Raw genomic sequence first — 72,089 nt, 5'->3', positions numbered from 1 at the left:
ACCCTGAAACATCTCTAGGGATAAAGCTTTGGTTTTTTTTCGAAGAAACTTTTCCCTCTAAAAAATATGTCCAATACCACTAACTGGTCATCCTGGGCTTGCCCTTGGATGTCTTTCTAAGTCATGCAGATAAGGTTATTTCAAACTCCTTAATAAATTAATCCTTTCCAAACCAACGTAATCTATTCAGCTATTTTCCTTCAGAGTTTATAAATTCCTTCACAAAGAAAGTGTCACTAAAAATAAGCAATGTCTATGTGTGTTCCTTGCATCACGCAATACCAGAAATTTTTTATTGATTAGGTCATTCTGTCACACATCCGTTACAATAACAATCCAAACTTGCACTAGTCTGGGAGGACTATAAATAGCTTGACAACACTGTAATTTATAGATTAGCGAATGTTCCCTTTTATTTGAAAAGAGTTCAGACATTTCAAAAGCCCGTAAGCCTCTAATACTGTGTACAAATTGTGCACCTGGATTGCTTCTGTGTAGTAAACATGCATCATTTGTGGCTCCGCAACAGGCCTGAACACCCTCCTTATATTTTGGTCGTTTTCAACTTTAACGAATCTTGCCATTCCAAGGAGGAGCCAGAGGACTTGCATAACTGGACACCCCTGCTACTAGGGTGCAGATATGTGACATGGTTCTGCCACTCACATGTACCTTAGCACACTTGGGTTCTGAAGGAAGTGACAGACATACACTTTGACATACACATACTCTCATAATTAATATGACAATTAATATTCTGGCAATTGTGGTGAGAGAGGCACCTGGTTCCTTGTGGATAGCCGTGGCGGAGCTTCCGGCATCCAGACCTAAGGATTACAGACTATCATAGGCCAAGCAGTGATGGAGCAGCATTTTCCCTGCAAAAAGTCCTTTAGTGGAACTAAGAATTGTCCCTGCACTTGTGGCTCAAGAATCTAGTTCTCATGCCCTCCTAGAGAGTCATAAGTTAAAAGTAACCTTTCATAAGTCCCTTTTCTGGTTAAACTGGCTGTTGTTTACAGTGCAAAACACTTTTATAGTTACTGAACAAATAAATAATCAATCAGACAGTATTACAGTTATATGTTAAAAAAACTAATTCCATTCATGTTGATATGTTAACATTGTTACTGAGATTCTTAGGCGAAAAAAATCCCAAACATTTAAACACCAGCCATTTGTTGTATTGTCCAGGGGACATGGTAAGCCAATCTTAGTATACTAATAGATTTTCCACTTCTTTTCTTTCTAATATTTTTGAGTTGTTCACAGGAGGGAGTGCTTACAGGTATAGTTGTTATTATGGTGATTCGTTTTAATACAGTTCTATGAAAGATGAAACTAAGCTGCCTAATACAATTACTCTATAAACACCAAGGCATTCATTCTGTGAGCAATTACAGTGGGAAGCAAAGATGGAATGCACAAAATTAATAATAGGAGATAGTCCCAGTTATCAAGTAGCTCTATCATAGTTCCCTTGGGAAAAGAATGATATCCAAACTAGAAAAGTTCTCATTATACTTCCATAATTTCTATTTATTCCTCAAATCAATTGTTCTTTCCTTGGAAATTATTTATTACTAAGACTACCCAAGGAAAATGACCTATCCTGTCCCTATAGACCTCACTGGCAGTATTGAGAACAGTTGTGTTACATTTAAAAACAATATTATTATTCTGCTCTCATGGACCATATTAACATAACAATCGTCCTTTGGGAAAACAACCAGATGAATTGGGTATGTATCTCCAACAATGACCATGTGCCTTGTGAGAATCCTAGAGCCACCCATCCACCCTACTCTCATTCTAGCTAAGCCCTGCTTTGTGGTATCAATAACTAATTACATTACAGTTCTGCCTCAAGAACATAGATTGATGACTTCATTATACCATTTAATTAGAACTGTTTTTAATTTATCAGGAAGAAATGGTATAATTGGTGACAGAACAGCTGTTGCAGGTCACATGGAAAGAATATGATTGAGTAACAGAAAATGGCAAACTTTGCCGAGAACTCCAAGCTGCATTTAAGTCTTTAGGAAGGCATTATGTAGAGGGAAAGGAGGTCTGCCATCTGTCATATTTCATCTAATCAACACCTCTGAGCTTTATCACTGATGTTACCAGTACAGGGTGCATGGGCAACTGCAGGAAGTACTTGCAGAACCAGGGTCCACTCTGGCTCAGTAAATCCTATTTCCCCATAACATGGTATCACTGTAGCTTCAAGGCATACAAAGGAGAACTTTAGTCCCTGGATGTAGCTGCTTCTTGGATAGTAAACGCTAACCTTCTTGTGTTGTCCAAAATAGTGGCAGGTATAACTATTTCTTTATTAAAGGGATAACTGGAATTAGACTTGCCATACTCTAGCCTGTTTTCCTCGTGGTATCAATCAGGGAGCCTGGCAGGCTGGAAATTCAGGAAGGATTTCTATGTTAAATTTTGACACAAAATTTCTTTTCTGAGAAACCCCAGTTTCTGCTCTTAAGGCCTTCAACTGATTGGATGAGACCTACCCACATTATTGAGAGTAATCTCTTTTAATTAAAGTCAACTGATTGTAGATGTTAATGACATCTACAAAATACCTTCACAGCAATATCCAGACAAAGTTTTGACCAAACAGTTGGATACCGTAGCCTAGCCAAGAGAACATAAAATTTAACCATCATACCTATTTGCAAAAGGACCTCCCTGGGTTGTTTTCATATTTTACCCTTAGCTCTTTTTTTTTTTTTTTTTTTAAAGAATTTCACTTTTATTTATTTATTTATTTATTTATTTTGGCTGTGTTGGGTCTTCGTTTCTGTGCGAGGGCTTTCTCTAGTTGCGGCAAGTGGGGGCCACTCTTCATCGAGGTGCGCGGGCCTCTTACTGTTGTGGCCTCTCTTGTTGTGGAGCACAGGCTCCAGACGCGCAGGCTCAGTAGTTGTGGCTCACGGGCCCAGTTGCTCCGCGGCATGTGGGATCTTCCCAGACCAGGGCTCGAACCCGTGTCCCCTGCATTGGCAGGCAGATTCTCAACCACTGCGCCACCAGGGAAGCCCTACCCTTAGCTCTTTAGGATGAGAATGAGATGTTTCTGCATGAATATAATCTCTCTGTCTTCATGTATACAGGGACCCATTAATCAATTATGGTATTCTTTTCCACTGAGTACAGAAATACTTCTCAACCCAGTGCTCTAAAATGCCACTTCCGTTTTACTTGAGCTAGCATGCAAAGTAAAATGTATTGACTCTCTCGTCCTAAGCAATTGAGTCACCTTCTGCTTTTAGCTTTTGTTTGTATGCTGATTGTCACAATATAGTTGGGAGCTGGATATTGAATATATAAGAATCATTCATAAACAGGCTGTAGTCAGATGAGTGCAAGAAGAGAAATAATGGAACTGCAAAATCCCAACACCAGTACAGGAGGACTAGAGGACCTAAATGACGATGTACCACAAGGCAAGTAATGCATAGAGTAGTTAAAGTAAGTTTGAGCCAGTGTGAGAGACAGAAAGTTGCTCCAGTCAATGACAAGTGGGAAGAGCTGAAATTTCATGGATCAAAGGGGACGAGGCTGAGTCAAAGATTTCCACGGCAAACCCAAGGTGAGTGTTGGGATGGAGAAGATGTTCTGAGTATGTTAAGGATCCATCCTGGATTTAAAAATTGTGTTCTGCCTAGTTGAGGAGTCACGATAGTGGTTAGTAGAATGGCCACAATCACCGTTTCATAAATCTAGGTTACCTCAGTCTTTATGGCCTGGGAAGACACTGAGCCTGGTTTTTAGGCTTTCTGGTCAAGGTAAGTGAGCACTGTGACACAGTGCTATTCTTCTTCTGCCACCACAGAGTTCAATCAGGATCCATATGATTCCAAAACTGTGACTCTAATTGTCACCTCCAATCTATTGCACTGAATTTTTATTGGGCTTGATTGATCTTTTATCAATTGTGTATAAATCATAATCTTTATCCTCATTTTTATCTTTGCTTCCTTATTTCCCCTCATGATTTGAACAATCACAACAATCATTGTCTCATACAATCAAAATGCCTCAGTCATCTTTGCCTCATGCTCAAAGCCAAAGCACCAAGTCCTATGATTTCTCTCCATTCTTTCCTTTGTCCTTTGTCCTCTTTGTTCATTTATCCTCTGTTACCTAGACTTCTGTAAAGATCTCTTTAGAGACCTCCTTGCCTCCCGTGTCTGCCACACTGGTATGTATTTCCCCCTTTTAATAGATCAAAGGCCCTTAAAACATGATTCTGGTAATGTTACTCCTTTTATCAAAGGCTTTGATAAGTCCCATAATCCTATAAAGATCCAAATTCCTTAATTTAATACTCTGTGTCTTCTGTAACCTAGACCAGACCCATCTTTCCAGCGTTGTTCCCACCAGTATCCTACTCTGAACTTTATAATTCAAAAGGTTGTGCTAATTGCCATTTCCAGAAAATGACCTGCATTGTTCATTTGCAGGTCCTTCCACATGTGTACTGCCTATTAGTTGGTTTCTATCCCTCTGTTAGTCCATTCTTCAAACCCCAGCTATAAAAATAGCTCCTTTACAAACATCTTCCCTGACCTCTTATGACAAGGAATTCTCCTTCTTTTTAATGAATCACTACATCACTTTTTAATGAATCACTACAGCATTTTATATAGTTATCCAAGAACAGACTGTATTCCCCTTACCATATAAACTCCTTGACGATATGAATCAGTTTTCCACTCACTTTTCTTTTGCAAGTGGTGTCTTTCACCACTAAACTAACTTTCACTAAGAGGGTTGATTGTACACTGTATTTTTGGTAAGTGGAATAATACACTGAAGAGTGAATCAATCCTTGGAGAAAGCTCATTCCTCAGTCATCTCTCCTAATCCATGTGAATGAAAGATTTGGTTAGCAGAGATAATTGCAATCTCAGGAAAATCCCTCAATTTCGCAGTACGCACTTCTCTAGCAAATCTTTTTACTGAAGCAATTTACAAATAGCAAAAAAAAAAAAAAATCAATATGAGTTATCACCTTTATGCTCTATACTCAGCCTCATTTATTATATTCTGCCATTCAACAAATATTTGCTGTGTTTTTAATGTATTCCAGGCCCAATGCTAGATGCTAGAACTATGGAGAACATAGTTCCTGCCTTCAAGGCCTTTCTATTAGGGCTGATTTAAAAAAAAAAAAAAAAAGTCAACTTTCATGTAATCACAGTAAAGTAAGACAAGGGCTCTAGCAGAAATACAGATGGACTTGGAAGGCAAAGGAAGAGTATCAAGATTCAGTGGAGATTTTGCTGAGATAGTAATATCTCAGCTGATAATTTTAAGGAAAAATAGAAGCTATATAAATGAACACATTAGGAGGAGGGGAGGTAACCCTCCAGGAAGAGGGACTGCATATGTGAGAGCACAAAGGCCAAGCCTGCCCTTGTCTTCTATTAGGAAAAATTTCATCTGAGCTCACAAAGAGCAAGGTTAAATTATCAGTTCCTAGTGTCTTCTTTTACAGTTCACAATGTAGTAAGCAGTCCCAGAAAGTGTGCTAACCAGGGCTTTGTTCAAGTACTCTTATGACTGGAGTCCTGGAGGACAGAATGCATACCTTAGGGCCTTGAAGTCCATCTGAATTCTCATAGGGATCAGGTGGTCTTCAGCTGTCAAGGTCACTCAGAGAGTCACTTCATGTGTGAAAGAGTCAGCTTCTACCAGTCACATAGACTCTGGTCTAGGTTTCATGAGTATGAAATGAACAGCAGTGATGCGAACCACCCACCTTATCATTATAATTAAAAAATACAGTGACCATTTGCTTAGTAACTGATTTTTACAACGTGCTTTTGCAAACAATTGTGCTTTTTACAGCCCTTCAAGATAGAGAGGGTAAAAACTGTTCTTCCTTTATTAAAGTTAAATAAACTTGGGAAAGAGAATTCAAAGCTTTTACCTAAGATTGCACAGTCAATGAGCATCAGAGCAGACCCTGAATTCTCTCCACTCTACATCTGAATGGATATACCTCTCATTTCAAGAGTAGAAAAGAAATTCTCAGGTAACAACTACATTCAACTTCACAGTATTACCGTGAGTGAAAAGAGAGGGAACATACTTCTCTTCCACTATAAATAGAAAACTCCAGTTTACAGAGGTTAAGACCCCAAAGATGCCCAGCCAGTCAGATGCCAAAAAGTGAGACCCCAGAATCTCAGCATCTGAGCTCCTTCTTAGACCCTTATTCCTAACCACACCAAACAAAACAATAGCGAAGTGTGGAAAGCAACAAGACATTCTCTCCAAAGTAAGAAGCCCTTATACCCTGCGTCTGGTGAGTGATTCCATCATTTTAACTTTTAATTTGTAACTTAAAAAGCCTAGTCAGCCAAATGACACTGATTTTATTGCATATTCCAAGGTATCATAATAATAATTAATCTTCTAGAACAACAATATAGTCTTTGAATCTCCAGAAAAGCAAGGGGCTAAGTTTGTTCTTGGTGAATTATACTCAGAGAGTGCAACTAACTTCCAAATGTGCTACTGTATTATTTAACTTTTAGACATTTTAATACAGTTCCTGATTATTAACACAATTTTAGTATCTGATAGTGCAAAAGGGTAATAATGTTGTAGAGCTAAGACAGGAGGGAAAGAAAAAATTAGCATCACTATTGGTGACTCACTGCTGGTGGGTGATGCTAAAAATATGCTTTATTCTTGGTTCTAACTTAATAATTCGGAAGAGAAAAGAAGCCAATCAACCAGAGCCAGAAAAAGGGGGAGTGGCTAAATTCTCTCTGTTTTCCTCCTGCGTAATTCAATAAAAATGAGTTATGAAGGTGTTTCAATCATCCAGAGGAACACATGTTTGTTCATCAAACATTTGCTGAGCACCTACTATGTGCAGGGCCCTAGATTCGGCATCCAGGCTCCAAAACTCCCTTTTCTCAAGTGCTCAAGGTTATTCGGGGAGTCAGATGGGAAAAGAATAGATCACACTGTGTTACAGGCTACAGTAGAGATAGGTACCACGTACCCTAGCCTCGCACAGGAGGAAACTACTTTTTCTTCCTGGATAAGCCCAAAAAAGGTGAAATCTTGCAGAAATAATCTTACAGAAAAGGTGAAAGCAGATGAAGGATAACAGCTCCTTTACCTGAAGGAGAAAGGAAAGAGAAAGAGAAAGTTCCTGGGCCTGTGGTAGAAGATGCACATAAGTATGGATTTTGTCCATCTTGTTTGCTGTAATATCCACTGCCTGGCAGGCTGTTGCTGTCACTCAATAAATATTTATTGGACAGGTAGATGAACTCTGGTACAAGGATAACAGAATGTGAGACGTTTTGTCATCTTGACTCATATTTGACCATAATTTTCTATCTGTCCACCTTCTAATGCAGGTTCACACTCCACTAGTAGCAATACCAAAACACAAAAACTTCTGAAAGCCAGAAGTATTTTTCTGACTCATTTGGTGTCAAGATATAACCTGACTTGATCTCATCCAGTGGAAAAAACCTGGCTTGGACTGACATAAGGCTATTTTTAATCTTTGTTTAGTCTATTGTGAATATGTATCCACTCTGCTGAGAAAGTAATAGTGTGTTTGATAATGGGGTGCTGCCCCAGACCTTGCTGGGGGTGGTGTATAATATGCACTATATGGGCTGTAACACCTTTCTAAACCTGAAAAATTTTGAATTCCAAAACACATTTGCCCCCAAGAGTTTTAGATTAAAAATTGTAGACCTATAAAACATTACAATAAACCTGATGAAATTTAAAGATCCTATAAACGTTTGCTTCTTTATTTCCTTCTGGCTTATTTTTCGGGGTTTGTCTTATGCCAACCTCAGTACAGGTTTGTGTGTTGCTTTATTGTGGTCCTGAATTATTGTCACCCCATGTATGTGATCAACACCAGTCCAAACATCCCCCCTTGCGGCGGACCTATCCAGGGGCCCAATATTGGCTCCAAATGACCAAAGGTACTTCTCATACCTGAACCTGATATACTGTCACTGCTTTAGTGATCATAAACTGTATAATACCTCTTTCGTAGTAATGGAAGCAGGGTTCACCCTCTGCGTGCCAAATGGAAAGAGACAGCAAAGTAAGAAATTACCTTCACCTTAAAGTGAATGGACTATTGTAGGGTGCCTCAGAGACCAGATCATTCAATACATTGAAAGAGAAAAGTGCAGAGAAGCAAGGAAGTCCAGTCAAGGACAAACACTGTCTATTGAAAATCTTGCCAAAGACAAACCCTGAACAGGAAGATAAAGAAAATCTACTTGTACTGAGCAGCTAGTATTTATTAGATGCTGCAGCCAATGATTTGTTGTTACATTTAATCCTCACAATTACCCAGAGAGATCTATTTAGATACCTTTATCTTACAGAGAAGAAGGAAAGGTATATTAGGATTGAAAAACTTCCCCTAAAGATATAGAATTGGACAATGGAATATTACTCAGCCATAAAAAGAAACGAAATTGAGTTATTTGTAGTGAGGTGGATGGACGTAGAGACTGTCATACAGAGTGAAGTAAGTCAGAAAGAGAAAATCAAATACCATATGCTAACACATATATATGGAATCTAAAATAAATAAATAAATAAATGGTTCTAAAGGACCTAGGGGCAGGATAGGAATAAAGACGCAGATGTAGAGAATGGACTTGAGGACATGGGGAGGGGGAAGGGTAAGCTGGGACAAAGTGAGAGAGTGGCATGGACATATATACACTATCTAATGTAAAACAGATAGCTAGCGGGAAGCAGCCGCATAGCACAAGGAGACCAGCTCGGTGCTTTGTGACCACCTAGAGGGGTGGGATAGGGAGGGTGGGAGGGAGATGCAGAGGGAGGAGATATGGGGATATATGTATATGTGTAGCTGATTCACTTTGTTATACAGCAGAAACTAACACACCATTGTAAAAAAATTGTACTCCAATAAAGATGTAAAAAAAAAGAAAAGATATCGAATTGGGAAGATGCAAACCTGGAATTAGGTAGGACAGAGACAGGTTTCTCCCGCACACTATGCCGCACTGTGTCACACAGCCCTGTGCTTAAAGTCACATGCAAAAGGATGCTGGCCTGGAAAAAAAGAGCAGCCCTCATTTTGCACTCCTATAAATGTGCAAAACACCCATCTTGCTTATCACTATTAGCAGCATTCAATAATGAATAGTCCATAGGCCATGCTTTTGTGCATAGTGTCATCTGATTTATTTTTATTGTTATCAATTGCAGTGGAATGCTGAGCAGCTACTATAGCCTGGGCTTTGTGCTGGACACTTCACTTACAGTGAATTGTCTTCCCCTGTACCCTGCAATAAAAGCATTACCATCTCTAAGATTCAGAGATATTGAGTAAATTTCATAGGGTTCCTCTACTAGCAAGTGGTAGAGAAGGGATTTAAATATACAGTTATCTAACTCCAAAACGCATGTTCTTTCCATACATCATGCTGAAACTATCAAATACAGAGCTATTGCTGGCACTGAATCATAAGGGCCATCTATTATTCACAGCACTTACACTTGAGCCATTATTGAAGGAGAATAGAAGGCTCAGTGCATGACCACATTTGATCTCTCCCAACGAGTGAGAGACACGAAAGCACATATGGAATTTAGAATGCCCTAGCATAGCCACCTCTGACTCACCTGGCTCTGAGAATACAATCTCCTTTCAGAAATAGGAAATCAAAACATGTATTTCAATATCTTATAATCAGCTCACTCTTTATACACACTGAGAAGGCCATCCATTGATTCTGGCAGTTCTCCCACATGTACACCTCTGGGGCCACACTGGACTGAGTTATGGACAGGCCACCAGTGATGTGATTTTTCAAACCTTGATCACCTAGCATATGACAATATGGATGAGAGGATGCACAGATATAAGAAAATTGGCCCTACTCCTCTGAGGAGGGATTGCAGCAAGAATATTCTCTTCTGACTGTAACATAGAGTGGGATTGAAGAAGGGGGATATGTCCTTAGCACAGAGCTCTGCATCCACTACTTCCAAGTCTTCTCGCTGCAGCCATATTCCCAATGACCTATGAGATACCCCTTCACACCGCATCCCTGGCACCTAAGAACGAGATAATGCAGTGGTTCTCAACCATGGAAGATACGGCTCACCCCCTTCCCCGGGGTATTAGTATTGGTGACGGGATTTGAATATGTGTATGGAGTGTGAGAAGTGTTGCTCTTGTCACAGGGATTGGAGAGTTGGTCTGTCCTTTAATGGGAAGGGATGAGAAATCTAAAGGAGATATATGAGGCTATCCTGCAAAATACCAAGATATCAATTCTTTTTTTGGGAAATACTGTCATAGAACTGTTGTTTGGTCCCAAGCCTGTGGTTGAACTCTGATGCCAAAATACTTCCTTGTCCCTCTGTCCCTCAATTATACTGCTCTCACCCAAAAGGTGTTACTAAAACCAACACTGCCTCAGATATTGAAATTAATATTAGGTATGTTCTAAAAATTTAGCCATAAATGATAAACAATGGGGGGGAAAAGACTCAATGGGAGAAACAATACAAGAATTCTTAATACAAGTTGCAGATATCACGTTTCTTGATTTTAAGTATAACTTTTAAAAAAAAAGAAGGCTCAACCTAGAAAAGATCATCGTACAAAAAACAGTACTGTTCATCATTGTCCTAGAGCTATCTTTCTGGCATCCTCCCCTAATACTACATCTTACCTTCAATCCCAAATTTAATCCTTGATAGGTGTAGATGGATAGAATATCACTGTTCAATTACCTGGTTCTGCACCAATAGAGGTACTTTCTGGCCGAGTATTTGAGTATATAATGTATTACAGTGGTCAGCATGCCGTGGCCTGGAGGCCACATTCAGCCATGCCCTGTTGTTGTATGACCCAGGGGCTAGGAATGTTTTTTACATTTTTAAAGGGTTAAGAAGAACAAAGAGGAGGAGAAAGAGGGAATGGAGGAAAAGGAGGCTATGTGACAAAGGTCCTATGTGGCTTCACAAAGCCTAAAATATTTACTATCTGAGTCTTTAGAGAAAAAGTTTGCTGAGCTCTGTATTAATAATTTGTACTTCAAGCATTTTGAGAACAGGGATGGTGATGGCGAAAGATAACATTGATGAGCCACGGCACCATGCAAAAGGCCCCTAACACAGGATATGTTTTTAATTATGAAGATGAAGAATAGACAGCTCCTAACATGCCATGCCTGTCTGTGGATAGAAAGAAGGTAGCAAATATAAATCCCCATGCACCTTAGCAAAGGATCAAGTCCTGGGGCTTATTGGGAAGAATGACCTCATTTTTGTCTTAAGGTTATTACCAACAGCCCTCTTCTCCTCCAGGTCTTTATTTCTGTTAGTGATTCTAGGGCTCAAACAGTCATCCTGAGCTCTCTTTATCACTCCTACCTCAGTTTCCATTAATTCTTCTCTACTGAGTAGCAATCAATTAGGCAAGTATTGCCAAGAAGGGAATTATGAAGATCATAATTAACAAAGGAGACAGTTGGAGGATTTAGTGAAGGCTGATCCCAGTCTAGTTTCACTGGGAAACAGCACTGTCTGAATCTCATTTGCCAGTAATTAGCTCTGCCTTTATTGCTTTGTAAATACTGCTTTAATTACCATGCTCCTTAGTTCAGAAGATGGAACTCAGTATCCTTATTGGATTTCATGTTCTGGCAATCCCTCCTCATCACTCTCAGAGCCTTTGCTGTGCACAATAGATATATGCAAATGCAGCTGGCAATGGCAGTGTGAGAGGATTACAAGGGGTAGAGATGAGGATATGAGAGATGCACAGCTCTGGATAAGGAGCCGCTTGCCTCTCCCTAATTATCATCCTGATACCTCTCATCCTGGAGTCTCAGGAGGAGTTAGCAAATATGGATAAGGCAACCCTGCTGGGGTAGTCTCTGAAAGGCCTCAACTAAGCCAGTGGAGACAACCGTCTTCAGAACTTCCAGGTTACAAAGGGGAAGTAGTCATTAATTAGGCATTAATTAGCATCAGCTAGGAAGTGGGCCAAGAGGTACAGTGGCCAGAGTACAGGGGATGCGAATTTGAGGCTCAGTTTATCCACTACTTCACTGTCGGTCTTAAATAAATGATTTCTCTTTTGGACCTCAGCTTCTACCACTGAAAAATGGAGTTAGATTAAGTGGTTGCATATAACTCCAGATCAAAACTTGCATGGAGGGCTTCCCTGGTGGCGCAGTTGTTGAGAATCCGCCTGCCAATGCAGGGGACACGGGTTCGAGCCCTGGTCTGGGAAGATCCCACGTGCCACGGAGCAACTGGGCCCGTGAGCCACAACTACTGAGCCTGCGCGTCTGGAACCTGTGCTCCGCAACAGGAGAGGCCGCGATAGTGAGAGGCCCACGCACCGCGATGAAGAGTGGCCCCTGCTTGCCGCAACTAGAGAAATCCCTCGCACAGAAACGAAGACCCAACACAGCCAAAAATAAATAAATAAATAAATAAAAATTAAAATTAAAAAAAAAACCTTGCATGGATTTATAAATTCTCTGTTGAAAGATATTTTAAAGAGCATCTATTCTAATTCTGTGTCACAGATATCCCCTAAGCCCACCTCCGATTTCAGCTGCAAGTGTGGTGGACAGTTCTGGGAAAGCTTATGCTTCCTTTGCACTGCCAATTTCCCACCTCAAGCAGGTGTCCCTCCTTTCCACATTCTGCTCCACGGTCAGCTCACTAAGCATCATGCAAGTAGAGCCATTGGGTGCAACTCTCAACAAACAGGGGATAAGAGTGTGTGGGTGAGTGCTCCAGTCTCCCATCTTCCAGGTAGATGATTCTGGGCCACATCTGGTAGGCTGCTCAGGAGTCCCAGAAGAATTGAACCCTGTTGCCTACAGCAGTGACCTCAATAATGTTCCCTTATTTGGGCTTTTCTTCCTTCCTTAGTCCTTCATATCTGCTTCCTAAGTTCACCTCTTAAAAAACTCCTTCCACCCAAGTACTTGTCTCAGGTTCTCCTTTCAGGGAACACAAACTAAGACACCCTTTCAGTTTAAAAACAAAAAAAATTTTTAAATGGTGTAACTAGACCAAGGGCAATGTTATTCCCACTTCCCTGTGTACAGATGGACAGTCCAGTTGCAAAATATACCCAGAAGAGACCTACCATGATTCCTTCTTAGCATCTCATCCAAAAAGATATAACCCAGCAATAGAGAAATATTAATAAACCCCATTACATAAAGGAAAAGAAATATCATAGGTGATGGAAATTAGTATCAACAAAAATAAAATAAGAACACAAGCTCTGATATCAAATGGACCTAGATTTGAGCCCTAGTTCTGCCTAGGGTTTTGTGGCTGTGTGACCTTGATGCAGAAGCTCTTTATACCTTACTTTGCTCATCTGTAAGAAATCAGGAATAAATATACCTAAAATACAGTAACCTCCCAATAAATTATCATTATAATCTTATCACTATTATATATAATAATAATTTTGTGATTGCCATTCAAACAAAAAAGAAAACTATCATGCTGCAAATGATGAACGCACTCAAAACTTGAGTTTTAGTTACTCTGTGCTCTTTCAAAACAATACCCAGGGAGTGTTTTTTTCTTCTTTTCTGATAATCGTAACACCAAGACAGGGAAAAACACAAATGAAAAGGAGCACTGCAGATTGTACCCCCTTTCTCTCTGTCTAGGACTTTGACAAGGCCCATTGATGACACTTGGCACCAAGGCACTTCATTCCTTTGGGTTGTACACTGACACTCCCAGGGTTGATGAAGACTGAGACAGAGATCCACCCTTCCTGGCTCTACATTTTCCTAAGCCACCTGTGCCAACTGTTAGGGAACACATCCCAGATTCTGCAGAAGTAGCAGGCAAGCATCCAGTGATGAATACTCAGGAATGCAAAGCTTGTCAGAAAATCATCCAATCTCAAGGACCTTAAATGTCACTAGATCCCTGCTACAGCAACCTTGCCAAGTGGTTGCCCTGCTTCTCCTGAACACTGCTACATCCAAGATGGCCTTTCCATATTTTGACAGCTCCAACTTCTAGAAAGCTTTTCTTTACACTCAGCCAAAATATTTTCCCAGTAGCTTATGTTCATCATTTGTTATACTTCTAATCTATTAAGTCATTTAGAACAACAGGGAATATTTTCTCCATATGGCAACCCTTGAAAAAAATTGGAAACCTCAGTCACATCTTCCCTTGGTTACCACTTCTTCTGGCTAGACAACTCCATATCTTTCCTCAGTTCTTTATTTGTTTCCCACCATTCATCCCACAGAGATCAGAGAAATAACTTGAAAGTATCTAAGTAGCTAACTGACTTTGAAATAAAATAATAATAATAATAATATGGTTTAATTCCTAAACAAATAATTGAGAGTTGGCAGGATGATCAAATAGAGTCCATAAATACATGTCACTTAAAAGGCAGATAGTTTTATAGGAAGAGCATGGACTCTGGAGTTGACCAACTTGAATTTGAACCTCAGCTCTGCTACTTACTTGCTGAGTGACCTTAGACAGATTATGTAACGTCTCTCAGCCTCAGTTTCCTTGTCTGTAAAAGCGGACTTAAAACATGCATCCCAGAGGGTTACTGTGAGGATTAAATGTGAGAAATGGTGTGAATGTGCTCAGCGTGCAGCCTGGCCACATGATGCAACAGAAAGAACATGAGCTTGGAAGCTGGATGGAAGAGTTGGAATCCTAGCTGTGCTACTGCTTATCCATGAAAATCTGTAGGAGTAACTGAGGTATTCTGAGCTTCAGTTTCCTCATCTGTCATATGCCAAACAACACTGAATTTGAAAACTTATTGTAAAGAGGAGAAATATTATTTGTAATGTGCCTAGAGCAGAGCCTGTTTCTTGAGTTGTCCTTAATTTTTTTTTTAATTTTCTTTTTCCTTTCACTTCCATGGAATCCCCTTAGAAGATGCAAACCAGTGTAATCTGCTAATTTGGGGTGGTGAGAGGAATGGATGTTGTGAAAAAAAAAGATGCCAAACATAAATTTATAAAACATGAAGAAAAATCCAGAAGTTTCCCCCAAAAAGTAAAAAATTTACGAAAAATAAAACAATAATGCCAAGACAATATACATTCTGATTTTTTTACATATTTATATTCAAAAAGAGACCAAGAGAGTCACAACTGTGATAAAACAGGATACCAGTGATTCTGTGATATATTTTTTTTTTTTTTTTTTTTTAAGTTTCAAATGTCAGCAAAGGAATTCACAGGAATGAAGCCAGATAGTGTTTGGACCACTGGGAAGAATGTCAAATATTCTGGAGGGTGCAAAGAAAAGGCAGAAAGAGCACACGGAGCCTCTATACAGGGTGTATATCTTCTATTCACGAGGTGTGCTCCTGCTCAACAGATGTAACAGAAAGATGACTAAAATGGGCTGGATGCCAATCCATCACTGCCTCTGGAAAAATATGCCCAAAACACACGTACTGTCTGAGTGCATGAAAGGCAAATCAGAAGTAACAACCAGTAGGATAAGGACACTATGACTTCCAAGTCTAAATTTAAAAGCAACTCTTAAAACATACAGTGGAAAAGGTATCAGAAGATTTCACTTCTGACCTGTTTTTCAGTCTGCTTTGTACCCTGAACAAATCACTTTTCCCTCTCTCTACGCCTCAGTGTAAGATGTGAGATGGAGTGAGGGCGCACTGGCTAATTTCTGGGTTCCCTTTCAGCACCAACAAACGTTATGTTTCTTTTCTGTCAAAAGTATTCAAGAATGATTAGCATCAAAAAACCAGCAAATTGCCAGGCAGCTCCCAGCATAGAGCCTGGAACGGTAGAAGCTGAACGAAAAAATATGCCTGGATGTGTAATGCTTCAAAATTAAAATCAATCAATGAATGTCCAGTTAATGCTCAAAGTGGTTAGTTAACATCTGGTTAATTGAAACCTAAGATTACTTTGAGGACACTGGCTTTTACTACATTGGAACCAGTACAGACTGAAACCCAGATCCAGAAACTCTTGGATAAAGTGTAACTGCCCCAAGAACATAAGTGAGTCTCCTCACTTCTTCTTTTAAAAGGGTCTTTATTCAGTCTCAAAGGTGGCAACATGAGCTATTGTCCTCTAAGCCAAGAAGGAAGTCTCCATCTCCTCTTTCACATACATCCTCCCATCCTTCCTCCCTAGTCTCAGTGCCTGGCACTTCTTTATCATGAGGCAGAGGCTGGATATGTTCAAGTTTGTGTCCTGTGCAGAAAGCAGAGATGGTCTGGGGGAAGGGCTTGGTGTCTGGAGGCCTTAAGGATATGAATACAAGGCAACTCACACACCATCTGCTCATTTGCTATCTAGATCTAAGGAAAAAGGAAAATGGAGCTCCCAGATGCAATATCCTCAGAGATGTGTCCCTCCTGTAGATACAGCCTAAATAGTCAACGTTAATGACATCATTACGTAATTATTACATGGGATGATAATAACGATATAAATCCTTCTGACCAGCATCCTGGAACGCAAACACCCTCTTTCAGCCACGTACACACAGCATGTTGTCATTATGGAGGTCATAAATTGCTTCTTCATGGACTATTTCCTCACAGAAATGAGGATGCTCCAATGCTTTATCCTCCTGGCCATCCCTAAGGAAGCTGGTTACCCTGATGAGCTGCTAAAGAAAATAAACTCCGAGCTCCTTCCCTTAGCACAGAGGAAAGGCAGTATTCATCTTGGGCCACCCACTCCCTATCTTACACTTTATCCCTTCCATTAAATGCCTTTGCCATTCCATTCCAGCGACAGAAGGTTGGGGTGGGCCAGCTGGATGGCATGGTGCTGAAATCACTCCCCATAAAAACGTGCCTGCAATGTTACAACAGCTTTGATGCTGTTGTAATGCACCCATAAAATCAAGGAACATATGTAGAGGCAGCTGCTGGTGGCAGCGAAGGAATGTAAAAAATATGGGGCTGTTGAAAAACTTTGATAGATTTTACTGCCAGCCAAGTATATATATTTTTTATGGTCTGCTACATGAAACTACAAAAAAAATCATGCTTTTCTTTATTGTGTTTATTCATTGCATCATTTACAACAAATTCCTGAGACAAACTAGTAGACTAGATGACTAGTTTTAAAATCAGTGGTTTCTGTTTAGTCTTAACAAACTCAAAGAAAAAGAAAAAGGCTTTAAAAACTGGTCCTTGGAAGGCAGTGAGGAAGCCCTAGGTATTAGGAAGACGTTAATGTCGCTCCCCATAAACCATTTCCCTACATCACACCCTCTGTATGCATCAGGACCCTCAGAGGATGGCTATTCAACATCTTTGATCTGGCAAGCAACTAAGTGATGGTCAGGCAGGGAAATGATAATTAGGGAGGAAAAAATCAGATTGCCTAAGCCTAAGGGCAGTGTTAGTAAAAGGTAAATCAATAGGATGTGAGAAGAAAATGTTAGAACTACTATTACATTTATATGTTCCAAAATTCTTTACTATAAATGTATGACAAAAAAGTTTAGAGACTGCTGAGTTAATAGTACAAAACTCTTTACCTAACACTATGAGGAAAGGCCCAAACCTTCAAGAAATAGATAATTCTTATGTGATATAATATGTTTTAGAGCATGAAAAATATGGCAAATTTCCAAATCATTTTATTTGGCTGGAACATGTGTTCTCTGGTTGGCTGGCTTCTATTTGTTTGTTCTTGCTTTGAACGTGATCCTTCTGTGACTTCCATGTTGACACTAGTTTTTTGTTGTTGTTGTCATTGTTTTGTTTGTTTTATTCTTATAGTTTTTATCCTACTGGCATTTTAATGGGAATATTAAAGGGTCAAAATACACACACCCACAATGTCCCCTTACCCTGCTCTTTCCAGGACACCATGTGATTCTCTTTGCTGCAAACCATAATCGGCTTCAAAAGAGTAACAAAATAGTAAGCATCAGGTCCATGGCTAGAGCAACAGCCATGACTATGAATTTTAGTAACAGAGGATTTGGTATAGTTTTAAATAAGCATGGGTTTGATAATGGAAGAAGGTTCATATTCTGGATCTGCCATTAACATGGCTGTGTGCTAAGTGGGCAAGTTAGTTACTCTTTCTTAGACATAGTATAATCATCTATAAAATAGAGATACTTTATACGTATCTTTGCAGGATTGCTGGTACTAGATAAATGTAAACTATTATCATGAATATTATAATATTTATTTCCTGTAACATCTGTCCACTGAAGAGAAAATAACTCACAAGATTTAACATTGTCATGGTGAAAATAAGGTTGTGAAAGGAGGAAATAGCAGAGGAAAATAAGAGAAGCTTGGATGCAGAATGAGAATGAAAGAGCTTAAAATATGGCCTAACAAATCTCTTTCAGAGTTCTGCTTAGCCCTGCAAGATGAAGGAGTTAGCACAAGTCTAAAGAGCCAGGAACTGCTGCTATATTTGGGAAAAGACACTGTTTGGTTTAAATCTTCCCAATGGTCTTCAATGATTTATCTCTTGGCAACACAAGAACCAATGAAACAAGCACGTTTCCATTTCTGACTTCTTGGGCTCGAGTGAAAAACCTATTAATAGGCATGAAAGGCCAGATGGACTAGCCAAGGCCTGGAGCACAGAGGTTAGTTTTAGAGGAACCATCTGGGGCTTGTTCTTACGCCTTAGTGAAAAAGCCAGTGAGAGCCCAGAACACAACACAGTCATTTAGTTGGAGGTCTGCTGGTTCCGTCAGCCTTTCACTGATACAGAAACATGCTGGTTTGGAGAAGGGAAAAACTTAGTTATTTTCTTCTTCCTTTTTAAAATTTTAAAAAGTGGATACATTTTCATAGCTAGGAAAGTAAACAGAAAATTTAGGACACATCCAGGTACACATTTCCCAGTTTCACAGGAGACAAAGTTTCCAGAACCCCCCACTCCTTCCAACTGAGGTGTTGTTCCCATGGTAGGATGTGAAAGAGGCCTGGCTCTGGGCATCCACTGGAGTAAAATGCGACCTACTCATCCGAGTTTATCAAACACCCTCACAACTTGGCTCCAATCAGTATTACCCAACTTCCTGAAGAGTTCATGTCAAACTTTCGGAAATACTGAGTTTCTAAATGTAAAAATAAAAATCTCCATCATCACAATAATGGGACAGAATGGTTTTAAATGTCAGCTCTTTACTTACTAGCAGTTTGATTTCAGACAGTTAACTTAATCATTCTGACCTGTAGTTGCTTCATGTTAAAAGATAATGATAGTGTCTTCATGTTAAAAGATGACTTAAAAAAGAAACAATTTATGTAAGAAAGCACAGTTCATTCATTATTTTCATCCATTCATTTTGTCAACATGTGTTCACTGGGTACCAAGTCTGTGCCAGGCAATAATGGCGTAGCAATGAAAAGATACATAATATACTAGCTTATAATAGGCAACTAAATAACAGCAGTTATTTTATTTTATTTTATTATTTTAATTTTTAGTTATGTTTTGATTTTCTCTAAAAACTGACATATCATTGAGACTATACTGATGTTGACAGACCAGGGTTATAAATATATTTATGGGAAGAAATGTTGCATTAACTAAACAAGCTATTGCACCAAGAACAGCCCCTGGGCATTTATATTCAACTTCTGGTACATTTCCAAGGGCAGGCCACCCTGATATGGCATGTTCATGAAAAGTAAGTAGCAGTGAATACTGGCAAGTCCCAATATAACCTCTGTAGAAATGTTATATGGAAAACATTTCTTCTGGGACTAGTAAGAACTTGCTGTTATTTGCAGTAGCATGTTTCTTTCCTATTTTCATTTTGCCAAACTTTGAGTATTTGACAGTACTTTTTTTTTTTTAAGTTTTGAATTTTATTTTATTTATTTTTTTATACAGCAGGTGCTTATTAGTCATCAATTTTATACACATCAGTGTATACATGTCAATCCCAATCACCCAATTCAGCACACCCCCACCCCCACCCCCCCACCGCTTTCCCCCCTTGGTGTCCATACGTTTGTTCTCTACATCTGTGTATCAACTTCTGCCCTGCAAACCAGTTCATCTGTACCATGTTTCTCGGTTCCACATACATGCGTTAATATACGATATTTGTTATTCTCTTTCTGACTTATTCACTCTGTATGACAGTCTCTAAATCCAGCCATGTCTCAACAAATGACCCAATTTCATTCCTTTTTATGGCTGAGTAATATTCCATTGTATATATGTACCACAGCTTCTTTATCCATTCGTCTGTCGACAGGCATTTTAGGTTGCTTCCATGACCTGGCTATTATAAATAGTGCTGCAATGAATATTGGGGTGTATGTGTCTTTTTGAATTATGGTTTTCTCTGGATATATGCCCAGTAGTGGGATTGCTGGATCATATGGAAAATCTATTTTTAGTTTTTTAAGGAACCTCCATACTGTTCTCCATAGTGGCTATATCAATTTACATTCCCACCAACTGTGCAAGAGGGTTCCCTTTTCTCCACACCCTCTCCAGCATTAGCTGTTTGCAGATTTTCTGATGATGCCCATTCTAACCGGAGTGAGGTGATACCTCATTGTAGTTTTGATTTGCCTTTCTCTAATAATTAGTGACGTTGAGCAGCTTTTCATGTGCTTCTTGGCCATCTGTATGTCTTCTTTGGAGAAATGTCTAGACAGGTCTTCTGCCCATTTTTTGATTGGGTTGCTTCTTTTAATATGGAGCTGCATGAGTTGTTTATATAGTTTGGAGACTAATCCTTTGTCCGTTGATTCGTTTGCAAATATTTTCTCCCATTCTGAGGGTTGTCTTTTCGTCTTGTTTATGGTTTCCTTTGCTGTGCAAAAGCTTTGAAGTTTCATTAGGTCACATTTGTTTATTTTTGTTTTTATTTCCATAACTCTAGGAGGTGGATCAAAAAAGATCTTGCTGTGATTCATGTCAAAGAGTGTTCTTCCTATGTTTTCCTCTAAGAGTTTTATAGTGTCAGGTGTCAAATTTAGGTCTCTAATCCATTTTGAGTTTATTTTTGTGTCTGGTGTTAGGGAGTGTCCTAATTTCATTCTTTTACATGTAGCTGTCCTGTTTTCCCAACACCACTTACTGAAGACACTGTCTTTTCTCCATTGTATATCCTTGCCTCCTTTGTCATAGATTACTTGACCATAGATGCGTAGGTTTATCTCTGGGCTTTCTATCTTGTTCCATTGATCTATGTTTCTGTTTTCGTGCCAGTACCATATTGTCTTGATTACCATAGCTTTGTAGTATAGTCTGAGGTCAGGGAGTCTGATTCCTCCAGCTCCGTTTTTCCCTCTCAAGACTGCTTTGGCTATTCGGGGTCTTTTGTGCCTCAATATAAATTTTAAGATTTTTTGTTCTAGTTCCGTAAAAAATGCCATTGGTAATTTGATAGGGATTGCATTGAATCTGTAGATTGCTTTGGGTAGTATAGTCACAATATTGATTCTTCCAATCCAAGAACATGGTGTATCTCTCCATCTGTTGGTATCATCTTTAATATCTTTCATGAGTGTCATAGTTTTCTGCACACACGTCTTTTGTCTCTTTAGGTAGGTTTATTCCTAGGTATTTTATTCTTTTTGTTGCAATGGTAAATGGGAGTGTTTCCTTAATTTCTCTTTCAGATTTTTCATCATTAGTGTATAGGAATGCAAGAGATTTCTGTGTATTAATTTTGTATCCTGCAACTTTACCAAATTCATTGATTAGCTCTAGTAGTTTTCTGGTGGCATCTTTAGGATTCTCTATGTATAGTATCATGTCATCTGCGAACAGTGACAGTTTTACTTCTTCTTTTCCAATTTGTATTTCTTTTTCTTCTCTGATTGCTGTGGCTAGGAGTTCCAAAACTATGTTGAAAAATAGTGGTGAGAGTGGACATCCTTGTCTTGTTCCTGATCTTAGAGGAAATGCTTTCAGTTTTTCACCATTGAGAATGATGTTGGCTGTGGGTTTGTTGTACATGGCCTTAATTATGTTGAGGTAGGTTCCCTCTATACCCACTTTCTGGAGAGTTTTTATCATAAATGGGTGAATTTTGTCAAAAGCTTTTTCTGCATCTATTGAGATGATCATATGGTTTTTATTTTTCAATTTGTTAATATACTGTATCACATTGATTGATTTGCATATATTGAAGAATCCTTGCATCCCTGGGATAAATCGCACTTGGTCATGGTGTATGATCCTTTTAATGTGTTGTTGGATTCTGTTTGCTAGTATTTTGTTGAGGATTTTTGCATCTATATTCATTAGTGATATTGGTCTGTAATTTTCTTTTTTTGTAGTATCTCTGTCTGGTTTTGGTATCAGGGTGATGGTGGCCTCATTGAATGTGTTTGGAAGTGTTCCTTCCTCTGCAATTTTTTGGAAGAGTTTGAGAAGGATGGGTGTTAGCTCTTCTCTAAATGTTTCACAGAATTCACCTGTGAAGCCATCTGGTCCTGGACTTTTGTTTGTTGGAAGATTTTTAATCACAGTTTCAATTTCATTACTTGTGATTGGTCTGTTCATATTTTCTATTTCTTCCTGGTTCAGTTTTAGAAGGTTATACCTTTCTAAGAATTTGTCCATTTCTTCCAGGTTGTCCATTTTATTGGCATAGAGTTGCTTGTAGTAGTCTCTTAGGATGCTTTGTATTTCTGCGGTGTCTGTTGTAACTTCTCCTTTTTCATTTCTGATTTTATTGATTTGAGTCCTCTCCCTCTTTTTCTTGATGAGTCTGGCTAATGGTTTATCAATTTTATTTATCTTCTCCAAGAACCAGCTTTTAGTTTTATTGATCTTTGCTATTGTTTTCTTTGTTTCTTTTGCATTTATTTCTGCTCTGATCTTTATGATTTCTTTCCTTCTACTAACTTTTGGTTTTGTTTGTTGTTCTTTCCCTAGTTCCTTTAGGTGGAAGGTCAGATTGTTTATTTGAGATTTTTCTTGTTTCTTGAGGTAGGCTTGTATAGCTATAAACTTTCCTCTTAGAACTGCTTCTGCTGCATCCCATAGGTTTCGGATCATCGTGTTTTCATTGTCATTTGTCTGTAGGTATTTTTTGATTTCCTCAGTGATCTCTTGGTTATTTAGTAACGTATTGTTTAGCCTCCATGTGTTTGTGTTTTTTACGTTTTTTTCCCTGTAATTCATTTCTAATCTCATAGCGTTGTGGTCAGAAAAGATGCTTGATATGATTTCAATTTTCTTAAATTTACTGAGGCTTGATTTGTGACCCAAGATGTGATCTATCCTGGAGAATGTTCCATACGCACTTGAGAAGAAAGTGTAATCTGCTGTTTTTGGATGGAATGTCCTATAAGTATCTATTAAATCTATCTGGTCTATTGTGTCATTTAAAGCTTCTGTTTCCTTATTTATTTGCATTTGGGATGATCTGTCCATTGGTGTAAGTGAGGTGTTAAAGTCCCCCACTATTATTGTGTTACTGTCAATTTCCTCTTTTATAGCTGTTAGCAGTTGCCTTATGTACTGAGGTGCTGCTATTTTGGGTGCCTATATATTTATAGTTGTTATATCTTCTTCTTGGATTGATCCCTTGATCATTATGTAGTGTCCTTCCTTGTCTCTTGTAACATTCTTTATTTTAAAGTCTATTTTATCTGATATGAGTATTGCTACTCCAGCTTTCTTTTGATTTCCATTTGCATGGAATGTCTTTTTCCATCCCCTCACTTTCAGTCTGTATGTGTCCCTAGGTCTGAAGTGGGTCTCTTGTAGACAGCATATATATGGGTCTTGTTTTTGTATCCATTCAGAAAGCCTGTGTCTTTTGGTTGGAGCATTTAATCCATTCACGTTTAAGGTAATTATCGATATGTATGTTCCTATGACCATTTTCTTAACTGTTTTGGGTTTGTTTTTGTAAGTCCTTTTCTTTTCTTGTGTTTCCCAGTTAAAGAAGTTCCTTTAGCATTTGTTGTAGAGCTGGTTTAGTGGTGCTGAATTCTCTTAACTTTTGCTTGTCTGTAAAGCTTTTGATTTCTCCATCGAATCTGAATGAGATCCTTGCCGGGTAGAGTAATCTTGGTTGTAGGTTCTCCCCTTTCATCACTTTACGTATATCATGTCACACCCCTCTGGCTTGTAGAGTTTCTGCTGAGAAATCAGCTGTTAACCTTATGGGAGTTCCCTTGTATGTTATTTGTCATTTTTCCCTTGCTGCTTTCAATAATTTTTCTTTGTCTTTAATTTTTGCCAATTTGATTACTATGTGTCTCGGCATGTTTCTCCTTGGGTTTATCCTGTATATGACTCACTGCGCTTCCTGCACTTGGGTGGCTATTTCCTTTCCCATGTTAGGGAAGTTTTTGACTCTAATCTCTTCAAATATTTTCTCAGGTCCTTTCTCTCTCTCTTCTCCTTCTGGGACCCCTATAATGCAAATGTTGTTGTGTTTAACGTTGTCCCAGAGGTCTCTTACACTGTCTTTATTTCTTTTCATTCTTTTTTCTTTATTCTGTTCTGCTGCAGGGAATTCCACCATTCTGTCTTCCAGGTCACTTATCCGTTCTTCTGCCTCGGTTATTCTGCTATTGATTCCTTCTAGTGTAGTTTTCATTTCAGTTATTGTATTGTTCATCTCTGTTTGTTTGTTCTTTAATTCTTCTAGGTCTTTGTTGAACATTTCTTGCATCTTCTCGATCTTTGCCTCCATTCTTTTTCCGAGGTCCTGGATCATCTTCACTATCATTATTCTGAATTCTTTTTCTGGAAGGTTGCCTATCTCCACTTCATTTAGTTGTTTTTCTGGGGTTTTATCTTGTTCCTTCATCTGGTACATAACCCTCTGCCTTTTCATCTTGTCTATCTTTCTGTGAATGTGGTTTTTGTTTCACAGGCACCAGGACTGCCGTTCTTCTTGCTTCAGCTGTCTGCCCTCTGGTGGATGAGGCTATCTAAGAGCCTTGTGCAAGTTTCCTGATGGGAGGGACTGGTGGTGGGTAGAGCTGATTGTTGCTCTGGTGGGCAGAGCTTAGTAAAACTTTAATCCACTTGACTGCTGATGGGTGGGGCTGGCTTCCCTCCCTATTGGTTATTTGGCCTGAGGCAACCCAACACTGGAGCCTACCCGGGCTCTTTGGTGGGGCTAATGGCAGACTCTGGGAGGGCTCACACCAAGGAGTACTTCTCAGAACTTCTGCTGCCAGTGTCTTTTTCCCCAAGGTGAGCCACAGTCACCCTCCACCTTTGCAGGAGACCCTCCAACACTAGCACGTAGGTCTGTTTCAGTCTCTCCTGGGGTCACTGCTCCTTCCCCTGGGTCCCGATGCGCACACTGCTTTGTGTGTGCCTCCAAGAGTGGAGTCTGTGTTTCCCCCAGTCCTGTCCAAGTCCTGCAATCAAATCCCACTAGCCTTCAAAGTCTGATTCTCTAGGAATTCCTCGTCCCATTGCCGGACCCCCAGGTTGGGAAGCCTGAAGTGGGGCTCACAACCTTCAGTCCAGTGGGTGGACTTCTGTGGTATAAGTGTTCTCCAGTCTGTGAGTCACCCTCCCAGCAGTGATGGGATTTGATTTTACTGTGATTGCACCCCTCCTACCGTCTCATTGTGGCTTCTCCTTTGTCTTTGGATGTGGGGTATCTTTTTTGGTGAGTTCCAGTGTCTTTCTGTTGATGATTGTCCAGCAGCTATTTGTGATTCTGGTGTTCTCACAAGAGGGAGTGAGAGCACGTCCTTCTACTCCACCACCTTGGTTCAGGCCCTCAACAGCAGTTATTTTAAAAAACACAACAAATGCAGAAATTTGGGTAATAGAAAAAAGGGAAGTTTTTTAAAACCCATAAGCCTGCTGGCTATAAATAACCAATTTTAATATTTTTATATGATTCCTTGCTTTGATTTATTTTGAACAATAATAATTTAGATAAAGCTAAACCTAAAAAAGTGCAAATCAACTATAAATGATGGGCTTTCTATGAGAATGTTATAAACAATATTTAGAAAATGCTTATTGCTAATTTTATATTTTTCTTATGTGATAACATACGCGAGCATAGCCAGATTTTTAGATTATGAGGGTATTTTAACTTTGGAATAAATGAGACAAAATATTACAGTTTGGAGCAGACAGATCTCATTTTGAATCTAGGTTCTGCCTCTAACTAGCTGTGTGATCTTGGGAGAATTTACTTCTCTAAGATACAGTTTTCTCATCTTCAAATTTAGTTAAGGTTCTATATATGATCTAGTTATTACCAGTGTCTAAAAGAATACAAACTTTTTGTTATTTTATGAAATTAATAAATGCCTGCCTCTAATTTTATGATGGGCTTATGACATTTCTGTAGATAAAATTTTAAAGTGTATGCTTTGACCTAAGGAGCCCAGGAGAAAAATAAGTGTATCTTAAATAACTTTATATTGAAAACAAATGATCGCATAGAACATGTTAAATTTAACTACTGGAGAACTTTTTCTTTCTCTCCTAAAACATACTTTCAGGTATAACTATCTGAAACCAGCCAGTAATCATGCCTTTTTTAAAAAAGCAAATAAAAATAATATGTCTGTAAATTTTTGAACATGCAAGGGATTCAAGTTATGGGAGTAAAAAGTTGAATTTTTATATTTGTTTGTTGTTTGGTTAGTTTTGTTATTAATTGATGTAACTGTCAGAATTTTTTCAACCTCTGTCTTAGTTCCCAAACAAAACATGCCTTTGGTTTAAATGAAGTAGAGACTGGGTTAAAAGTGATTAGAAGTAATTAAAAGTAATTAGAGAAGTATGCGGAACTACCCATTTAAGGAACAATGTTCAGTCATAGAGAGAAGCAACTCATAACTTAAGGTGTCCTGGACTGAGACTCCTCCCTCCCTTCTATTTCTCTTACCTAAGACACCACCTAAGACAGTGGTACCATATATACAATAGAATATTACTCAGCCATTAAAAAGAATAAAATAATGCCATTTGCAGCAACATGGATGGACCTGGAGATAATCATACTAAGTGAAGTCAGACAGAGAAAGACAAACATCATATGAAATCATTTATGTGTGGAGTCTAAAAAAATGATACAAATTAACTTATTTATAAAACAGAAACAGACTCACAGACTTAGAGAAGGAACTTATGGTTACCAGGGGGAACGGTTGGGGGGAAGTGATAGATTGGGAGTTTTGGATTGACATATACACATTGCTATATTTAAAGTAGATAACCAGCAAGGACCTAATGTATAGCACAGGGAACTCTGCTCAATATTCTGTAATAACCTAAATGGGAAAAGAACTTGAAAAAGAATAGATACATGTATATGTATGACTGAATCACTTTGCTGTACACCTGAAACTAACACAACATTGTTGATCAACTATACTCCAATATAAAATAAATTTTTTTAAAAGACAGACATAAAGGTAATAGAGATTACAGAGATAAAGACAATAATACCCACCAACTTCCACTATCCAAATTTCCTTTCGTACCATTGTTGAGAGATTTGCAATTTTTAAACCTATGACAGAAAATATGATGTATGCTCAGCCAGATATCAGGATATCTTAGGTTCTTTCCAATTCTACATTAGTAGGAATTCTAGAAATTTTTATATTCTGTATTATCTCCAATTTAGACCATGAAGCTGTCCCTCATGGTTCTAACCATCACATCCTAGGGTCTACCCTTGTGTTCCTAGAATATGTTCAGTTTGGCAATTGATTTTAAAGCGTTGTGATTTACTGCCCTAACTTGTGTCTTCCCACCTAAATTGTTCATGATTTAAGGGTAAGGCTACAACTTTTATTTCTCTTCTGTGCTCCATGGCACCGAGCATTGAGCAGCTTTGATGAGTTGACAGTAGGGTTTTGAGATTCCCGATAGGTGAGGAGGCCAGGTTTGTGTGGTATGTGTGCACACAATATACAGAGGGAAACTGGGTCATTCAATTTGCAATTCTTGCTGGAAAAAAATGTTAAAAATTTTACTGTCTTTTGGTAAAGCTGTTAGAGAAAGATGAAATGACTCTCAAAGTGTGACTCATTTCCTACCAGAAGAGCCACCAGCTGATCCAAACATCCTATTCCTCTCCTCAGTTCTTACAAATGAGTGTTGAACAATCTCAGACTTTCTTTCTTCCATTAATTTCAAGGCTCTTTATTAGTGAATATCTAAGTCAGCTATCAAGAACTATGAAAATAATCTCCATAAGCTAAAATTAATGTTTTACTTGAATTTACTGAAGAATTTAATTAAATATTTTATAAAAGCAAAAAAGGAAAAACACTGTCCTCCAACTGGAAAAGCATTTACCATGGAAACATGTATGTTTGGGCACAAGCATGTTATTGGAATCCTGCTTAAAAGTGTGATTGACTGGTCCAGGTGGCTCTTGAACCCTCCTAAGTGTCCTAAGCAGGAAAAAGGTTAAATTGAAAAAATAAAGTTGCTAAGACCCATCTATATTCTAGTTTAGATCAGAGCCTTTGTAGAAATGCCCACCTCACCATTATCCACTGAAGTGAATATCAGACAATACTAGAGTCAGCAACGGTATAGAGAAATTAATACCATCATATATTGCTGTTGAGAATGTAAAATGGTGCCACCACTTTGGAAAACTCCTTGGCAGTTTCTTTAAAATTTAAATACACAGTTACCATGTGACACAAGAATTCCACTCCTAAATATCTACCCAGGAGAAATAAAAAGATACGTCTACACAAAGATTCACAATAGTCCAAAAGTGAAAATAATCCAAATGTCCATCAATTGGTGAGTAAACAAACAAATGTATATCCATTCAATGGAATACTATTTGGCAATAAAAAGCAACAGAAATATTGATACACACTAAAACATGATGGACTTCAAATACACCATGCTCAATGAAAAAAGCAAGACATAGAAAAACACATATTTCATGATCCATGTATATAAAATGTCCAGAAAAGGAAAATCTATAGAGACAGAAATAATGGTTGTCTAGGTCTGGGGATGGAAATGGGGAGTGACTGTAAGTGGGCAAGAGGTTTCATTTTAGGTTGATGGAAATGTTCTACTTAAATTGTGAGGACGGTTGTACAACTCTATAAATATACTAAATCCATTGAATTATATAATTAAACCAGGTGAAAGATAGATTTTATGGTATCGAAATTATACCTCAATAAAGTTGTTTGGAAGCTTCCCAGATTCAGTTTTAAGAAAAAGGCAAGTAGAACAGGGCACATTCTCTGACGAACAAGACTAGGTGAGGAAAGGAATTATTTCAGAGGTCAGACCATCTGGAAAGGACATTCAAAATATAAACAGCAGGAAGAGTTTTCAAACTGGATTAGGACATTCCTAGGCAAAATGACCTAAGACTCCCTCATAGATAAGAAAGCAGATCTGTATTTAAATTGGGTTAAGCTATTAGAAAAGCAGTTTGCTACAGTGGCTAGAAAGCCAGACTTGGAATTGGATGATCTGAATTCAAATAGCTCTGCCATCCACCTCTGAGCTTCAGATTCCTCATCTGTTACTATTTATAGCTGTGTCCCATTTATAGAGTATCTCCCACCACCTGGTACTCTTTTAAGGTGGCTTTTTTTTTTTAAACATCTTTATTGAAGTATAATTGCCTTACAATGGTGTGTTAGCTTCTGCTTTATAACAAAGTGAATCCGTTATACATATACAATATGTTCCCATTTCTCTTCCCTCTTGCATCTCCCTCCCTCCCACCCTCCCCATCCCACCCCTCCAGGTGGTCACAAAGCACCGAGCTGATCTCCCTGTGCTATGCGGCTGCTTCCCACCAGCTATCTATTTTACATTTGGTAGTGTATATATGTCCATGACACTCTCTTACCCTGTCACATCTCACCCCACCCCCTCCCCATATCCTCAAGTCCATTCTCTAGTAGGTCTGTGTCTTTATTCCCGTCTTGCCACTAGGTTCTTCATGGCCTTTTTTTTTTTTTTTCCTTTAGATTCCGTATATATGTGTTAGCATACTGTATTTGTTTTTCTCTTTCTGACTTACTTCACTCTGGATGACAGACTCTAACTCCATCCACCTCATTACAAATACCTCCATTTCATTTCTTTTTATGGCTGAGTAATATTCCATTGTATATATGTGCCACATCTTCTTTATCCATTCATCTGTTGATGGACACTTAGGTTGCTTCCATGTCCTGGCTATTGTAAATAGAGCTGCAATGAACATTTTGGTACATGACTCTTTTTGACCTATGGTTTTCTCAGGGTATATGCCCAGTAGTGGGATTGCTGGGTCGTATGGTAGTTCTATTTGTAGTTTTTTAAGGAACCTCCATACTGTTCTCCATAGTGGCTGTATCAATTTACATTCCCACCAACAGTGCAAGAGGGTTCCCTTTCCTCCACACCCTCTCCAGCATTTATTGTTTCTAGATTTTTTGATGATGGCCATTCTGACCGGTGTGAGATGATATCTCATTGTAGTTTTGATTTGCATTTCTCTAATGATTAATGATGTTGAGCATTCTTTCATGTGTCTGTAGGCCATCTGTATATCTTCTTTGGAGAAATGTCTATTTAGGTCTTCTGCCCATTTTTGGATTGGGTTGTTCGTTTTTCTGTTATTGAGCTGCATGAGCTGCTTGTAAATCTTGGAGATTAATCCTTTGTCAGTTGCTTCATTTGCAAATATTTTCTCCCATTCTGATGGTTGTCTTTTGGTCTTGTTTATGTTTTCCTTTGCTGTGCAAAAGCTTTTAAGTTTCATTAGGTCCCATTTGTTTATTTGTGTTCTTATTTCCATTTCTCTGGGAGCTGGGTCAAAAAGAATCTTGCTGTGATGTATGTCATAGAGTGTTCTGCCTATGTTTTCCTCTAAGAGTTTGATAGTGTCTGCCCCTACACTTAGGTCTTTAATCCATTTTGAGTTTATTTTTGTGCATGGTGTCAGGGAGTGTTCTAATTTCATACTTTTACATGTACCTGTCCAATTTTCCCAGCACCACTTATTGAAGAGGCTGTCTTTTCTCCACTGTATATGCTTGCCTCCTTTATCAAAGATAAGGTGACCATATGTGTGTGGGTTTATCTCCGGGCTTTCTATCCTGTTCCATTGATCTATATTTCTGTTTTTGTGCCAGTACCAAACTGTCTTGATTACTGAAGCTTTGTAATATAGTCTGAAGTCAGGGAGCCTGATTCCCCCAGCTCCATTTTTCGTTCTCAAGATTGCTTTGGCTATTCGGGGTCTTTTGTGTTTCCATACAAATTGTGAAATTTTTTGTTCTAGTTCTGTGACAAATGCCAGTGGTAATTTCATAGGGATTGCATTGAATCTGTAGATTGCTTTGGGTAGTAGAGTCATTTTCACAATGTTGATTCTTCCAATCCAGGAACATGGTATATCTCTCCATCTATTTGTATCATCTTTAATTTCTTTCATCAGTGTCTTATAATTTTCTGCATACAGGTCTTTTGTCTCCTTAGGTAGGTTTATTCCTAGATATTTTATTCTTTTTGTTGCAATGGTAAATGGGAGTGTTTTCTTAATTTCACTTTCAGATTTTTCGTCATTAGTGTATAGAAATGCAAGAGATTTCTGTGCATTAATTTTGTATCCTCCTACTTTACCAAATTCATTGATTAGCTCTAGGAGTTTTCTGGTAGCATCTTTAGGATTCTCTATGTATAGTATCATGTCATCTGCAAACAGTGACAGTTTTACTTCTTCTTTTCTGATTTGGATTCCTTTTATTTCTTTGTCTTCTCTGATTGCTGTGGCTAACACTTCCAAAACTATGTTGAATAATAGTGGTGAGAGTGGGCAACCTTGTCTTGTTCCTGATCTTAGTGGAAATGGTTTCAGTTTTTCACCATTGAGGACAATGTTGGCTGTGGGTTTGTCATATATGGCCTTTATTATGTTGAGGAAAGTTCCCTCTATGCCTACTTTCTGCAGGGCTTTTATCATAAATGGGTGTTGAATCTTGTCGAAAGCTTTCTCTGCATCTATTGACATGATCATATGGTTTTTCTCCTTCAATTTTTTAATATGGTGTATCACATTGATTGATTTGCGTATGTTGAAGAATCCTTGCATTCCTGGGATAAACCCCACTTGATCATGGTATATGATCCTTTTAATGTGCTGTTGGATTCTGTTTGCTAGTATTTTGTTGAGGATTTTTGCATCTATGTTCATCAGTGATATTGGCCTGTAGTTTTCTTTCTTTGTGACATCTTTGTCTGGTTTTGGTATCAGGGTGATGGTGGCCTCGTAGAATGAGTTTGGGAGTGTTCCTCCCTCTGCAATATTTTGGAAGAGTTTGAGAAGGATAGGTGTTAGCTCTTCTCTAAATGTTTGATAGAATTCGCCTGTGAAGCCATCTGGTCCTGGGCTTTTGTTTGTTGGAAGATTTATAATCACAGTTTCAATTTCAGTGCTTGTGATTGGTCTGTTCATATTTTCTATTTCTTCCTGGTTCAGTCTCGGCAGTTTGTGCATTTCTAAGAATCTGTCCATTTCTTCCAGGTTGTCCATTTTATTGGCATAGAGTTGCTTGTAGTAATCTCTCATGATCTTTTGTATTTCTGCAGTGTCAGTGGTTACTTCTCCGTTTTCATTTCTAATTCTATTGATCTGAGTCTTCTCCCTTTTTCTCTTGATGAGTCTGGCTAATGGTTTATCAATTTTGTTTATCTTCTCAAAGAACCAGCTTTTAGTTTCATTGATTTTTGCTATTGTTTCCTTCATTTCTTTTTCATTTATTTCTGACCTGATCTTTATAATTTCTTTCCTTCTGCTGGCTTTGGGGTTTTTTTGTTCTTCTTTCTCTAATTGCTTTAGGTGCAAGGTTAGGTTGTTTATTCGAGATGTTTCCTGTTTCTTGAGGTAGGCTTGTATTGCTATAAACTTCCCTCTTAGCACTGCTTTTGCTGCGTCCCATAGGTTTTGGGTCGTCATATCTCCATTGTCATTTGTTTCTAGGTATTTTTTGATTTCCCCTTTGATTTCTTCAGTGATCACTTCGTTATTAAGTAATGTATTGTGTAGCCTCCATGTGTTTGTATTTTTTACACATCTTTTCCTGTAATTGATATCTAGTCTCATAGCATTGTGGTCGGAAAAGATACTTGATACGATTTCAATTTTCTTAAATTTACCAAAGCTTGATTTGTGACCCAAGATATGATCTATCCTGTAGAATGTTCCATGAGCACTTGAGAAAAATGTGTATTCTGTTGTTTTTGGGTGGAATGTCCTATAAATATCAATTAAGTCCATCTTGTTTAATGTATCATTCAAAGCTTGTGTTTCCTTATTTATTTTCATTTTGGATGATCTGTCCATTGGTGAAAGTGGGGTGTTAAAGTCCCCTACTATGATTGTGTTGCTGTCGATTTCCCCTTTTATGGCTGTTAGTATTTGCCTTATGTATTGAGGTGCTCCTATGTTGGGTGCATAAATATTTACAATTGTTATACCTTCCTCTTGGATCGATCCCTTGATCATTATATAGTGTCCTTCTTTGTCTCTTGTAATAGTCTTTATTTTAAAGTCTATTTTGTCTGATATGAGAATTGCTACTCCAGCTTTCTTTTGATTTCCATTTGCATGGAATATCTTTTTCCATCCCCTCACTTTCAGTCTGTATGTGTCTCTAGGTCTGAAGTGGGTCTCTTGTAGACAGCATATATATGGGTCTTGTTTTTGTATCCATTCAGCCAGCCTGTGTCTTTTGGTGGGAGCATTTAATCCATTTACATTCAAGGTAATTATCGATATGTATGTTCCTATTCCCATTTTCTTAAATGTTTTGGGTTTGTTATTGTAGGTGTTTTCCTTCTCTTGTGTTTCTTGCCTAGAGAAATTCCTTTAGCATTTGTTGTAAAGCTGGTTTGGTGGTGCTGAACTCTCTCAGCTTTTGCTTGTCTGTAAAGGTTTTAATTTCTCCATCACATCTGAATGAGATCCTTGCTGGGTAGAGTAATCTTGGTTGTAGGTTTTCCTCCTTCATCACTTTAAGTATATCCTGCCACTCCCTTCTGGCTTGCAGAGTTTCTGCTGAAAGATCAGATGTTAACCTTATGGGGATTCCTTTGTGTGTTATTTGTTGTTTTTCCCTTGCTGCCTTTAATATGTTTTCCTTATATTTAATTTTTGACAGTTTGATTAATATGTGTCTTGGCGTGTTTCTCCTTGGGTTTATCCTGTATGGGACTCTCTGTGCTTCCAGGACTTGATTAACTATTTCCTTTCCCATATTAGGGAAGTTTTCAACTATAATCTCTTCAAATATTTTCTCAGTCCCTTTCTTTTTCTCTTCTTCTTCTGGGACCCCTATAATTCGAATGTTGGTGCATTTAATGTTGTCCCAGAGGTCTCTGAGACTGTCCTCAGTTCTTTTCATTCTTTTTTCTTTATCCTGCTCTGCAGTAGTTATTTCCACCATTTTATCTTCCAGGTCACTTATCCTTTCTTCTGCCTCAGTTATTCTGCTATTGATCCCATCTAGAGTATTTTTAATTTCATTTATTGTGTTTTTCATCATTGCTTGGTTCCTCTTTAGTTCTTCTACGTCCTTGTTAAATGTTTCTTGCATTTTGTCTATTCTATTTCCAAGATTTTGGATCATCCTTCTATCATTATTCTGAATTCTTTTTCAGGTAGACTACCTATTTCCTCTTCATTTATTAAGTCTGGTGTGTTTTGACCCTGCTCCTTCATCTGCTGTGTGTTTTTCTGTCATCTCATTTTGCTTATCTTACTGTGTTTGGGGTCTCCTTTTCACAGGCTGCAGGTTTGTAGTTCCCGTTGTTTTTGGTATCTGTCCCCAGTGGCTAAGGTTGGTTCAGTGGGTTGTGTAGGCTTCCTGGTGGAGGGAACTAGTGCCTGAGCTCTGCTGGATGAGGCTGGATGGATCTTGTCTTTCTGGTGGGCACGTCCACGTCTGGTGGTGTATTTTGGGGTGTCTGTGGCCTTATTATGATTTTAGGCAGCCTCTCTGCTAATGGATGGGGCTGTGTTCCTGTCTTGCTAGTTGTTTGGCATAGGGTGTTCAGCACTGTAGCTTGCTGGTCGTTGAGTGAAGCTGGGTCTTGATGTTGAGATGGAGATCTCTGAGAGATTTTTGCCATTTGGTATTATGTGGAGCTGGGAGGTCTCTTGTGGACCAGTGTCCTGAAGTTGGCTCTCCCACCTCAGAGGCACGGCCCTGATGCCTGGCTGGAGCACCAAGAGCCTTTCGTCCACACGGCTCAGAGTAAAAGGGAGAAAAAATAGAAAGAAAGAAAGAGGCTATAATATAGTGAAGTAAAATAAAGCTATTGTAAAGCAAAGCTATACAGACAAAATCTCACCCAGAAGCATATACATATACACTCACATAAAAAAGGAAAAGGGGAAAAATTAATATATCCTGCTCCCAAAGTCCACCTCCTGAATTTGGGATGATTTGTTGTCTATTCAGGTATTCAACAGATGCAGGCACATCAAGTTGTTTGTGGAGTTTTAATCCGCTGCTTCTGAGGCTGCTGGGAGAGATTTCCCTTTCTCTTCCCTGTTCGCACAGCTCCTGGAGTTCAGCTTTGGATTTGGACCTACCTACCTCTGCGTGTAGGTCGCCTGAGGGCGTCTATTCCCCGCCCAGAAAGGACGGGGTTAAAGGAGCAGCTGCTTCGGGGGCTCTGGCTCACCCCGGCCACGGGGAGGGAGGGGTACGGAGGAGGCGGGGCGAGCCTGCGGCGTCAGAGGCCGGCGTGACGTTGCACCAGCCTGAGGCGCGCAGTGCGTTCTCACGGGGAAGTTGTCCCCGGATCACGGGACCCTGGCAGTGGTGGGCTGCACAGGCTACCGGGAGGGGCGGTGTGGAGAGTGACCTGTGCTCACACACAGGCTTTTTGGAGGCGGCAGCAGCAGCCCCAGCGTCTCATGCCCGTCTCTGGGGTCCGCACTGATCGCTGCGGCTCGCGCCCTTCTCTGGAGTTCATTTAGGCGGCGCTCTGAATCCCCTCTCCTTGCGCGCAGTGAAACAAAGAGGCAAGAAAAAGTCTCTTGCCTCTTCGGCAGCTGCAGACCTTTTTCCGGTCTCCCTCCCAGCCAGCTGTGGTGCGCTAACCCCTTCAGGCTGTGTTCACGCCGCCAGCCCCAGTCCTCTCCCTGCGATCCGACCGAAGCTGTGGCTGTGCTCTCCTCCGTGGCTCCGAAGCTTCCCCCCTCTGCCACCCGCAGTCTCTGCCCGCGAAGGGGCTTCCTAGTGCGTGGAAACCTTTCCTCCTTCACAGCTCCCTCCCACTGGTGCAGGTGCCGTCCCTATTCTTTTGTCTCTGTTATTTCTTTTTTCTTTTGCCCTACCCAAGTACGGGGGGAGTTTCTTGCCTTTTGGGAGGTCTGACGTTTTCTGCCAGTGTTCAGTGGGTGTTCTGTAGGAGCAGTTCCACGTGTAGATGTATTTCTACTGTATCTGTGGGAAGGAAGGTGATCTCCGCGTCTTACTCTTCCGCCATCTTCTCTCCTCCCTAAGGTGGCTTTTGTGTGTTAACTCATTCAATTCTCAGAATAGAAGATATTATGATTATTCCCAAACCTAGACACAGAGATGTGAGCTAATTTACTGAGAGTCACACAGCTACTGAAAGGATAAACTAAATGATATTTGAATCAAGTAGCATGAGTCCAGGGCCTGCAAGGCTTTTTGCTTCACTATGCATACTATATTTTCAGTACTCCCACACATGTAGAAAATTTGAGGAGCATTTAAGAAGAAAGGTTTAGAGGTAGCCCCCAAGGAACATGAGCTCAGAGGGTAGACTGGTAGAGTCCCAGGTTTTGGCCTCTTAGTGCATCATGATATTGAATAAAATGACTATTCTCATAACTTCTACTTTCCTAATATGTAAAATGGAAATAATAACAAAATATATTCCCAAGTGTTCTGGTATGGACAGTAATACCAGTAAAGCGTAAAATCTAGTACTTGGTTCTTAGTCATAAATGTTTATTTTTACTCTTGGCATTGTTATATGAATGTATCAGAATAGTGTCTGGGTCAATAAATGCTGGTTGAGTCTAAATCTGAATTAGTTATATGACTTTGCTTGAGTAACTTTGTCACTTGGGCGTCAGCTTCAAAGCAAACAGAGAAATGAACCACATGAGCTCTCAGTTCCCTCAGATCTAACAATTAATAACAAAAATTTATCATTACATTAACAATTAATTTAACAATCAAAATTACATGAACAATTACATTGTTAATTTACTTTGCTAAAACTCACAAACACCATAAGACCCTGAAGTCTACCACTTATCAAGAACCAACTATTTAGGATATTGTTATTAATCCTCATAATTTTGCAAGGATATTATTAGACCTCTTTACAGATGAGGACACTGAGATCCAGTTGTTTCAGATTAGAAGGGAATTAGCTCCTCAATTTACCTAGCTGATAAGGAAAGGAATTCAGACTCAAGTCTTTCTGGCTCAAAAGCACCCACTATCATTCACTATATCGCTTATTCTCCCCAGACTTTCCTTGAAAGCTAGGATGATGCTTGTAGTTTGCTCTTTATAACACTACCTGGAAAAGTCAAGGTGGAGGTGAGTTGATACTGTTGAGATATTGTTCTCAAAAAGCCGACTCTATCTATACACTTTTGAGATACCATATCCCACATCCAGATTTACAAAGAAATGAAAGGAGGGTGAGGTGATTCATTGTGTTAAAAATGTGTTAAAAATGGTTAACTTCTAAATTTCTTCCAAAGAGAACTATTAACACATCATTAGATTTCTATAAGCTCAATTAGCACACAGTTTCAGAGGGACAACCTGTTGTACAAAGAGAGGCAACCTGTGCCAGCCAAGGAGTTGTTAATTTGCCAAGACCTCAGAGACTTGTTTTCAATTAGTTTAATCCCTAACATGATTTGATTTCCTGGGTGTGAGCCCACCCCTTGAGAGGACTAATAGCACTTCCCTGAAAGGGGTTCCAGGAATTTCTACCTCTAAGGCAAAGGAGGAGAGTGGAAAGTGGGAGAATTGGAAGTCAGGAAATTAAGTGGCTCAGTCCTAAGATCCCATAGCCAACCAGAGTTTTACAAATAGCAACAGACACTGAGACCCAGGCTGTCCCAGTCAAGAATATGACATTCTATGCCAGGACACATTTTATATCAGGATCAATCATCTTTCCAAGGGGTGTGTCTGAGGTCAGTTTCTTCTGAGTTCTGGGGTGCTAAGAGGCTAATTCTCAAAGCCAGTTAAAGTACAGAAGTGCAGTTGCTCACATCCCAGTGCACCAACACACATAACTTTGAATATTTCTATAGTCTGCTGACTTTTGATTCTGAGCCCCATAACCAGACTTCACCCTTCCCTCCTCACTTTATATAACGTAACCACTAATCAAGTCGGATTATTAAAAAATTATTATAAAAAAGTCAAGCACACACAAAAGTAGAAGACTCATATAATAAATCTTAACGTAGCTAACTTCTAGGTTAAACAATTATCATCTTCTGACCAATCTTATCTCATCAATATTCCCCATCATTTCTCTCACCCCCACTGGGTTACTGTGAAACAAATCCCAGACATCATATTATTTAATAAAGCAATATTTCAGGATGTACGTATAAATGTAAAGACTTTTCCTTAAAAATGAATTATAATACTATTGTCATGCCTAATAAAAATTTAAAATTATTTCTTAATGTAATTGAACATCCAGTCCATGTTCAAAGTTAACCAATTGTCCCAAAGAGTAAATCTACAATTATTTGTTCAAATCAGGATTCACATAAACTATGAATGATTGCTATGTCCTTTAAATTACTTTTAACTTATAGTTTCCCTCTATCTCTTCGTTTTTCTTTGTGAAGAACCTAGGTTATGGGTGCTATAAATCAACGTGGTATCATTTAACATGTTCCTTTTTCTCTCTAATTTCCTTCCAAATTGATCATTGAATCTAGAGACTCAACCAAAATTAGGGTCGATATTTTGTCAAGAATAATTCACAGGCCAAGTGAACTTCCATCAGAAGACACATATTACAGGATGTCTTCCTTTTTGTAATGTTAGAAGCCATCGAGGATCATTGTCTACATCTATTATTTCATCTGAGGTTGCAAAATGGTAGTATTCTAATACAATTCCTTCTTCATTTATTAGCTAGAATGCTAAATAAAAATCACTATTCAGTACCTGTTGGTTATTGTCTTGTATAGTTCCTAAAGAAAAATGAGGATAGCTGCTTAATTATTTTCTCAAATTTATCAGTTTTCAAAATAATTATTTGGCTCCTAGGATCATCCAAAGAACATCAATGAGATCTTAATTTACAGTATCATTATGAATTCATGGATTTGAATGTATTTGATTTGTACAGTCTATTTCTGTGATTCTTACTAATGCTTAAGTTATCTTAAATTTAGCCAGTAGGAGCCTCTTCAACTTGGTTCCTGAATCCTTTTGATGCAGCTCTAGAAGTCTTCAATAGCTTTATTATTCTTTATACAGATGCATTTTTAAATGTAATATTTAATTTTTAAAATTTAAATATAATTGACATATCAAATTATGTAAAGTTAAGGTGTACAACATGATGATATATTTTTATATATTACAATATGATTACCTCCATAGTGTTAGCTAACACCTTCATCATGTCACATAATTATCATTTCTTTGTGTGTGTGGTGAGAACATTCAAGATTTAAATGAAAGACAAGAGATAACAAGTGGAGAGGATATGAAGAAAAGGGAACCCTTGTGCACTGTTGGTGAGAATGTAAATTGGTTAAGCCACTATGGAAAGCAGTATGGAGATTCCTTAAAAAATTAAATAGAACTACCATATGATACAGCAATCTTATTTCTGTGTATATATTCAAAGGAAATGAAAACAGGATATCTGCAAGATATCTGCATTCCCATATTTATTGCAGCATTATTCATAATAGCTAAGATATGGAAACAACCTATGTGTCTGTTAATGGATGAACAGATTAAGAAGATGTACTATATATATATACAATGGAACATCATTTAGCCATGAGAAAGGAAATCCCGCCATTTACAACAACATGGATAGAACTTAAGAGCATTATGCTAAATGAAACAAGCTACACAGAGAAAGACAAATATTACATGGTATCACTTAATATGTGAAATATAAAAAAAAAGTTAAAAATTCACAGAACAAGCAAACAAAAGGTTAAAAACTCACAGAAACAGAGAGTAGAAAAGTGGCTGCCAAAGGCTAGGAGATGGGGAAAGTAGGGAGAGGTTGGTAAAAGGTTACAAACCTTCAGTTAAAAGATGAATAAGTCCCGCAGATCTAAGGCACAGCATTGTAATTATAGCTAACTGCACTATATGACATACTTGAAAGTTTCTAAGACACAAAATGCATTTTAACAATTTTTTAAATTATTTACAAATATTATATGCTCATTTTTGGAAAATTGAAAAACTAAAAAAATTAGGACAAAAAAATTATAATTGTCCCTATGTCACCTGTAAGAGGTTAACTGTGGTTGTTTTATTTCATTTTATTTTTTTCACATGTATGCATATATTTCACAAAGATTACAAAATATGTTTTACCATCTCTTATTAACAGATTCATTTATGACAGTGGAAAATTGGAAACAACCCAACAGTACAATAATGGGATATGTGATTTTTAAGAAACTATGGTGCATCTACATAACAGAATATAATCTAGTCATTAGAAATAATATTTTAGTGAATAAAATGATATATGGACATGCCAATGAAAATACAGTGAAAAATAAGCAACTCTTGAACAATACTGCCAAATTACGCTCCAGGAAAGTATTAATTTTTACTCATGTCAGCAATATATGAGTGTCCATTTCCATGAATACTCACTAGGATTAAATATCATTAATTTTTAGTAAGTGTGAGTTTTCCATACTTCATTTTAAAGTCTTATTTGAACTTCTAGATACCTACTTTGGGGGCAAGTCCTACAATCAGCACAGCTCTTCTATGCCATTGGATCATGCCCCCTCTCTTTGGCTCACCCCCACATTTTGTCACTCTCAGAACCAAGTCTGGCTGTGATACTGGGCATCCTGCAGCTCCTGGCTTCAGGTCCCAAGTTAATTCCACTACACTCTGTGACCTTCTTTATAATCATCCCTAACCTCACTTAATTTTTAAACAGCTAAGCATTACCAGTTTTTTAATATCTACTTCCAACTCATATTAGAAGCACATTTTACTGCTTAATTTTGGGTCACTTTTTATGTTGGATGAAAGGGGGAGAAGGGCAAACCTGAGTCACTGTAAATACAAACACAGCAGCCAATATCAGACTCAGAACATGTGCCAGAGGATACTAATATGTGATATGGTTTTAGAATCTGTGGTAATAAACAGTGAATAAACAGTTTCTTACAGTGAAGTGACCATGTGATGGCATGACAAATATTAAACTTGAATGTGTGGATGTCTGAACTTTAGTTATCAGGCTGTGTCCACACCAGAACAAATCATATAAATTGTGAATTGTATTTTCCAGCCCTCCTCCTACATTGCCAGTGTTCATACATCAACTTGCAGTCGTCAGTGCTGGATTTTGTGAGAGCCGAGATAGGAATTGGTTTTTCTCCCCTCACCGTGGCATATGATGGACCAAAAGTGGAGTATAAATAAATTCCACTGGAGGATGAAAGAAATAAGAGACTTATTTCTATGTAGGATATTATAAAAAAGAGATTGTAGTTACCATCTTCTCTTTGATTAGGGTATTCAAGATGAAATGTGGCTTGGTTTGAGAAGACAAATCACCACAATCTTCTCAGATCTCCATGATGCAATTAACTTATTTGACTAATCTAGGTAGCAGCTATTTTTCATATACTGCTTCCCAGGCACAAAGGAATCAAATCTCTGACAGCATAATGGTAAGAACACTACCTCTGGAGTCAGACAGGTTCAGGCTCTGCCATATTAGCTGGATGATTGCAAAGTGCATACTATACTTCAGTTTCACCATCTATAAAATGGGGATAATGACATCTCATCTCATAAGAAACCTCATCATGTTGTGGAGGATTCAATTAGATAGTGTTAATCAAAACATGTGAACCTTACCTATAGTTATGGAAGAAGAGAGAGTCACAGGTATTCAGGACTTCAGGCTTTGCTTGGAAAGTTATTATAGCAATTTTATTTTATGGCTAGAAAAGCCTGATAATAGGATAGGAATGATTTATTATAACAGATTTTTACTAAAATTTTCAATGTGGCTGTTTGATTCTCTAACATAGCAGGGAGTTGCTGAGCCCAATGCTGTAACACCAAGAAGACTAAGACATAATGATGGAAAAAATGAGATTCAAAACTAAACCCACCCTCTACTCTCAGCCCTGTTCCCACTTCACAATGCTCCAGCACCCTTCTTCCACTCTTTCCCATGATCCTGTATCATTGGGTCAAATAAGTACTAAGGTTTATAAATGTAAAGCCCTATGGAAGTAGGAATCATTTAAGATACCTATCCATATAGTTTATCTTATTCCCTTTTTTTGAAAGTTTGCTTGGGAATTCAGCATTTCATTCTCTGTCAATTTCTGGCTCCTGGTACCAATTCTACTCACTTACTTCACACCATTATGCCCTGAAAGAAGAATGTGATATCATAAATATACTCCACAGATAATGGGACCAAAACCATAGAACAGAAAAGAAGAAATTATTATTTTCATCAAATTGAATAAAAACACCAAGGATGTGTTTTGCTAGTACATTGGGTGTGTGTGTGTGTATGTATGTGTGTGTGTGTGCATCTATCTTTCTTCCTGTGGAAAAGATGAGAAAAATATTGAAACATGAACTGTTTCCTCCCTATATTTTTTCTGATAACTTTAAGCAGTCCTCAACAAAATATAAGCAAACTAAGTCCAGGAACATATAAAAATGACTGCAAAGTGACCAAGTGGGATTTATACCAGAATACAAGGTTGTTTTAACATCTGAAAATCAACTAATGTGATAAACTGTATTAATAGAATATAGAACAAAATGCATGTAATCATCTCAATAAATGCAGAAAAAGCATTTGCCAAATTCTACACCTATTCATGATAAAAACGTTAGTAATCTAGGAATAGAGAACACTTCTACAGTTGAATAAAAGGCATTTATGGAAAAGCCACAACTAGCATCACATTTGATAGTGAAATACTGAATAATTTCTCCCTAAGATCAGGACCAAGATAAGGATGTCTGTTCTTACTATTTCTATTCAACATGGTACTGGAGGTTCTAGTTAGGACAATCAGGAAAGACAATGACATAAAAGGCATCCAGATTGGAAAGAAAGAAGTTAAGCTATCTGTACTTGCAAACAGCATGGTTTTGCATATAGAGAATCCTAAGAAATCTACTAAAAATCTATTAGAACTAATTTAAAAATGCAGCAAGGTGGCAGGGTACGAGATCAATACATAAAAATCAATGGTATACACTAGCAATGAATAATCCCAAATGAAATTAAGGAAACAATTCCATTTATAATAACATCAAAAAGAATCATATACTTAGGAATAGACTTAACAAAAGAAGTACAAAATTTATATTATGAAAACTCCAAAACACTGCTGAAAGAAATTAAAGACTTAAGTAAATAGGAAGACATCTACATTCATGAATCCCAAGTCTTAATGTTAAGATGGCAGTACTCCTCATATTAATCTACCAATTCAATTCAATCTACCAAATCTCAGCTGACATTTTTCAGAAATTGACAAACTGACCCTCAATTCTATAGACATGCAAAAGACCAGAGTACTCATAATAATTCTGAAAAAAAAATGTTGGGTCTCACAATTCCCAGTTTCAAAACTTGCTGGAAGTCTATAGTAATCAAGACAATGTGATACTAGCATAAGGGTAGATAATTACATCATTGGAGTAGAACTGAGAGTCCAGAAATAAACCATTACAATGATCCTCAACTGATTTTTGACAAAGTTATCAAGACAATTCAATGGTAAAGAAAGTCTTTGCAAGAAATGGTGCTGGGACAACTATTTACCCATATGAAAAAGAATAAAGCTAGACCTCAACTTTCACAATAATTAACTCAAAACAGATGAGAGACCTACCAGTAAGAGCTAAAACTATAAAACTCTTAGAAGGAAATAAATATAGGAGTAAATCTTCATGACCTTGGTCTTCATAGAGATGATACTAAAAATACGAGTGTGAAAGAAAAAATAAGTAGATTGGACTCTATCAAAATAAACTTTTGCGGCTTCCCTGGTGGCGCAGTGGTTGAGAATCTGCCTGCCAATGCAGGGGACACAGGTTCGAACCCTGGTCTGGGAAGATCCCACATGCCGTGGAGCAACTGGGCCCGTGAGCCACAACTGCTGAGCCTGCGCGTCTGGAGCCTGTGCTCCGCAACGGGAGAGGCCGCGATAGTGAGAGGCCCGCGCACCGCGATGAAGAGTGGCCCCTGCTTGCCGCAACTGGAGAAAGCCCTCGCACAGAAACGAAGACCCAACACAGCCATAAATAAATAAATAAATAAATAAATTTTTAAAAAAATAAATAAACTTTTGTGCTTCAAAGGACACCTCCAATAAATGCATAAAAGTAAAAATATAAAGTAAAAAGATAACCCAGAAAATGGGAGAAAATATTTGCAAATCATATATCTGCTAAGGAATTTGTATATAGAATAAATAAGGAACTCTTATAATTCAACAATAAAAGACAAAAAACCTAATTTTAAAATGAGCAAAATATCTAAATGAACATTTCTGTAAAGAAATTGTCAATAATTGTCAATAAACACATGAAAAGATGCTCAGCATCATTAGTTGTTGGGGAAATGTAAATAAAGAGACATATCAATTCAATCCCACTAGGATGGCTATAATCAAAAAGATAAATGGTAACAAGTGTTAATGAGGATATAGAGAAATTTGAACGCTCATACACTGGTATTGGTACTGTGAAATGGTACAGCCACTTTGGAAAAGTCTAGCAGTTCCTCAAAAGATTAAACATAAGAGTTGCCACATGATCCATCAATTCAACTCCTAAGTATATATCTAACTTAAATGAAAACATATGTCCACACTAAAACTTGTACAGAAATGTCCACAGCAGCATTATTCACCATAGCCAAAAATTAGAAACAAACCAATGTTCCTAAACTGACGAATGGATAAATAAAACATGGTCTATCCATACAATAATATATTACTTAGCAATAAAAAAACGAAGCATTAGTACATGTTACAACATGGATAAACCTTGAAAACAGTATTCAAAGAGAATAAAGGTAGTCATCACGTATTGTATGATTCCATTTATATGAAATGTCCAAAATAGGCAAATCTATAAAGACAGAAAGTAGATTAGTGGTTGCCTAGATTTTGGGAAAGGGAAGAAAAGAGAAATGACACTAATGGATAAGAGGATTTTTTGGCGGGTGATGAAAATATTCTAAAATTGATTGTAGTGGTGTCTGCATAATTCTGTGAATACACTAAAAAGCCATTGAACTGTATGGTACGTGAATATCTGAATAAAGCTGTGAAGGAACAAAAAAGAATTCAGGTATGAGTTTTTGACTTATAAACCACCAAGTCAAGACAACGGACCATTTTCTCACATTATTTTACGTTTGTTTCAGAAATCTGAAGACAGAGTGGTATTTCCCAGTGGGGAAATATATTTCTTCCAGAAATTATCCACCTAATATGGAAACAATATCCTTAACTGTCTTATTCTTCAGATAAGAATGAGGCTAAAAAATATGTTAAATCAAACACTTTGCTACAGAAAATGGAGGAGGGAGAAATAATACACAATGGCTATTCTATTGTACAGAAGTTTTTTTTTTCCCTGCTGTTGCTACTATATCACAGTAAATACATCAGGATATGAAAGTTCCACCTATTTTTTGACATAAAAACTACAAAGTCATACTTGTCTATGATACATTACAGAAAGTCATTAGACACATTCTGTTAAAGAAGGCCATCTTCTCCGGGAAAGGATGAAAATAATCCCTTCTCTCAGAAAACAGGAAGGTAGTTAGGTAACCATTTTATTTATTTCAAAACTGACCCTGGAGTTAAGGGGAAACATTTATTCCAGGGTAGATAGTTTGAGCTTGGAAATGATTCGATCTCAGACCCTTCTTGGTTGGCCATTAAAGGCTACCGTGAAAGGGGAAGAGAGAATGTGTTTGTATAACAGACTGAGAGAATATCAGGGAGAGTTTTTGGTGTGGAGGAATAAAGGAAGTATAGATTGGAGCTGAAAGAGTTTGAAAGAGGCAGGCATTAAAAAAAAAAAATTCTAGGATACCAGAGCTGGAAAAGTCATCCAAGAGGGGAAAATCTGATATGAGTATGTTGGTGGGTGGACAAGAGAGGGTTTATTGTGAGTTCCTCTGCACTACTTAGTGTCCTTGATGGCCAACCCGATAGGACTGCACCTGTGTCCAGACATCACACGGACAAGACCTCCCCTCTGTCCACACCAATCCCTCACTGAGAATAAGAGCAAGGCAAGAAATAACTCTGCTACTACCTGGATGTACCCTGAAGATGTCCCTTCCTGCAGTGCTCCAAGGACAATTTTAAGACTAAAGAGTATTCTAAGAGAGGTGCTATGGGACAAGGTGGGGTCAAAGGGGAAAGCTTCAAACTCATACTTGAAAGGACTGCAGTCAACAACCTTGTCTGCTAAGTGGATTCTCTGTTACATACAGAGAAAGTGTCACACTCATCAGGTGCTCATGATACATACTTTTTAATATGATTGCTTGTAAGACAAATCTTTGAAAAGAGAATTCTATTTTATTGAAAATATTGCTTATGACTTACAATTGAGTCTGGTACCTCAGGTAGGATTGAGAATAAATAAAAATTTTATGGGGGAATCCTACGATTTATTAAAATGTCTGTTGAGTCCAAAACACTGTTAGTCTACATCATGGGAGGTAAATGTTGTTTCCATTTTATAAGTAACCTGAGTCTCTGAAAGAATAAATATCTAATTTAGAGTCACACTGCTAGTACCAGCAGAGAAAAACCTCACACCTTCATCTTCAAACTTATAAGACTGGGCGTGCGAAAACACCTTGTGATATTATTCTTACTTGGTTGATAACATTGCTTCAGAAGAGTGAATGAACAGTAGATGCATCATTAGGAAAAAGTGTGTAGTGACACCTTTGTAGGTAGCAAGGTAATATTGCTCACAGTAGGTGCAAAATATGTATTTTTAATTATCTTATTTTATTTTTTATTGAGATATAATTGTATTGACTGAAGGAACAGAAAAGGAAACAGTGTTGTTTAGGAAACTTCTGACCAGCCTGAATGTTATAATCAGAAGCTTTTTGCAGCTCCACTAATGCTTTGGACTTCCCATCCTTTTGCTAATAATATGATTAAATGCTTCTGCCTTGGTGTCTGATCCCAGCAACACCCCCAGAGATATCCCACTTCCAGAGAACATCAAGGTGAACTTCTATCTCTAGCTTCACTAATAATAAAAGCCATACATCATAGCTGCAAATTGCCAGGGACCCTGGGGTAGGCTAAGAAGAGATATTGTAATGGCCTTAGTTAATTACAAAGCACAGACATTTGCTATAATAGGAAATGGAAGAAGCTGTATCTCATGGATAATCCAGACAGTAAGAGGGCTGACCCTTCTTTTCTATAGGCATCTCCCAGCAAATTAGACAGTATCACAGGAAGAATTATAAGATCAAATCAGCTTTGTTGAAATATCCCAAGCTGTAGAGCTGAATGAATAAGCAGAATAAACTGAAGTTTAAGATTGCCCCTGAGCAAAAATGAATGACTACAGTTTTCCCCACTCACTAATTCGTTTAATAAACATAATTACCAGGAGACCTTCAAGATGGCAGAGGAGTAAGACATAGAGATCACCTTCCTCCCCACAAATACATCAAAAATACATCTACATGTGGAACAACTCCTGTAGAACACCTACTGAATGCTGGCAGAAGACCTCAGACTTCCCAAAAGGCAAGAAAATCCCCATGTACCTGGGTAGGGCAAAAGAAAAAAGAAAAAACAGAGGCAAAAGAATAGGGATGGGACCTGCACCAGTGGGAGGGAGCTGTGACGGAGGAAAGGTTTCCACACACTAGGAAGCCCCTTTGCGGGCGGGGATGGTGGGGTAGCAGGGGGAAGCTTTTAGAGCCATGGAGGAGAATGCAGCAACAGGGGTGCAGAGGGCAAAGTGGAGAGATTCCCGCACAGAAGATCGGTGCCAACCAGCACTCACCAACCTGAGGTGCTTGTCTGCTCACCCACAGGGGTAGGTGGGGGCTGGGAGCTGAGGCTCGGGCTTTGGAGGTCAGACGCCAGGTAGAGGACTCGGGTTGGCTGCATGAACACAGACTGAAGGGGGCACTAGCCTATTACAAGAGACAAAGAAGGACACTACATAATGATCAAGGGATCAATCCAGGAAGAAGACATAACAATTGTAAGTATTTATGCACCCAACGTAGGAGCACCTCAATACATAAGGCAAATGCTAACAGCCATAAAACGGGAAATCGACAGTAACACAATAATCATAGGGGACTTTAACACCTCACTTTCACCAATGGACAGATCATCCAAAATGAAAATAAATAAGGAAACACAAGTTTTAAATGACACATTAAACAAGATGGACTTAACTGATATTTATAGGACATTCCATCCAAAAACAATAGAATACACTTTCTTCTCAAGTGCTCATGGAACATTCTCCAGGATAGATCATATCTTGGGTCACAAATCAAGCCTTGGTAAATTTAAGAAAATTGAAATCATATCAAGTATCTTTTTTGACTACAACAGTATGAGACTATATATCAATTACAGGAAAAAATTGTAAAAAATACAAACACATGGAGGCTAAACGATATGCTACTAAGTAACCAACAGATTACTGAAGAAATCAAAAAATACCTAGAAACAAATGAAAATGATTACAGGACAACCACAAACCTATGGGATGAAGCAAAAGCAGTTCTAAGAGGGAAGTTTATAGCAATACAATCCTACCTCAAAACACGAAAAATCTCAAATAAACAACCTAACCTTACACCTAAAGCAATTAGAGAAAGAAGAACAAAACAAACCCCAAAGTTAGCAGAAGGAAAGAAATCATAAAGATCAGATCAGAAATAAATGAAAAAGAAATGAAGGAAACAACAGCAAAGTTCAAAAAAACTAAAAGCTGATTCTCTGAGAAGATAAACAAAATTGATAAACCATTAGCCAGACTCATCAAGAAAACAGAGAGAAGACTCAAATCAACAGAATTAGAAATGATAAACGAGAAGTAACAACTGACACTGCACAAATACAAAGGATCATGAGAGACTACTACAAGCAACTCTATGCCAATATATGGACAACCTGGAAGAAATGGACAAATTCTTAGTAAACCACAACCTTCCAAGACTAAACGAGAAAGAAACAGAAAATATGAACAGACCAATCACAAGCACTGAAATTGAAACTGTGATTAAAAATCTTCCGACAAACAAAAGCCCAGGACCAGACGGCTTCACAGGCAAATTCTATCAAACATTTAGAGAAGAGTTAACACCTACCCTTCTCAAACTCTTCCAAAATACAGCAGAGGGAAGAACACTCCCAAACTCATTCTACAAGGCCAACATCACCCTGATACCAAAACCAGACAAAGATGTCATAAAAAAAGAAAACTACAGGTCAATATCACTGATGAACATAGATGCAAAAATCCTCAACAAAATGCTAGCAAACAGAATCCAACGGCACATTAAAAGTATCATACACCATGATCAAGTGGAGTTTATCCCAGGAAGGCATGGATTCATCAATATATGCGAATCAATCAATGTGACACACCATATTAACAAATTGAAGGATAAAAACCATATGATAACCTCAATAGATGCAGAAAAAGCTTTTGACAAAATTCAGTACATATTTACAATAAAAACTCTCCATAAAGTGGGCATAGAGGAAACTTACTTCAACATAACAAAGGCCATATATGACAAACCCACAGCCAACATCATTCTCAATGGTGAAAAACTGAAACCATTTCCACTAAGATCAGGAACAAGACAAGGTTGCCCAATCTCACCACTACTATTCAACATAGTTTTGGAAGTTTTAGCCACAGCAATCAGAGAAGAAAAAGAAATAAAAGGAACCCAAATCGGAAAAGCAGAAGTCAAACTGTCACTGTTTGCAGATGACATGATACTATACATAGAGAATCCTAAAGATGCTACCAGAAAACTACTAGAACTAATCAATGAATTTGGTAAAGTAGCACGATACAAAATTAATGCACAGGAATCTCTTGCATTCCTATACACTAATGATGAAAAATCTGAAAGAGAAATTAAGGAAACACTCCCATTTACCATTGCAACAAAAAGAATAAAAAACCTAGGAATAAACCTACCTAAAGAGACAAAAGAACTGTATGCAGAAAACTATAAGACACTGATGAAAGAAATTAAAGATGCTACAGACAGATGGAGAGATATACCATGTTCTTGGATTGGAAGAATCAACATTGTGAAAATGACTCTACTACCCAAAGCAATCTACAGATTCAGTGCAATCCCTATCAAACTACCAGTGGCATTTTTCACAGAACTAGAACAAAAAATTTCACAATTTGTATGGAGACACAAAAGACCCCGAACAGCCAAAGCAATCTTGAGAAAGAAAAACAGAGCTGGAAGAATCAGGCTCCCTGAGTTCAGGCTATACTACAAAGCTACAATAATCAAGAAAGTATGGTACTGGCACAAAAACAGAAATATAGATCAATGGAACAGGATAGAAAGCCCGGAGATAAACCCACACACATATGGTCACCTTATCTTTGATAAAGGAGGCAAGAATATACAGTGGAGAAAAGACAGCCTCTTCAATTAAAGGTACTAGGAAAACTGGACAGCTACATGTAAAAGAATGAAACTAGAACACTCCCTAACACTATACACAAAAATAAACTCAAAATGGATTAAAGACCTAAATGTAAGGCCAGACACTATAAAACTCTTAGAGGAAAACATAGGCAGAACACTCTATGACATAAATCACGGCAAGATCCTTTTGGACCCACCTCCTTGAGAAATGGAAATAAAAACAAAAATAAACAAATGGGACCTAATGAAATTTAAAAGCTTTTGCACAGCAGAAAACCATAACCAAGACGAAAAGACAACCCTCAGAATGGGAGAAAATAGTTGCAAATGAAGCAACTGACAAAGGATTAATCTCCAAAATATACAAGCAACTCATGCAGCTCAATATCAAAAAAGCAAACAACCCAATCCAAAAATGGGCAGAAGACGTAAATAGACATTTCTCCAAAGAAGACATAAGGATTGCCAACAAACACATGAAAGGATGCTCAGGATCAGTAATCATTACAGAAATGCAAATCAAAACCACAGTGAGGTATCTCCTCACACCGGTCAGAATGGCCATCATCAAAAAATCTGCGGAAAATAAATGCTTGTGAGGGTGTGGAGAAAAGGGAACCCTCTTGCACTGTTGGTGGGAATGTAAATTGATACAGCCACTATGGAGAACAGTATGGAAGTTCCTTAAAGAACTAAAAATAGAGCTACCATATGACACATCAATCCCACTACTGGGCATATACCCTGAGAAAAACATAATTCAAAAAGAGACATGTACCACAATGTTCAGTGCAGCACTATTTACAACAGCCAGGACATGGAAGCAACCTAAGTGTCCATCGACAGATGAATGGATAAAGAAGATGTGGCACATATATACAATTGAATATTACCTAGCCATATAATGAAACAAAATTGAGTTTTTTGTAGTGAGGTGGATGGACCTAGAATCTGTCGTACATGTTGAAATAAGTCAGAAAGAGAAAAACAAATACTGTATGCTAACACATATATATGGAATCAAAAAAAAAATGTTTCTGATGAACCTACGGGCAGGACAGGAATAAAGACGCAGACAGAGAGAATGGACTTGAGGACACAGGGAGGGGGAAGTATAAGCTGGGATGAAGTGAGAGAGTGGCATTGACATATATACACTACCAAATGTAAAATAGATAGCTAGTGGGAAGCAGCTGCATAGCACAGGGAGATCAGCTCAATCTTTATGACCACCTAGAGGGGTGGGATAGGGAGGGTGGGAGGGAGGCGCAAGCAGAAGTGGATATGAGGATATATTTACACATATAGCTGATTCACTTTGTTATACAGCAGAAACCAATAGAACATTGTAAAACAATTATACTCCAATAATGATGTTAAAAAAAAAAAACATAATTACCAAGATGGTGGTTTGATGCTATGAGTACTAAAAGGAAGTGCTCTGAGAAGACATAAGGGACACTTAAAGACCTTAAATGAGACTCAAAAGCATCCTATATAGAATTACACATATAGGCCATACCTTGAAATTTAAAAAATGAATAGTTAATTTTTAAAAATTTCTCAGTATCAGCCAAGTGGGAAGTGAGCTTATTTTTAGCTGTCATTGCCTCACCAGGATGTGATATGGATGCAATATGAGCTCTGCAGTTCTCTTAGCTCCTGTTCTTCAGTGAGCTCCCCTGGGCAAATTTCTTATTACTTTACCCAGTATGGCTGGTGCATCTTCAGATGCCATGTCCTATTTCTGTCTGCAGCCAAACCTTTAGTTCAATGTTTCCACCTGGAGTTCTATTAATGAACAGGGGCAAGTTCAGCTTAATTTCCAAATCATATCAGCTTCCTATTCATTTAGTGTCAAGATCACCAATGACTTTCATGTTGTTAAATCTAATGGACAGTTCCTGGTCCTTAAAACACATTTTTCACTTGACATCGAGGATCCCAAACTCCCTTGGTTTTCCCCCTACCCCTCTGGCTCCCAGAATTCTTTACTGATTCCTCCTCATCAATCTTCACTCTAAATTTTGGAGTGTTTTAGGTCTCATCTACTGAGCTTTGTATCTTGTCTATCTGCATTCACTCCATTGGTGATCTTACCTAATCTCATAGTTTTAAATGCCATTTCAATACATTCACAAATGTATTTCTCCAGTCTTGATCTACTAATTCCTGAGCTCCAGACTCAGTGAGCCTACTGCCTACTCAACATCTTTATTTAGATGGCATCTGAAATTTAATATGTATATTAAAATTTTATACCATTTCTCTATGCCTACTATCTATATCTGCAAACATGTGATCTTCCACTCTTAATCTAGTTCTCTTCAAATTCCCCTCACAGTAAACGGCAACACACCCTCAGCAGCTCACAGCAAAAACCTTGGAATCACCCTAGTTTCATCACTTTCTCTTACACTCCAAATCCAACCCAGCAACAATATTGATGTTTACCCTTTAAAGTATCCAGAAGCTTATCACTTTTTCCACATCCATCACTACCCACCCTGATCCAAGCAACTCACCTGCTTACCTGCATTAGCTTAACACATCTATTTTTGGCTTTGTTTCCCTGTATTCTATTCTCAGTACAAGTAAAGTGATACCTTTTAAAAGTAAGTCAAATTATGTTATTCTTCTATTCAAAACCTACTAATGGTCTTCACTCTCACTCAGAGTAAAAGCCAAAGTCCTTAAATGGCTCAGAAGGCTTTAAATAATTTTTCCCCCTCCCAACTCACCTCTCGGATCCTGTCCGAGATCCAGAGGTTCTGTCACTAGCTCACTCCACTCTAGCACAATAGCCCCTTCTTGCTTTTCGCTAAGCACAACAGTCAGGTCCAATTTCAAAACTTTGCACTTGCCCTTTCCTCTGCCCAGAATGTTCTTTCCTGCATCCCCCACTTCCTTCAGTTCTTTGATTAAAATGTCACCTTCTCTGTGAGAACTTCTCTGACCTTCTTATTTTAAATTGCAACACCCACCCAGAATTACCTGTCGCTCTTCTATGCTTTTTCATTTTTCTTCCTAACATTTTTTGGCATTTGGCACACCATACATTTTATCTTTTTTGATATATTGTCTGTCTCCTCCTATGTATGCAAATTCTATGGAGTCAGGTTTTATCTTTTTAATTCAAGGCTGTGCCCCAGTTCCTAAAACAATGCATGTCAGATCCAGAATAGGCACCCAATAAATGGATTTTGTATAAATGAATGAATTCCTTCCATACTTACCCCCTTCATATTTAATAGCATGACATATTTACTTAAAGACCAGGATAAAACAACTATAGTACGCCATGATCTTCAAAATCACCCTGTCCAAAGTGTCTCTCTCTATACCTCTGGGTACTTCCCGAGAATGGGTCTACATGGACTGACCGTCCAGGGCTGTTTCATAATCTGCAGCCACATCAGAGGTACAGGGATCTCCCATTTCCTTCAAGAGTTTTCCTGCTACTTGTGCCAAATGTGATGATGACAATGATGATGATAATGTCACAGCACTAGCTAACATTTTTTTAAGTGTTTACTATTCATCAGCCTTTGTACTAAGAATTTCTCTTTGCACTATCTCATTTAATTCCCACAACAAATCTGTTTGGCAGCTACTATCATTAATCTTTTTTTTACAGATGAACACAATACTTAGCAAAATTAAGCAATATGAGAGTTATACAGCTAATTAGTAGCAGAGCTGGGTTAGGAGCTGAGATCTGCCCAACTCCAGAACCCAAGATCTTAGCCTCTACCCTACACTGCCTCCCTCAAGTCTCTGCTTCATTTGTACTCAGCCCCATCCAGAGATGGAATCTTCTTGGTGGTCCTGATGGTGGCCACCATGAAGAAGAGGCTTTATTGAAAGATCCAGATAATGAATGTTTTGACATCCTTTGGGTTGTAAGGGCAAGGCTCCTCTCTATAAATGACAAGAACAAAAATAACTGCAATTGCTCATTTAAAGTCATGCATCTGGGTATAAACATAGGAAAATTAAACGTTATGAAACTTTCAACAGGAGCCTCTGTTTCAGTTCCAACACTGGCCAAGACATTAGAAAGAAAATTTGGATTTATTGAAACTCTTGATGTAAATGTATACTCTCTTCTGGTTCATAAACAAAAAATAGATACATCTAATCCTTTAAAAGTCCTTGCTAGCTGGAATTGACTAAATTAATGATCTTAAAAAGCAATTTTGAAAAATTACATAATGAATTAAATTCCTCATTTATTAAATTATTAAAAGGTTTATGAGTTTATTCACATGGACAAAAGATGTACTCATATCCCATGAAGCAAAATCGGGTAGACTCAGTTTAAATCCTGGTGATAAACACTTATTAGATGTAGGCCTTAGGGATGGATTTTAGCCATGGCAGGACTCAATTAATTCATTTTTAAATGGGATTAATGCCACCTATCTCTCATGTGTTTTGAAGACTAGATGATATTATATATACAAGTGCCTTGCATAGCTGACATATAATAAGTCATAGCTGACATATAATAAGTTCTCAACAAAGGTTAGCTTGAAATTAGGGTCTCTAAAAAAGTTTTAATTGGCAAAGTGCAGTGGCATTTTATCATGTGTTAAAGGAGTTTCAAGAGAATTTCCAAAAGTGTTTTATTAACCTTGTCATTTCTGAGGCAGCAAGGCTTACTATTATGGGCCCACAGATCTTTTGGGTTTTGTAAATGTAAAGCTTAGAAGAAAGATAGTGAAGTGGGACAGTGAAGCCACCTACACATCATTATGAGAAACCGAAAACGATTCTCCATGTGTTGACCCTGAGCATGCGTGTGGCTGCCAACACCAGCATGTGGTCTTGGAGCAACTGATGGAGTTAGAGTGTCTCATAAAGATGAACAGCGTGCTCCAAAGGAAAGAAACACCTGGCTATATTCTTTATCAGAAATATGTAACTATTCTTTATAGCAAATAAGAGATGTATTATAAGGAATAGGCTCAAGTGATTATGGAGGTTGAAAAGTCCCTAGGTCTGCAGTTGGCAAGCTAGAGACCCAAGAGACCAAGGTTTATATATATTTCTGCTCATGGTTCTGCTTCTCTGATTGAAGCCTGCATGATGTGTATTATTATCAACACGAAGCCTAGACAGTGAGAAACCCCCATAGCGCCTTTTTTGCAAAAACTCAATTAGAAAACCTGAGGTCATACAAGACCATAGAAAGCAAATTTGTCTGCCAATACATAACAGCTTTAAAATATGTCCATCTGCGTCAAAAGCCAAAATGAGACTGAGGCGTATCAAGATTTTATGATGATAGTATTTCATCAGAAGAACAAGAGATGTTCAAATCCTACTCTTAGACACAACCACCTTTTCAAAGAGAGACAAAGTAATATATCATGGATTATGGACCTTCACAACTCTATTAAATGGTGCACAGATGGGTAAATGTGTGGTGCATTGTAAGAAGTGGTATAAAAGATAATTCAATCTCATTTTCCATAGTGTAACTTCAACAGACCATGCTGAAATTTGAAAATTAACATGTGCCAAAATAAGCACATTAATTAGAAATACAGAAGTAAATATCAAAAGGAATAGCTACAATAATAGAAAGTGGTTGCCTCTAGGGAGAGAAAACTTGTGGTGATGAGGGAGAGAGGTATAGAACAGTGGTTTTTTTTGTTTTTTTGTTTTTTTTAATATGCCTTGTACAAGTACCCGATTCTTCAAAATATATTTATGCATAACTTTGATTAAAATTTTAAAATAAATGCAAAAGATTTATACACAAAGATGGTCATCACAGAGTTGTTTATAAAAATTTTTTAAATTGACACTAATATCCATATTCACAAAATGAATAGCTAAGTTACTATTTGCTATATAAAGGAATGTACTATTAATGAAATAATCTTTAGAACGAGTTTTAGTAAATATACGCTTAAAAGTTAATAGAGAGCAGCAGGCTTCAAAACTATACAATCAGCATCATCTTAAATAGGAGAAAAATTAACTGTAGTAGAAGAGAAATTAACTGAATAATGGAAATTTCTGGATTATAAATGGTGAAGTATAAGTTTTTTCCCCTGCTGCTTTTCATGTGTATATTCGTGTTTTCTAAAATTGTTAAAATATAAAAGAGAGGAAGGTTAGAAGAACAGGAGGGGGCAAAAGAGAAAGGGGAAAGACGAGGGAGGGAGAAGTGGGATGGGAGAACAGAGGAGGAGGAGGAGGAGGAGGGGCAGGAGGAGGTGGAAATCACTGTCCCTCTGGGAGAGGCAAATCTTCCCCTCAACCCCACTTGAGTCCTTGTGGCTGAACTAATAATGAAATTGACACAGGATAGATTAACAGGAGAAAAAGAAACAAATTTTAATTTGTGCACACAGATGCTGCATAGAAATAGGACATAAGAAGTAGCCAAAGCAGGCAGCTTTTATACTTTTTAGACAGAGAAATAATACATTTGTGAGGAATTGACAAGACAAAGAAACTTAGGTTTGGGGTGCTCAATTAGTGGAGAATCTAAACAGAGTTTGGGCTTAGTGTAGTAAATTAAAGTAACAAGGTTTGTTTACATAGCCTTATTGCCCCAATTCCCTATCTCTGTTGATAAGGGAGTTCTACCTTCAGATGTAGGAGTGCACCTTTCCCATGGGAGATTTATTTCCTGCTTTCAGGGAGACAGAAAGGAGGGTCAGAGTGTCCCTCTTGCACTGGCCATCTTAAGTAACTTTAATCCAAAATAATCAATATTCTATTGTGGCATATTTTGGGGTGGCCTGCCTTGACCCCCAATATCACCATGACCCCATGAGCAGGAGCAGGAGCCCGATTGGTCCTAGCTATGAACCCTTCTCTCTGTACCTCCTTCAAGGATACAGAAGTGTGGATTATAGGAACTTTGTGCCCTTGGAGCTAAAGACTATCTCAGACCATTCTGAACAAACTGAATGTTATTTTCTTAAGGGATTGCCCTGATAATTGTGTAATTACACATACTCCTCTGCATTCCATTTTCTCTACCTTTAAAGTACAATTTACAAACAATAAAATGCACCCAATAAGTTAACACTTTGATGAGTTTTGACAGATGCATATGCTGGAGTAAACATCACCCCAATCAGGACATAGAGCATTTCCATCACCCGGAAAGTTCCTTTACGTTCCTTTCAGGCAATCCATCACTGCCCTAGGAAATCACTGCAGTTAACATCTATCATCACAGTTTATTTCTGTCTGTTAAAGACCTTTATATAAATGTAAATGCACAGTATGTATTCTTTCCTTGACTGGATTCTTTTGCTCAGCATAATATTTTCGATATTTATCCATCTTGTTGCCTGCGTTACTAATAGTTTGCTCTTCTTTTTATTGCTGATTAGTATTACATTACTGGAATATACCACAATTTGTTGATGGCTATTTGGATACTTTCCAGTTTGACCTATTATGAAAAAAACCACTGCTATGAAAATTTTGTACATGTCCTTTTGTGGGCGTATGTCTTCATTTCTTTTCATTAAATATTTAGAAATGAAATTGCTATGCAATAGGGTAGGTGGATGTTGAGCTTTTTAAGAAATTGCCAAATTGTTTTCCACAGAGGTTATACTATTTTATAGTCCTACTAGAAATGTAAAAAAAAAAAAAAAATCCAGTTGCAATTTTCTGATTCTTTCTATTTATTGCCTTGTTTAGAATTTTGTGTACTTTTGCCTTTGTGTTTCTGGTAGAAGAGCTCCTTTCAGCAGTATGGTGACGGATGGAAACCAGGTGGTGGGCACTCTGTAGTGCATACAGAAGTAAAAGTATAATGTTGTACGCATGAAACTTACATAATGTTATAAACCAAATTTACCTCAATAAAAAAATATTTTAAATACATTAATTAATTTTAAAAAATATCAGTTGCTCTATATCTTCACAAACATTTCATATTGTCAGTCTTCTTAGTTTTAGCCATTATATTAGGCAAAAAGTGATATCTTAAAATATTGAATGTATTTGCTTCTTGGCCATTTGTATATCTTCTGTGAAATGTCCATTCTACTTTTATTGGGTTGTTTGACTTTTTCTTGAGGAACTGACTTTTGGTTTTCATTTGTTTGTCTTCTAGATACAAACCATTTGTCAGAAACATGCATTGCAAAGATTTTCTCCAGACAGTGGCTTGCCATTTTTTAATGGTGTCTTGTGATAAGCAGAGATTTTTACATTTTTATTTTGATGAGATCAAACATATCATATCTTTCTTTTTTATTTAGTGCTTTTTGAGTTCTAAGAAATTTTTGTCTACCTCAATGTTGTAAACTATGTTTTCCTTTAGGTACATTATTCATCTCAAATTAATTATTGTGTACGGTGTGAGAAAAGAATTGAGTTTAAAGTTTTATTTTGTTTTTCTATATGGCTATCCAGTGATTTCAGCAGGTGTGTTGAAAATATTTTACTTTTTCCATTGAATTATCCTTTTGCTTTCATAAAAATTAAATTTGCTTTTTATTAGGGTCCTACAGGCACAGCCTCCTTCCAGAAGAGAGGTGATTAAGATTTTCTATGTTCATCACTTGCAAGAACAAACAAGAGTAGTGCCAAAATCATTTTGAAATACCACCCCTTTCCTGAGGTGTTCCCTGATGACCACGAAGCACTTGTCTAAGAAAGGAAGCATTTCAAAGAAGAAGCTAGATGACGTACTACAGAAATCTAAATTTCCGTCCATGCCTCAGATTCGCTTTGGTGCTTCCAAAAGTTAAGCAGAGGGAACTGACACTTACTGAGTATTTATGTTTGCCAGGTACTTCAGTGAGCAGTTTACGAACACTGTGTCTCAACTGATGCTCTCACTGATAACAGGGAGTATCTATTTGAACTCTACTGTATGGATAAGAAAACTTAGATCTTGTCACAGTCACTTGGCCAGTTGGTGGTAGAAGCAGGATTTGAATCTGTGTCTGCCTAAGTCCAAAACCACAGTTCTTTCTCATATCTCATGTGACCATATCACAAAGGATATCTGAAGGACATCCCATTAGGAGCTAAGGAAACAAATGAAGAGTATTTTCAGTTATTCTTGACCTACCAGATCGCTGATTCTCTTTCAATCTCCTTAAGTTGTTACAGTTTTCTTCTCTCTAAAATGACCATCTCAATTTTGGTCCTTGAACTATGTTTCAAATAATATAGTATACTGCAAGTCATGTATTGTGAGCAGAGCCCATGAATAGTCCTAGGAATGTGTGCTGGTAAACTCAATTACAAGAGAAAATATAACTTTGATATATTTCCCATGGAATTTTTAAAAATAAATAATTTACCCTAAAACAAATTTCTTGGATGACAACCTGCAAATTTACTTATAATTACTTCCTTCCCATTCATGTGCACATAAACCTTTGAAACTAATAATTACAGGATTCTCTTGACAGCAGTTTACTTTCCCATGCAGTAAATAATCACTGTCAGCTGTAAATAATAATAAAAAAACAACAACTGCAAGTTTTCCATTGTAAAATAGAGTTAAGGTGGTTTGTTCTAATGTAAAAGAAACAAGTAAAGCAGACATTTGTCCTAACAACCACGGGAACGTGGGGTGTTTAAGTAGAGTTCTCTTCTGTTAATTTGACAATATCAGTTATCATTCCTATATCTTTCTTGCTACATCTTGGAGAACTGTTGAATTTTATTTGGGGAGTGTGGTATGCAGCCAGACCTGTATTTATTAAAAGGCATGTGTGTTTTCAAGGAGACTGAAAGTATACAGCAATAAAAGCTATTAGCATATTTATTATACCTCTTTTATCATAATCTGAAGGGCTAGGTATAGGGACCATGTAATAATTGTTACCTGCCCACCAGGTCTTTGAGTTTCTATCACCCACCAGCTCCAGAAGTGAAAACAAAACCAATCACTGATATCACAGTTGTTAGCTGAGCTTTGGTTATTACCTCCCCTTCATGATATTTGCTGGTAGTGTGAGTAAAACAAGCACTCCCCTTTTAAAACGATGACAATGCAAAAACGTAAGCTTGGTGCTGCCATGAGCCTTCTTTGCTACCTTGAGACAAGAGCTTACCAATGTTTCAATCCAATGAAGAAAAAAACAGGTCTCAGAAATAGAGGGTGAGACTGAATGCTGATATAATTTGAATTTTGGATTCATCCACACCTAAATCAGATTAGGTTTCTAGCAACAAAACTATCCCTGACAAATATTCAAGATAAGTCCATGGGACAAAACGCCAAGCATGTTGCCAACGTGCATTGATGCACAAGCATCAGAAATTTCAAGCAAAGTGGGCAGGTGAACAAGCTTGAAGGGCCAGAAAAAGGAAACATGATTCTCAAATCAGCTTCTACTAACAAGATATTTTCTAAAGATGGTCTTTTGGGGTTGGACCTAACACCAAGGGCAGATAGAACAGAATACAACAGAACTGGTTGGTAGGAGGCATCAGGTAGAAGAGAGACAGGAACATCCTGACATACACCTATCCCACTTACTTGGCACGTAATCATATACTGCCTGGTGACATCGTTTATATCATGTCTTGTGTTGTTAGGTAAATTTTCATGCGAACTTGCCCTGAATCTCCTACTACATTCTAAGCTCCTAAAAAAAAGCACTGACTATACATGATGCTCTTTTAAAATTCCTAACAGTGCCTAGCATAGGACTATATATATATAGTGGATTCTCAATGAATACTTAATGAATAAATGGAGGAACGAAAGTCGACTGAAACAACAAATACCATCTAATTATTATTTAAGTAAGATCACTGTATAAATAACACGTTATCAAATCCCACTTATCTTTTTGCTTGATCCTGTTTTTCCCTTCCTTGTCCTTATTTAAAATAACTCTCTAACACTTTTGAGTCTCCAAAGTAATACCTATGTAAGAAATTTAGTTTTTTTGTCTGAATCTGTTTAAAACTCAAGCAACCTTCTCCAGCTCCGTTCTCTTGACTTCCATTTTCATCTTTTAAGAATCAAATGATTTTTCTTACTCCAGTAACATCTGTAGGATATATGTCCATGGCTTCTCAAAACAAGGCAACCAGCGTGTAGACTTAACTGTCTGGAGGAAATTCAGAGGAAAAGAGCTGCCCCATTCTAACCCACAAGCCATATTCATTGGCAAGAGAGAATGAGAACTGCGTCCCTCGGAGTGAAACGTGCATAGGGTTGCTGTTAAAATGCTGACTCCTTAGCCACGTACCAGAACTATGTCCACGGACTCAGATCTCTGGCAGTATCAGAAATTCTCTCTCTTGCTCCCTCCCTTTTTTTTCAGTTATCCCCAGGTGAATTTTGTGTTCATTAAGAATGAGGATTGCTGTGAATTTCATTGACTGGAGGGACAAAGGGAAGCATGGCAACACCCTAATTTCAAAGGACTCACTATGGTAGCAGATATAATGTTAATTGTTAACAAGCACCTGCTTCTCCTAGAAGAGGCAAATTCCTAAACAAGAAAGATTATTTTGGATAATCAAAGGCATTACAAAGAAACATTCTACACTAGAGCTGAAGCTGGAAGCCATTTACTGTCCCAACTTCAGGCCTGGGAATCCCTTCCAAAAATATTTTCAGCATAATAAAGGAATCTCAGTTTAAATTAGAGGCTCAGGACACAGGGTTATCTTTGGACATCTTCTCCCTCTTTGTTTAGGATAGAGCCACCAGCATACAGGTTTATATTTAATAACTTACTTGGATCTTGCTGAGACTATTCTGACAGAAGTGTGGATGGGAAATTTTCCTTTATGGGACCCCTGGAATTACCAGATAATGATTTTTCCTCCTCCCAAGAGTAGATGTCTTGTATAACTGTAGTTATTTTTTCTATATAACATATACTATGTTCTCTGGACTCTTTCTAAAATATAAGCTACGTATCTGTGATACTTAGAAAAACACGTGTGATCTAAAAATTTCCTCCCTTATAGTTTTCCTGTGTTAAGAAGCCATGTATGCCTGACTTGTGTGTTTCTATAAAATAGTAGGGAAATTTCTGCCTCATGGTATTCTAAATAAGGTAGAGCATATCATGATTAGAATGTATTTTGGCTCATAGTTTCTGCTCTAGGAGAGAAAATTAAAAGGGGTCAGAAGACCTCTTGATTCCATAACAATCCCTCAGTGTAGTCCACAGAGTATGGTACAAAGAGCAGGTGACCCTCTATCATCACCCTGTTACCAGGGAGCCATGGGAGTTCAGGGGTCCAGTCCCCATACAATTAAATAAGACCATCTCTGGAAGAAGGTAGGCACAATGGAGGTAACACTTGGACATCTTTTGGTATTATAGTAATTTGATTCTACATTTGCTAAAGCAGGGTGGGAGGGAAGCATATTCCTGGCTAATGTCTACCTCACTGTGATTGTGAAAAATAAATAATCAAAATTTGGTCTAGAAAAGGGAGCCAGCTCCTCAAATATCCTACCTGGAGAAGACATGGATAATATAGGGCACAACACATTTTTGATAACTTTAAATAATGTAGACTCATGAAATTTTGATGATAGAAAATCCTTGGAGATAATTTAGTTCATTGGTTCCCAAATCTGGTTGACCATACAAATTACCCTAGACTTACTGAATCTGAATTTTCAGGGGGAGAAGCCAGAAATATGTATTAAGTTTTAAGTCTCCAAATGCATCTGAGATCATCCAAATAGATAAGAGAATTGAAGAATTAAATGATTTGTTGAAAGATGCATATCTTGTCAACAGCACAAGCAGTTCAGAACCTAAACCACAAATTCCCAGAATTGAAAAGAGTCTTTGAACGTCATCCTAGCATAACTATCTAAGAGTGGTCCTTAAACTATAAAAGATCTTCTGAGGGAACTCAGATTCTAGCCCCTGAAGACATTTTCAAATGTTGAGTGTGAGGTGAAGCCCAGAAATAGACATTTTTAAGACGCCCTTTAGTTGATTCTGAAGGAGGTCAGCTACTACAGGGCACAATTAAGGACACTTGGCCTGTCAGGTGTTGGAGTCCCTCGTATGATGTTCCCTCACTTTTGTTGAAACTCGTTGCATTTATAAGAAGCTTAATATCATTGTAATACCCTTCCTTTACTGTAGTTCTGTTAGAAACAGTTTTTTATATTTTTTCCCAGAAACCTACTCCCATAACTCTCCCTCACAGAAGTTATTTCTGCCTTTCTGAGCCATATGAAACGTTTTTCCCAATGCTGTATGTTAGCTTTTTGAGCATTCATAACCTTTCTAAGACTCCTCTTTCCAGGGGAGAATGGAGATTAAAAATTCCTCTAGTTCATCTCTCACCTCTCACTCCTCTCACTTTGTGACTTGTTTCACTTATGACCAAAACCCTTCTCCCACCAAAAAAAAAAAAAAAAAAAAAATTTAAATCATTGAAGCAGCTTCTTGCTGTCTTATGGCTAATAGCCATAAGCCTTATGCAAAGCAGCTGGGTCTGATCCTGAAATCAGAAGGGCCTGGCTGCACAGGAACACAGCCAAGCCTGCTTTCCAACGATTAACTTTTCTCAACCACAGCCATTCTCTGAGGAAAAATCAAAGGTAGAGTGGCTTCCTTCCTCCCCACACCTTCCCCACCCTAAAGGGTGAAAACGCAGCTCAAGTGGGCACCCCTGGGAAAGCAAGTCTGAAATGACTGAGTCGCCAGGTACATGTTGTCCCTGCCTCTTTTCTCCACTCCAACTTAACTGACGGGTCTACCCTGCTTCCTGTCTCAGCTAAGCAGCTGTCTTTGTTCCCTGCCTTTCCAATACTCGCTCACTCTTCTCCCTTTCTGTTTGTTGTTTGTTTAAAACAAAGTGTTTTCTTCCATGAAAGGGATGGAAGCAGACACACTTCTCAGGGACCGCAGAGAGGGAGAGCAATGGAGGACTTATTTAAAGTTGAAAATCATTCAAGGGCATGTGCAAAATGCCCCAAAGTGTGGAGGGAAAGCTAGAACGGTGCTTAGTTTTTTTTTTTTTTTAAAGAGTTTAAAGTTATTTGAGGGCACAGGCTCAGAATAAAGAAGGAAACAAGGAGGTAAAGGAAAACAGGATGTTCTGAAGACTCAGAGTGAAAAAGATCCCAAAGACACCAGACTTGGCTGTACAAATGTGCAGATCCTTCCTCAATAGCACCTTATCCTTCTGGCTGACAGCCTTTGCCTGTCTTCTACTTCAGAAGACAGTAAGTGCGGTGATGTGGATCCACAGTATGGGCTCTGACGTCAGGTGGGCAGGGACTTGTTGCATCCCTGCTCTGTCAATTACTAGCAATCCACTTAACTAGTCTACCCCTAAGTCTCATCAGCTAAAATTGGAGATAATAATGCCTACTTATGTATGGGCTAGCATGGGCTAGGTTCAGCTAGCAATCCCACAGGTTCAGGCGCTGCATCCACCGGAAGTTTATTTGCCACTGAAGCTGCATGTCCAACATCAGTCAACAGGCGTCTCCACCACCCACAACCACTCCCTATATGGGCAGTCGGAAGACTAGGGCCTCTGTCACTGTCACAGGGAAAGAGAGGATGAGACAGCCTGAAGGATTGCTCAGGGCTTCACCCGGCCTCAGCCTGGAAATGAAGTGTGTCTCTTCTATTCATGTGTCAGACTTATGAACTAGCTTGTAACCCCTTCCCATCGTGGGACTGAAAAGTACAGTCCTCTTTGTGCCTGGAAAAAAAACAGATAATAAGATACTGACAAACCTCAGTAACACGGAGACATAGATAGGGCTGTTGTGAGGAATAAGTGACAAAATGCCAATAACATGGTCTGTGAAGTACCTGGCCTGGCATAATGGAAGTGTTCAAAAACAGCAGCTGTTATTACTCAAGACCCCTGGCAGCAACCTTGTTCCCTTGGCCTTTAGAGTTACTCAGATCTGATTATTCCCCTAACACACAAGAAACACCTCACCCAGAGCTAGAACACATCCCCAAGAATACCATATCCCAGGATCCATCTTTTTGAACTAGAGGACAGGAAACAGGAATCATTGGCTATAGTCTTCTATAGCTTAGAGGCTGGTGGTCCTTGACATGTCACTAACACACTACAGCCAGTATAAAGGGGGTCAATACTTAATGGAAGGAAATGTGATGAACTGGAAAAGCAGCGATTTGAATTCCAGTTCCAACCTTGTAATTTATTAGAAGTAGAACCTTGCACGAGTCATTTCATCTTTCTGGAATTTGATTTTCTTATCTGTAAAAGGAGTGGATTAGGCCAGATTATGTAAAGCTCCATAAACTAAGAATATCAATGATTACAAATAATGCCTTTGCAAGAATGGTCCTATATCCATGGAAAGTTGGAGTTTCCAATTATCAATACCTATCCAATCCTATAGCCCCAGGCCCTACCTTCTATCTAGTTAAGCCCTCCCAGAACCCTGAATAACTTAACCCATGTCACACTGTATGGGTAACAGTGAAACAAGAGCGACTCCTAGTTGCTCCAGCAAAGGGGAGAATGTATTAGGGCTACAGAGGAAGAGTTATGGGTGCCCTTAGTTCTCCCCAAAGTGGGCTTTAATTTCAGATCACTCCCGATCAAAAAGAATCTCTTCCCCCTAATAAATATTATATAACCTCTTTCAGATTATCAGAGAACAGCAGAGAATGAAGAGAGGGAGAGACATTTGAATCAGAGAGCAGAGATAGCAGGTAGAAGCGCCAGACAAAGGGAGGTAAAACTACGCCCTCCATGTGGTAGGCAGAATAATAAGCCCCCAAAGATATCCATGTCCTAATCCCCAGAACCTGTGAAAATGTTTCACAGTGTAAGAGAGAATTAAGTTTATAGATGGAATTAAGATTGCTAATCAGCTAACTTTAAGATAAAGAGATTATCCTGGATTACCCAGGTGGGCCCAATGTAATCACTAGAGTCTTTTACAGTGGAAGAAGGAAGCAGAAGAGTCAGTGCTAGGATGATGCAGCATGAGGAAGACTTGGCCAGTCATTGCTGAGTCTAGATAGAAGGGGTCATGAGCCAAGAATGTGGGAGCCTCTAGAACCTGAAAAAGGCAAGAAAGGGGATTCTTCTCTAAAGCCTCCAAAAGGAGCACAGCCCTATTGACACCTTGATTTTAGCCTAGTGAGACCCATTTCAGACTTCTGACATCCAGAACTGTAAGATAATAAACGTGTTATTTTAAGACTAAGTTTGTGGTAATTTGTTACAGCAGCAATAGGAGACTAATACACTCCATGATGAATAATTAGCAGCAGGCATTTAGCAGAAGTGAGAACAAATTTTCATAGAAATCAGTCGATAAGGATTATACTGATAGGTAACCTGGAGCAAATGTATGTGCAACAACTAAAATTTTCTGTAAACTATAAAAAGTACCCTAAAAAATATACCAGTAATTTTGATGCAGACCAGGTAAAGGCAAGAATATGGGTACTTTCTATGGAAGTGAAAAGCAACTAAGAGTTTAAAATAAGAACTGTACTGAATGTCATTTACAGGTTTTACACATATTCTGAGGCAGTAAAAGCTCATGGTTAAGAGTTCATGGTTAAGAGCATTAGCTCTGTCAGTTGTTCATTCTGTTGACCGTGGGCATAAACACTCAAAGCTTGCTTTCCTTATAAATAAAATCAAAGATAATAATATTTACCTTATGGAGTGATGAAAATTAAAAGAGTTAATTCAACATAAAACACTTAGCACAGTACCTGTGTATAATAAGTTCAATAAATGTCATCTATCTGTAATATATTTACATTCCTATATTGATAGAATTTTCATTCCAAATGTTGGCACTTTAAACAAATTATTTTGTTGTTTTCATAAAGGCCCAATTACAGTTGCTCCTGGGATGTTATAGTGTTAGGATTGGGTGGACCCAATGGAAGAATCACAGTCAATATTCAGGTACCACACAGTAGGAAAAGCCAGGTAAGCATCTCTGCTGGCAGAATTTTGTCTTAATGAGGGAGTATTTCTTCTTGGATGACTATACATTGTATCAGCATCTGGAGCTAATCTCTGCACCCAGCAGGTGTCTGTGGACACCAGTGACTCCCATTCCTACTATAAGAGAGGCAAGTAAAGAGTTGAAATCAACTAAAAAGTAAGGTATCAGGAACACCCAGGGTTCTTGGCATTACTAAGCCTGAAGAATGGCTGAACTGCTTCCTATGTGGCAGCACAGATGTTAGTAATTTGCACCTGTGCTTATGCATGAAAAAGGAGAGGGGGGTAAAAAAGAGAGAGAGAAAAACAGAAACATCAAGGGAAAAAGAAAGACCCATTTTCAGGAGTAGTCACTTAGACCATCACTCACAGTCTTAAAATAAATAGCCATTTGAGGGCCTATGCTCCTCACCAAACTGAGTTTTTCAACTGCAGAAAATGTCTTCATCATCATTGTCTCACATAGTAGATCTCAACAAATATTTATTCAACTGAGCTGAAAGAGTTAAATACTATAAAATACAAAATTATGAAATGTGTGGCAGGATAATTTATTAATATATGATGTATTTTCCCTACTGCAGAAGAATAAGAAAGAAATAGATACATAACATCCATCCCCAGGGAGAAGACGGAAGTCTTTAGATCATGAAATCCAGAGCTCTCCACAAGAGACTTTAGTTGCTTTTTTGTTAAACGTCAAGGCTTACAGAGGCAAAGAGCTAAAGTCTCTGCATAGGGTGGAGGATACAGCCCTGAGATACGGCACTGGAAGAAGCAGCTGAAAGGGAATGTCCTAAGGCAAGTTAGGGGTTTGGGGAAGATTTGAGTGGAGGATACCCAGGAGAAAAAACCTTGGACCAGGTGGCTTGTAGATGTTGGAAACCTCAACACTGAGAGAAATGGTGTTGAGAGCTATGGCTTTCAAAGCCTTACATAAAGCTTCCTGGTACAGTGGGATAGATAAGAAAGATCAAGAGAGCCTGGTCAGTGAACATCTCAGTTGGGACTGTAATGGATTAAAGACTAATAGCTCTTCACTTTTGGGGTTCCATTTAAATCCCCAGATTTCTTGTGAAACTCTAGGAAGGAAGGATAGCATAGCAAAAAGGATGCAAAGACATTTAATTCAATTTGGAGAAATAAAAATGTGTCATGCTTCTTGCTAATATAGTTGGAGGGCAAAATTCATACACATTACATATGTATGATAACAGGACTACAATAAAACATTAAAGTGGTAATCTCTGTACAGTGTTATTATAGGTAATATTGAATTTTTCCCATATATATATATATATATAAAGTCATATTTAAAGACAAAACTACAAAAAACCCACCTTGCTACCCATGACTAGACAGATGATGATGTGATGATTCTTCCTAGGAGCAATGGGCCCCAACCTTCCTTGGAACAAGATCAAACTTTGTGCTTGATTTGAGTCCCTGAGAAACTGGAGAAGCTGTGATATTCAGAGAAACACTCCGGCTCTCAAAGAGTTTTTATCCTTGAAAAACTCTCACCAGTGGTCTGTTCCAACACACATAATGATTTCGTTGGATGTTGAAAGAGTAAAAAGTTCTCAAAGAAAAACAAACAAACAAACAAACATTTCTTCCCTCCACTGGCAACATAAAGTCACTGAAGTTATTGAAATTAGAAATGTTTCCATGAGACAGTCTATGGGAAAGGTGTGTGTGTGTGTGTGTGTGTGTGTGTGTGTGTGTGTGTTTTAATATATATCATTTCCAGTGCTCTGTATTTCTTTATGTAAATCCAGATTTCCATCTGGTAATATTTACCTCCTGCCCAAAGGACTCCCTGCAAGAAGAATATTCTTTTATATAACCAAAGTACAATCATCAAAATCAGGGTATGACCACTAATATATTACTACCATCTAATCCTCAGACGCCATTTAAGCCAGTAGTCCCAATAAATTCCTTTATAGCAAAAAGATGCAGTTGCAGAATAATGGGCACTAGGTTAAGACAACTGTTCTGTTTTCTAGATTTGTTCCTTTATTCATTCCACAGAAAACATTCTTTGATCACCTGCTCTATGCTGACTCAGTCAAGAAGATGATTCTTGGTTCAAGCAGGGGGTGAGGCCTCTGCTTAGGACCTGCATGGAAGGGGAGAGGCAGCATGTGGAAAGGAGGGCCTCTGGAGTGTGGAGTTCGGGAGTTTGGAGTTTTTTCGTTGAAATGAATCCCTGGGTTGTGACCTTCAGAAATATTTCTTGGCCAGCCTCCCGGGCTTCCTCCCTGCGCAGCCTATGAGTGACAGCCCTTCCCTTGCACCTGACTGGGCCTCTGGGGTGAGGAGGTGCTGCATGGAGTTTTATGGTTTCAGTTCTTATGTAAAGGAAATCTGAGGCACAGAGAAGTTAACTGCCTGGTCCAAGATCACAGAACCACCGTGTGGCTGACAGGGTCTTGGTGCTCTGGGTGGGTGTCAGGCCTGAGCCTCTGAGGTGGGAGAGCCGAGTTCAAGATACTGGACCAGCAGAGACCTCCTGGCCCCACGAAATATCAAATGGCGAGAGCTCTCCCAGAGATCTCAGTCTCAATGCTAAAACCCAGCTCCACTCAGTGACCAGCAAGCTCCAGTGCTGGACACCCTATGTCAAACAACTAGCAAGCCAGGAGCACATCCCCACCCATTAACAGAGAGGCTGCCTAAAATCATAAGTAAACAGACACCCCAAAGCACACCACTGGACGCGGTCTGGCCTAACAGAAAGACAAGATCCACCCTCATCCACCAGAACACAGGCACCAGTCCCCTCCACCAGGAAGCCTACACACCCACTGAACCAACCTTAGCCACTACAGGGGGCAGACACCAAAAACAAAAGGAACTACAAACCTGCAGCCTGCAAAGAGGAGACCCCAAACACAGTAAGTTTAGCAAAATGAGAAGACAGAGAAATATGCAGCAGATGAAGGAGCAAAGTAAAAATCCACCAGACCAAACAAATGAAGAGGAAATAGGCAGTCTACCTGGAAAAGAATTCAGAGTAATGATAGTAAAGATGATCCAAAATCGTGTAAATAGAATGGAGAAAATACAAGAAATATTTAACAAGGACCTAGAAGAACAAAAGAGCAAACGAACAATGATGAATACAATAAAAGAAATTAAAAATTCTCTAGAAGGAATCAACAGCAGAATAACTGAGGCAGAAGAACAGAAAAGTGACCTGGAAGATAAAAGACTGGACCTAACTACCACAGAGCAGAATAAAGAAAAAGAATGAAAAGAATTGAGGACAGTCTCAGAGACCTCTGGAACAACATTAAACATACCAACATTTGAATTATAGGGGTCCCAGAAGAAGAGAAAAAGAAAAGGACTGAGAAAATATTTGAAGAGATTATAGTTGAAAACTTCCCTAATATGGGAAAGGAAATATTCAGTCAAGTCCAGGAAGCACAGAGAGTCCCATACAGGATAAATACAAGGAGAAACATGCCAAGACACATATTAATCAAACTATCAAAAATTAAATACAAAGAAAAAATATTAAAAGCAGCAAGGAAAAAGCAACAAATAGCATACCAGGGAATCCTCATAAGGTTAACATCTGATCTTTCAGCAGAAAATCTGCAAGCCAGAAGGGAGTGGCAGGACATATTGAAAGTGATGAAAGGGAAAAACCTACAACCAAGATTACTCTACCCAGCAAGGATCTCATTCAGATTCAACAGAGAAATTAAAACTTTTACAGACAAGCAAAAGCTAAGAGAATTCAGCACCACCAAAGCAGCTTTACAACAAATGCTAAAGGAATTTCTCTAGGCAGGAAACACAAGACAAGGAAAAGACCTACAATAACAAACCCAAAACAATTAAGAAAATGGTAATAGGAACATACATATCTCTAATCACCGTAAATGTAAATGGATTAAATGCTCCAACCAAAAAACATAGACTGGCTGAATGGATACAAAAACAAGACCCGTATATATGTTGCATATAAGAGACCAACTTCAGACCTAGGGACAAATACAGACCGAAAGTGAGGGGATGGAAAAAGATATTCCATGAAAATGGAAATCAAAAGAAAGCTGGAGTAGCAATTCTCATATCAGACAAAACAGACTTTAAAATAAAGACTATTACAAGAGACAAAGAAGGACACTACATAATGATCAAGGGATCAATCCAGGAAGAAGACATAACAATTGTAAATATTTATGCACCCAACGTAGGAGCACCTCAATA

General features: G+C 38.3%; 1 long non-coding RNA gene across 1 annotated transcript; it reads left to right on the top strand.

Annotated features, from left to right (window-relative positions):
- Positions 1-24,120: 24,120 nt before the first annotated feature.
- Positions 24,121-44,544, top strand: LOC309605757. The gene is made up of 2 exons (XR_014231530.1): positions 24,121-29,566; positions 36,494-44,544. It is a non-coding gene; the product is annotated as an uncharacterized lncRNA (long non-coding RNA).
- The last annotated feature ends 27,545 nt before the right edge of the window (positions 44,545-72,089 follow it).

Source organism: Balaenoptera borealis (assembly GCF_965194805.1).
Source record: "Balaenoptera borealis genome assembly, chromosome: 11".
NCBI lineage: Eukaryota > Metazoa > Chordata > Mammalia > Artiodactyla > Balaenopteridae > Balaenoptera > Balaenoptera borealis.
This window is presented reverse-complemented; position numbering and strand designations above follow the sequence as displayed.